Raw genomic sequence first — 72,089 nt, 5'->3', positions numbered from 1 at the left:
ATTTAGACTGTTTATTAGTTTAGGTATTTTGAGAAAGAGATGCCAGAGTAGATATGGACACGCAAGAGACTTGTTGGGGAAGCACTTTTGAAGGAGAAAGTAGAGGGAGGCACATGAGGTGGGAGAGGGGGTTGTTTAGACAGTGAGGCAGGTCTTTATCTGTGATGGAGAAGGGGAAGGAAAGTGAACAGGGGAGACAGCCTTGAATTCTGTAGAGTTATTAGAAAGTTTTGACCAGACCAATGAAGAATCTTTGAGACAAAAGTACACCTTAAAGGAGAACTGCATCTCATAGGATTTGGCCTGCATTGGAACCCCCATATTCTCCTTCACTAGGTGGGAGTAGCCTATGGATAGTGTGACACTGCTGCAAACCCAATACTGGATCCACAAGGACAGGAGCTGATGTGCTCAAACCATTAGGCTTCCTGCAGCAGGAAATCTGAGCAGTGCTTTTTCATTGCCACCAGAGTCAGTCCCCTGTGCCTCACAGATACACAGGTGGGGAAGAAGAAGCTGTTCCTGTGGGTCTTTCTTGCGGTTCCCGTGGGTCTTTCTTCCTGAGTGGGAATGGAAGATGGAGGTTGGCGGAATGAACAGTAGCCTCCATCGTGCAGGTAGTCTCAGGGCCACAACCTGTATTCACCTTTTTCCCTTTCCACTGTCCATCTGAAATTGTCCTCACTCTTATCTGTCATATCAGGACATCTTGCAGGCTTACCTCGTGGGTCAATCCAAGCCTGAAATCCTGAAAGGTATGAACCCTAGATTGGCAATCACACTCTTTGGGCTGGGGTGGCTGTGTGTGTCCATTATAGTTACAATGGTGCAAGGGAGTACAGGGAAGCATTCTCCCTTCACTTATTGTGTAGATGGAGACCTACCTTTGCCTGCTGTTCACAGTTGATTCTTCCTATCAGGATGATGATGACTCTTATTTTCAGCTGTTGGTTCCCAGATACAAAGAAGTCCATAGTCTTCTGGCAGCAGCCATACCTTGTAGTTCAGTGGGACCTTGACTCTGTCCCTTTGCAAGGGTGCAGAGCCCAGCATTGTGAGGAGGAGAAGCTCAAAATTCCCCAGTGGGTCAATGGGAGTGATGATTAATGGGGCTATTACTGCTTCCACTCCTGGCTCCCAGGCACATTTATTCTTCCTGCTAAGAAGACTGTGTCATATAGAGGTCTCTGATTTAATGTATATGCTGTATCCTGAAGGATGACACCGTGTTATTTCAGAGTGATGCTTCTAAGCTAGTGCTCACTGTCTTTTTTCCTAGTTATATATATGTTAAGTGACTCCTTATTTTTTCAGTATGGTGATCATGCTCTATGAACCATCTCCATAATTTGCTGTGAGCCAAGCCCTTTCCTCTTTCCTTCCAAACTTATCAATTATTGTGGTAGCACCCGTTAGCTTCTGTTGGTTAATCCACCACCTGCCTTTTTTATTTCTGGGCCTCACCAATCCATGGATGTTAACAAGCCCTAGTCTGTGACCCCCTTTCACTGTCAGATGTGGCCTGGAGGGGAGAGCCACCACTGAATGTGTTGATTCTAGGGCTCCTCTCTGTAGTGTGGTCCTGGTATCCTGGTGGTTGTGGAGAGTGGTATGTCTTTTGCGCTATCTCATTAATCCTTGAAAGGGTTTTCTGGCATCACCTAATGTGTTTATTCTAGCATGCCCACTTCTTTCAGTCTTTTTATTTGTTTTACCATCTTCCAGGGAAACTCAGGCATTTCCACTTTATCAAGGACTGTTCATCACTTTTTCAGGTGTCTAAAAGGCACCCTGACAAACTGGTTCCAGCTTCTGAGTCCTTTAATTCTCATCTATCTGGTTATATTTTAGCCCTTTTGATTTAACACTATCAAAATTCAATTCCAAGGGATGAATATATACTTCCATGATATATTAGTCTATTTGGGCTGCCATAACGGAATACCATATATTGGGTGGTTTAAACAACAGAAATTTATTTCTCACTGTTCAACAGGTTGGGAATTTTAAGATCAGAATACCAGCACTGTTGGGTTCTGTTGAGGTGCCTCTTCCTGCCTTACAATAGCCGCCTTCTTTCTGTATGTATTTACATGGTCTGCATAAGCATGAAGAGGCGTCTCTCTCTCTCCCTCTTCTTATAAGCAATTTATCTCTCTTCCTCTTCTTATAAGGCCATCAATCCTATTACATTAGGACTTCACTCTTATGATCTCACTGAACATTTATTGCTTCCTAAAAGCTCTATCCCCAAATACAGTCAAACTGTGGGTTAGGGCTTCAACATATTAATTTGGTGGTGGGAAGGGAACAGTTTAGTCCATAGTACCTTTCTCTTCCGAAATATGCAAATTCTTGCAGCTCTATTGGTGTATAATCTCTTTTCTCACTTTTCAGGCCCAGCACATCCCCAACCTAGATTTAACTCTAGCTATTGACCTAGTGGCCAGGAGAGAAGGTGAGGGCAGCTCTTGAGGGTGCTTCTGCTGCCTTGCAGGGAAGCGTCTTCTACATCTCTCAATACAGGAGAAGTACTAGTTCTTACTCAGGAAAAGATGGACCACCTCTAAAAACTAAGGATTAAGGGGATCTTCATAGCCAACATCCTCATAGGCATCCATATTTCTGTTCCCATTTCACATTTCAGGGCCCCAGATTTTACTCGCCAGAGTCCTAGAATTATCATAACACACCTGCCTTACCAGCTCATTTAAATACTTCTGGAGCTCTGTTAATCAAACTATCAAAGCTTCATTCTGCTGCTCAGCTCTATGTATCTATAAAGGAGGCCCTCTGGCTCTTCCACTTGGCCTTTAACTGCCTGTTTACAGTCCTCAATTTCTAATTATACCTCTGCACGACATAAATAAAACTCAGCAATAAGTATCCCTCTCCAGTGTCTTTGTAGGCAGTGCCCCTACATCCCTTATATTTTTCAAATTGCAGAATCATGGAACTTGCAAGGATGTTTCCTTCCAGTAGAAAGTTTTCCCTGGTCATCCTGGTAAAATCTTTAGCCACGAATATATTCCAGGGACTATTCTTGCTCTGAATACCACTCAGAATGCAGACTTTGCCTCCAGGAAGGAGAGGAAGCCTGTCCTAATACCTGCCACCTGTGTTCTCAGAACATTCCCAGAACCATGTGAGGGCTTCTTCAAGAAGCAAACAGCAAGATTATATGTGCAAATGATTTACTGTGGGACATGCTTATAAAGGGTAAAAAGAATGGGACCACAGAAAGCAGGGAGAGCCTTCAGACCATGATGCAGCTTTGATGCCTGTGAAAGGAGAGCAAAGAAAGAAGGATCGGGTAGAGTTTTAAACTGCAATGTAATTCTCAGAAAATTTTAGGCAGCCTGATGGGAATTCTTAAGCCAAAGACTTGTGTTAAGGAAGCCCCATGTCTTGCATCAATTGGTCTGCATTAATATACCTACTACACTCAATCACTGGTAGCAGTCCTGGGACGTGTGACTACTGTGTGTACTCGATGGTGAATCCAGAAGTTACCTGGGGCCATCACTCAATTATGCTTCTTGCAGCAGGTTATCTGAGTAGTACATTTTCATGGACACCATAGGGCAAGTTTGTAAAATTATCTTTCTAAGTTCAGTTTTTTTCCATCATTATCTCATTTTTTCCCTTTAACATAATTTTCCCCATTTCTTTATCTCAGTCTTTTTCTTTTTATTTCAAGTTTTCCAATATGTGGTGACCCTTGGTTTCCCTCACAATGTGTTGAATTCATTGATGGCTGGAACAGTTGAATAGGTATTGATCAACCTGGTAATGAATCTGAGATTATTTGAAACTCTATTTTGCAGAAGAGGAAATCTTTGCTTTGGAGCATCAATGCCCACAGATTGCTTTAGTTCTTCTTGTACACATAGTTCAATGTTTAAGAAAACTATAAATTTTTACCTGGCATGAGTCACCAGCTCTTCTACATGTAAGACTGTCTTAAGTAACCAATTTTCAGTTAATCCCTGGGTTTTTAGTCCTATGGCTCTTTTCTAACTCTCCTTTGAATCTGTTATTTCCAATTTTTAAGCCTATAAGCTTATTTATACTTTAGAAAACTATTTTATTACATGGTTGTTTCACAGATGTGACCTGAGAATCTACCGTTTTTAAAAAAATTGTTACTTGATTAATTTTAGTGGCCCAATATAGAGAATTTCAATTTCAGAGCAAAGTAATATGAAAGACTTTTCTAATTAAGAAATTTATACTAATTAAAATTCCTAACAGTTTGTGAGAATGCTTGTTTCAACATGTCAGCCCACACTGATTAATACAACTAGAACAAAACTGAAGCAAATGAAAATATTAAAGAACAAAAACCAAATTTTACCATATTTACATGTGAAAAATAACATCCTGTTTATAGGTAAATCAATATCATCTTGTCATTTAAACTGGTTTCTGGCCATTCAGATTTCTCTGTGTATGTGTGTGTGTGTGTGTGGTGTGTGTGTGTTGTTTATATTCTTTATCTATTTCCAAATTTAGTTCTAAGTGTTTAGCTTTTAGCCCTTAAGGAAATAACCTTTACTTGAATTATTGTTACAATTTATTTTTCAGTTTGATAGTCTGCTTTTAATTTATATTTTGGTGTTTTTGACAATGAAACAACTTAATATATGCCGTCAAATATCTTTTCAATCTGAATTTATAATCTCAAATATTTGTTTTTGCTGCCTTTTTTCTCCTTAATGGTTTCTTTCTTTTTAAAGCTACTTAGGATTATTCAGTAAAGTAATTATACTTCAAAGATGTCAAAGGTCACTACCCTCTAAAGGACAATATATGAGTTTTGGTACAATGTATTAGAGAAAGGTAAAGCATGTTAAAAATGCTACACTATCTCAAGAAGTTTTGACTTGATTGTATAGTCTAAGAGGAGTCATTGAAGACTCTGTTTTACAGATGCTTAATGTTTTTAGTTGCATACATGTTGAAGCAGAGGTTCAACATAACAAATGGTGTTTTAGGAAGCCTATATGCTAGTAACAAAAAGATCTGCCTAAAAATCATAGGCATCTTTTGATTCCCTATGCTGGTATAAATGATGGAACATACTGCATCACTGAAGACAATAAAAATATTCTAAAGCTAGCCTGAAATCTATCATTCACTCATTCAATAAATATTTATTATGCCTTTACAAAATGGTCAATATATCTATAACATGTTCATGTTACAAAAATGAAAAAAATTATGGTTCTTGCTTTTAAGGAGTTTAAATTCTGGCAGAACAGCCACTCTGTACACAAATAAATTATAATACATCAGGGTAATTCTAATAAGAGATTTATGAACAATTTGCAATGAGAACATAAAGGAGGAAGAAATTAAATAAACCACAGGAATTAGACTCTGTTTTGAAGGAAAAAGTGATGTTTCAAATGGATCTCAAAAAATGGGCCATTAATGCAGATCTTTTCCTGGCCACAGACACCTTCCAGGTGGATTTTGGAATGAACAATTTCCGTGTGTGAGTTTTTGGGAGCAAAAGAATAAGCCACTCTGAGAATAAATGATATAATGCTTTGAAGAGTAAGTAGGAGATAATGAGGCAGAGAAAGTGACAGCTGATCACCTTTTTAACGATTTTGTTTGGGCTGGATGGGGTGGCTCACACCTGTAATCACAGCACTTGGGAGGCTGAGGTGGGCGGATGGCTTGAGCTCAGGAGTTTGAGACCAGTCTGGGCAACATGGCCAGACCCCGCCTCTATAAAAATACAAAAAATTAGCTGGACATGGTGGCACTTGCCAGTAGTCCCAGGTACTTGAGAAGCTGAGGTGGGAAGATCACTTGAGCCTAGGAGGCGGAGGTTGCAGTGAGCCTAAATCTCACCACTCACCTCACTGCAGCATGGGTGACAGAGTGAGACTCAGTTTCAGAAAAAACAAAAAAGTTTTGTTTGTCCTGTACAAGGAGAAGAAGGGTGATAGGCACGTGCCTCTTAGCCCTTCTCACATTCAGGAGCAAAGCCTGCCAGTCTGCTGCTCTTCTCATGGCCACATACCCTGTAGGGTTGGTACCAGAGTGTAAATTCTGTTAGGCTAACTTCTGTGGTTTGGACAAGAATCCAACTCCTTTCCCCTACACGAGCAGAAATATAGGTTGCTATTTTTTTCAAAAACATGAAATACCTTGAGGCCTTTTAATATTCAATTTCAGATATGACTTATGTTAGTTGAACCCTACTACGTGTCAAAAAGTTTCCTGGAATCTTCCTCATGTAGTTTATATTGATCAAAATAGTATCATGCATTTTTACATACTTTTCAGCCAAAAAAAAAAATCTCTCAAACATGGGATTTTCCTTTAGTGGTGCACCAACTACATAGAAATATATAATATACTAAGATGTATGATGCACTAAGGCAGTTTGACCTCCAGATGTTTTGTTCTAAAGCTGATGTGGCAGAAGGCTGAATGTTGCAGGTCTTGTTGAACAGTTGGTTTGCAAAGTAAAGTTAAGACTATGGGGAATCTCCCTTTCTCTCTCTCTCTCTCTCTCTCACACACACACATACGTGCACACACACACTCCAGACCGAAAACCATTTGCTTCAAAATAAATAATAGGAACATCAACTACTGACTCTCAGAGGAAATACTATGTCTTCTTTCAATACCTGAGAAGATTTTCTCAGAAACTGTGTAGGGTTGGATTGCCGGCCAACTAAATGCAACTGAAAAACTGGAGATGAAATGGGGAAACAGCTAGCAGAAAACATTCACTGGCTCCTCAAAGCTGGAACCACTTTATATCAATTTTAAATTAAATGTGAAAAAAAAAAGAAAATGGTGCAATATATTTTCTTCTGCTTCATTTCTTTTGCATTGCATTCTCCTGGGCATTTTGCTATGTAGAAGGGTAATGTGTTTATATGTTTTGGAACTAAGCAGTCATAAAACTGTATAGGCACAGCTTGGAACCACCATCCACAAATTAGAAAGTTCCCCTAGACTTGCCCATTTTATAAACACTATGTGAAGAGAGAGAAAGAAAAACAAACAAAACTGGAGGAAGGTGGTTTAGGTTTAGTTTTTTTCTCCCACTCTTCCCCCATATAATTCCTAAAGAGTTTATTTGATAATTATGCACATAGAAATATGATGCAAAATAATGTAAATATGATTTTCATCATAAAATGGAAAACTTAAAAAAATTGCCTTTAGCAGTGTCAGCTGGAATTCAATAGACTTTATGCATTTTTGGAATAAAAAACAAATTGTACTCTATTCTTCACTCTAAAAAGCAAAGACTAATTGAAAGAAGCATCAGTAAACATATTTTTGTTTTGTTTTAAAATACATATTCTTTTCAGTCAACTAAAGATTTCAGAAGTTATTAGTGGTCAGAAGTAAAATGATTTTTTTTCAAAATTTCTTTGATGATATTCTGTATTTTCTAAACAATCTTCTTGCTTTTTGACCCATATAATTCAAGAAAATATGCTGAGCATTGTTTGTTTGGACAAAGATTCTAATGCTCTGCTTCTGATGTACTCCCAGATTAAGATAGCACATAATTTGCATCCAAAAATGTAAAATAAACAAAGCATAAGGCACTGCATGTTGGAAGTGTAACTCCTTCAATAAAACTATGAATAACTTATTTACTTGCATCAGCAGTAATTTCCTCTAGATTGCTGCCTTATCACTGTAGGCACTGAAATTATATTAAATACAACTGTATTAACTGCTGCTTTTGTTTTACATCAGATGAAAACTAAAAAACACAAAAACTTGAAATAAATATACAAGTAAAAAAATAAGTACAAATTCACTTGCTGTTCTTGCAAGCTATGTTGAATAGGTTTAAAGGCCTAATAGTCTACTAGTACATGTGCTTCGAGTAGAGATATTCCATATATTGTATTTAGCCAAATTTTGTCATCTAGCCCATCTATCAACAAATGACAAATTAAATTATGGTAAAAAAGAGGAAATGATTGTGAATACTGGTAAAAGAATAGATGTTAGTAGGTAAGATTGATTTTAATACAATCTATTGAAGATTTAAACATGTTCCAGAATCAGACTATGGCTGATGCTTGGCACATTGCAGCTACTTAAGAAATATCTGTTGAATGAATGGATAAATTGTATTCATTGCAGAAAATGTCAAAATGCTCCCCAAGGAAAAGGAAGTACTGCTTAGTATGTTTCTGACCTCAAGCTTCATTTCATAGGGTACTGAGCATGCTTTTAACAGAAAGTAAATGTTCTATAGAAGTTTGGGGTGTAGGTAGATTGATAACCACCTTTGATGCTCAGCAGGGAACTCATAAATAGTTAAGCATATGCAAATTACTTGAGAGATGTTGGTCTTCATTTGTGGTTTTAGGTCAGACTAATGATTTTCTTTTTCAAACAGAACCAAATGGATGTGTCAAAGAGGTAAAATTCTTAATGGGAGTGGACATAAAAAGTTTCTAACCCGCTGCTAAGGTTACAAATGTCACTGGTAGTTGTCATTATAGTAGAGCAGAGGGTCCTTCATCATTTCAAACACATTTCCATATCCACAGGTAGTCAAATAAGTGACCATTACCACATGTAGCAAAAGGACAAACAGATGGTGTTCAGATCATTCATTTTTTGTGTGTCTTACAGGATTCCAGCATTTTAGCAGTCATTAGGAGTCATGTGTTTTATATCAACTTGTGTAGAAACATTTACGTATATTGAACCCATGCCCTATCACTCATGCCTTTGTTTCCTCCATCTCCCTTTTCCTATATCCCAAGTGTGCAAGTGTGAAAGGGAAGTATAGATCTTTCTCACTGTAGAGTGATTGAGAAATCTTCCATTAGGATTCCAAATGAGCGTGTACTATTAATCTTCTGGTCTCCCAGCAACCTCCACACATAATAAATAGCACAATCTGTATCACTTGCCAAGGGCCTGTCCCCCCCTACTTGAGTCTTCCACATTTAACAGTTTTGCCACAGAATTTGAAGGAGGGTGGTGGCCATATTGACAGAACACAACCAGATTACCCTGGCATCGCCAATTCAGAAATTCCCTATAGTTTTCCCCCAGCAGAGTTTCAAACAGATTGTAGCCACAATCTAAACAGGCTATGGCTATGGCCAAGAAAATGAGCCCGCTGTGCTAGAGTCGATTTTAGGGCTGTTTTGTTGTTACCTAGTCATATAGACAAAGCCAGTGAGTGTCATTATACACTGTTCCTTCCCAGTCTGTTGTAATTACCTCACTGCAGCTCACCATAGAAGCAAGTGGTAAGCTGTTCAGCTCAATCGAACCCCACCAATACAACCTGTGATTTTGAATCATTCCAGATATTGCTGAGAATTGTAGGTTTGACAGCTGTGCATGGTAACTCTAGTGAAGGGGGCCATAGGTTTTTAGAATTAATATAACATTTTTATTTGCAACTCTCTCCCACTCAGCCCTCCAGCACACACCAAAATGATGTTGCTTACAGTGCCCTAAATTGACCTCTTAAGCAGAGTGACACTAAACCACAAGATTTTCTGGCCCAAATCAAATGTCTCATCTTTTTTTCTAACCATATTCCTGTCTCAACCTATGTCTTACTCTATTCTTCTCTTTAATTTGGGTTTTCTGGTTAGATTGCTTGACTAAGAATTTAATGAATTTAGACCTGTGAGTGAAATTACCCACAACTAAGTTCAATTTTTCAGCATTCAACTATATCAAAGCCCACTCCCATTTGGCCTTACCTAACTAAGAAAGGTCTGCTAGGATCAGCCTTAGAGATAAACAGCTCACTTCACATTTAGGTCCCAGAGAAATTAAGCTACACGAATAACATGTTCACAGGCACTGAGCTAATCATTGCTAAGTGTAGAACTTATTTTTCTCTTTTCCATGTTTTTCCAATATACAACAAAATTCAGCAAAAAAAAAAAAAGACTATACGGAAGTTTACTCACATCAGTAATATGCATTTCAGTAATCTGGGATGTTTGAACTAATGCACCATCTGAAAAGCATGACAGAAGCCCACAGCTGTGAGCAAATCAGAGCATGTGAAATCTCCTTACACAGTTTGTTGCCACAGGATTTTGTTTTAGTTTGTCAGAAGTTTTGTAGTAATTACTATTTTTTGATGTTCTATCTCTGCTTTATGTGGAAGTACAATACTGTTACATTTGAAATGAGTACCCTAAAGCTTGGTTGAATCATCAGTGCATTTATTGCTCCAAACCTCCTTGGTCAAAAGCCTGTATTTAGGCATTATCAATTTACTGAGGCTTAGAAATGTGTTCTTCAATGCAAAGATCTTAGACACTTAAATTTCTTTCAGTCATGACTAAAAGACTTCTCCTGTGGTGTGATATAGACAGTAGCTTTCCTTACACAAATTTGTCATGTGAACAAATTCTGTAGTCTTGCCTCAAAGAAAGTATTCTGAGATTTACATGATGCATGCATTTTTTAATTAACAGCATTTGTTTATTATAAGTTACAAGCAACTTTAAACCAATAGTAGATAGTTTGAAATCCCCCTAATCATCAGCTAGCATTAGTAACTCATTAGTTACTAATGCGTTACTTGTCTTAGTTGGAGAAGTAGCCACTAATTCATATTCACTGAGATTCGTAGTGAAGATCTTAACATTAGACCTTAATGTATCTGTGTGAATTATTAGGAGGTAAACACACTTGCCTTGTGGGTTAAATATAGATACTGAGTCCATTTATTTGCACTAATTCCTCATTCATTCATTTAACGATATTTATTAGTACTCTCTATGTGCTAGTCATTCTACTGGTTATTAAAGATGAATACCAAAACAAGAAGTGATCTCTTCCTTCAAGTTACACGTTTTCCATTTTTATTATTTGATAACAACTCATAGATCCATTCAGGCTGTATCTGTGGCTTCTTCATTAGCTTCAGTTCTCACTTTGCCTACTCTTCCATTTTTTTCTATTTTCCTTTAAAACTTTTCTTTTTATCCAAGAAAGACAAACACAAAATAATAAAAATCAAAACAAAAAATCATAATCTCCAGTTGTCAGTTGGGAATCGTTTATTTTGCCAAAGAAGTTAATGCAATTTTTCTCAATCTTATGATTTCCTGAAACATTGCCAAGTGCACATTGGATGTACAAGTTTCACTTAGGAAATGGCCAACTATTCCTAGTTTTCATTCCACACAATATTAATTATTACAGTGCCTGGTATCATGTTTAAATTCACAGACGGCAATGAAATTTAACTCTTTTTAAAAATACATGTTCTCCTAAGTATTAAATTGGTTAAAATTTATTTTCTATTACTCAAGAGGATCTAGTCAATGTACTAAGACTAAAATAAGAAGTAAATAAATAATACTCATGATTTAAAGGCACAACCTAAATGATTATTTGAACATAATATAAATGGTTACCTAGAAAATTTGTTAATCATCTGACCAGCCAAAAGAACAATTAGATAAGTCATTAAAGTGGTTCAATATTTGATCAATGCATAAGTTTGGTACTGTAAAGTATTTTTGGTAACGTAAAAAAGTGCCAGCTTTCTTATGTAACAGCAATAGCGAGAGAGGAAATGCAGTAAGAAACTATAATGAGATAAACTTTTATTGCAGAATAAAACAATATATAAAATACTCTATAAAAACTTAGCATTATAAAAGAACATTTATATGAATGTAAAATAAAAGTTATAATATTTTTTGCCAGGAAGATTAAATATTATAAAAATTTATATTTTCCCCAAATTAATCTATAAAATTATCTCAATAAGACGCTATAACTCTGTATGACACATTTATAAACATTTGTTTTCTAAGCGTCATTTACAGGAATGGATCTGCAAGAATGCCCAGAATTGACAATAACACAGAAACATTTGCCCAGATATTAAAACATACTCTAAAGCTAGAAAAGTTAAAGAACTTGGTATTTGTGATGGAAGAGACAAGTCAGCTGTGGTCCAGTACAGAGTCAAAGTATAGTAAATTTGATTTTCCATGTTTGTTGAGAAAGGATGCATTGTTAAACAGATGACAGTGGATCAGCTGGCTATCTACCAAGAAAAATAAAATCTCTGTCATAGCATTCAAAAAGATAAATTCCAGGTACATTGAATATTTACATAAAACATGAAGCAGCAAAATACTAAAAAAAGACAAATATTTGAGAATATTAAGGAGTATAAAATAAAACCCAGAATTCACAAAAGAAAAATATCAGATTTTACTTCAAACATTTTAATCACTTTTGTATGGGAAAAATACATTATAAAAAATTGAAAGGGAATTTATTTATGAATATTATTAACTATAGTTGTCAAACACTTTATATCTTTATTATATCCTACTGCCTACATATATAACAGAAAACAAAAACTAAAATATTCCAATACAAATTAAAACACGATATGAAGAGACAATTCAAAGAAGAAACTACAAATGATCATTAAACGTATAAAATATGCTCAAGCTCACTAATACTCAAAGAAAGACAAATTAAAATAATAGTGATAAATTTCACTATAAGAATGGAAATGGAAAGAAGATATTAATAGAAAAGCATTAATCTTCTAAGTTGGTCCTGACATTTGTTGGTTTATCCATTTGTACTAATATTTATATGAACTTATATTTTAATTAGCAATTCCCCTCATACACTTCATCCAACAGAGACTCAAATAAGTCTGCAAAGGATGTTAATTACAGCAATGTTGGCAAAAGTAAAATAAATCAGAAACAATCTAAATACCCATCAGTGGGGGACCAGTTAAGTAGAGGGATGCATTCATTAAAAAAAGGCAATAAAGACATTATAAAGAAAGTACTCTTTATGTTCTAATATTGAAAGATGACTATTAAATGAGTGACTCCAATGAAGCCATGTGAAGCTGAAAAACATCCCAATTGAATCCTGCCTGAATTCCTAATTCACAGTCTTGAGGAAAAAAATAAAAGCATTACCTGACACCCCAAATTAACCTATAAAATTATCTCAATAAAAAGCTATGACCATGTTTCGGGGTGGTTTTTTATATAGCAACAGAAACCCAAATTAGAGACTAAAATAGAAAGAGAACAATCTGCTGTTGGACATATAAATGGAGTAAGGAGATTAGCCTGACTACATTGCGGAGAAGAATAAAGTTGGGATATATAACGTCGGGCAAAACATTAGGATCTTGAAAACTAGGCAAAAGATACTCTGTGTTCTGAAGAACAGAGAGATACTTGTTACATAGCTAACTCTAAACATCATCATAGTTTTAGAGACAGAAAGAGTTAATTATATTCCCCATCTAGCTGCCTCGACTACAGATCCTTTGTTCCTGGAGACAGAAGGAAAAAGGGATCTCATGAGAAGGGCTCATTTCAGCAAAGACAGTGAAAATTTCCACGTTGTTGCATCTCCCAGAGAATGTGAAAGCTCCCCAAATCAAGCAGATGATCAAGAGTCCTTCCGATTCTTTGATTTTTTTTTTAGGAGAACAGCTTCCTTTTCCTAAAGTATTTCTCAAATGGCGTGACTAGAGCCCTCAGTATTCTGTTCTCTGTAGTTGCTTTTAGCTTGTCAATGGCCCTTTTAAGTGGGACATCTGGAACTGGACACCATACTCCTACTGTAATGTGGCCTGCATAGGGTGGAGGGTACTGTTACTCCCACAACCCTAGTTATTTAGCATGCCAGTTTTCCAAAAATATCTAAATATTGAAGGACAATATTAACGGGATATCTAAATATTAACTAAATAGCTAAATGCTGATAATAATAGGGAATACAGAATATCAGAAAACAATATATTCTGTACATATTTTAAAAATTGGTCTCATTATAAAGGTAGCTTAGTCTGCTTCATATAAGCCTGTTGATAATCATTTTATTCTTCAGTAGTGTTCAAACAGCATTCTTCCTAGCATGGTTATCCTCTCACAGCAGATTAATTTACTTCTTCCTTTCAGAGAAAAGTTACTTAATGCACAGCCCTTACATCATTTTCCTTCACTCCACCAAGAAATGTCTTTGAGTTGTTGTCAGGGTCTTTCCTAGTTTTCTCCTCCACCAATCCCTTAAATTTCACCTAGACTCTGCCCCGTTATGTGTACTGAGACAATCTAACAATCACACTCTTGCTTTTTCCATTTTGCTTTCTATATTGTCATTCTCTGCCACACCCACCAACACATTCTCTAACTCACTCATGGACCTTATTTCATCAGATGACCATGCCTTTTATCTTCATTTCTCCTTCACTGAAACCGTTTCCTTAGTTTAAAAGTATGTATTTCAGACCCAACTAAGCAATTCTTCAAAACACTAAATATCTGTCATCTTTGCCTAGAAATCTACACTTAGAGAAATTAAAAACATTTGTACTTGCTAGACCAAAAAGAATAAACAAAACCACACCTGGAATTGTGTTAATGTTAGAGAGAGCATTCAGATAAACGGACTGTCTTTTGTAGAGTTCTTTTCAAATAGAACATTAGTTAAGTAAGCTTTCTACCTAGAAAAAAATGCGTTTTTTAAGCACTCTATTTTTTTATAGCATTGTGTTTATAAAGGGTTATTATTATTTATTTATTTAGTGTCCAACCACAAACTCCTATTGAAAAGTGCCATTATGGCCATTTTAAAGATAAATAAATGGAAGATAAGAGAAATGACACTAAGGCCCAACTTTAGTCACAGGATGACTCAATGAAAAAGTGAAGAATAAACTCATTTTCTATTTAAGTTATCTCAAGCCCACCAACACAGGCGTGCTGGTATCAAACCATATTGCAGGAGGAGAGGGGTAATATCTTTCTAATTTGCTGATACACACTTCATTAAAAAAATACATTTGCAGTTATCCTTCCAATATTTCTATGCTGTAGAATTCATCATAGTTAATATGATGGTTAAGGCAGTATAATAAAAGAATCTGAAAATGTAATATAATCCTTATTATCACTATCAAAATACTTTGCATTTATTTACATGAAAGATGACATTACTCTACAAAATCATTTATATATGTGTTATTTCACTTACAGAAATATATTGTCTTTATAAAAATAAAGACGTATAGACATTTGGGACATGATTTTAAAAATACAATATTTAAATAAATTAGTTACAATATTTAAATAAATTGGTTAAAATTTTGAATAAGTTAAGGGCTATCCATTTAAGTATTTTTCTAACATAGGTCACAAATGAAGATTCTGAAAGAGAAGACAGGATCACTGAGAGAAACTGGGAAGAGGTAAATATGTGTTACAGAGGATACTTTACTAGAAAATGGATAAAGAAAAGAAATAACATGGTCCTTGAGAAGTTGTAAACATAAAGAACCACATCCTTTGGATATAATTGGTAGGAAATTTATTTATTTTATTTTATTTTTCCATAAGTTATTGGGGTACAGGTGGTATTTGGTTACATGAGTACGTTCTTTAGTGGTGATTTGTGAGATTTCGGTGCACTCATCATCTGAGGAGTATACACTGCACCATATTTGTAATCTTTTATTGCTCGCCCCTCTCCCACTATTCCCCCCAAGTCCCCAAAGTCCACTGTATCATTCTTATGCCTTTGCATCCTCATAAGCTTAGCTCCCACATATCAGTGAGAACATACGATATTTGGTTTTCCATTCCTGAGTTATGTCACTTAGAATAATAGTTTCCAGTCTCATCCAGGTCACTGCAAATGTTGTTAATTCATTCCTTTTTATGGCTGCATAGTATTCCATCATATATATATATATATATATATATATATATATGTTTATACATATATCACAGTTTCTTTATCCACTTGTTGATTGATGGGCATTTGGGTTGATTCCACAATTTTGCAACTGTGAATTGTGCTGCAATAAGCATGCAAGTATATTTTTCGAATAATAACTTTTTTTTCCTCTGGGTAGATACCCAGTAGTGGGACTGCTGGATCAAATGGTGGTCCTAGTTTTAGTTCTTTAAGGAATCTCCACACTGTTTTCCATGGTGGCTGTACTAGTTTACATTTGTGGTGGGAAATTTAGAATCACTACAGTGAAGAAGTTTCAAACACTGTTGCTGCGAATGCCATTCTTTCAAGTAAATAGCTTAACCTCGACAGAAGTCAATATTCCCCTTTAAATAAATATCTACTGGGCAGTTTATTTCATGTGAACATGAGAGCAGATAATGGTTTAAAAGTGGTTGAAATGTTGAATACCTAAAGTATTGAAAAGAAGCTATTGTAAGAAATGGCATCCCCTTTTACCATTTGGGTTTATTACGTTAGCCATCCATTCAGTATTGTTTAGTGAAGAGCATTGCCCAGTACTTAATTTTGTTTATTCATTCATTTATTTGCATTCACTCTAAGGTTTTCTTTCTGTTCATAATTTTGCATCTGTACCAATCAACCCAGTGTTTAGGTGAGAATCAGGGGTCAGCTTAGAAAGCTGAAATATTCTGCAATCTAGCTGGTTAGGCTCTAAGCATAGAACTGTCTAAGCACAGAACAACTCTTGAATAAAACACAGGTGAAATATAGACATATATAAGATTCACTAAGCATAGAACAACTCTTGAACAAAATGCAGGTGAAATATAAATAACATATAAGAACTTGCGCTCATATAGGATAGATATAAGAAAAAAGCTACAACAGCAGAGTGGAAGTATGCTTTTCAGTAAAGAGTCAGTATGATGTTAGTCATTTTTTACCATAGACAATTCCTCATTATCTCTTTGAATTCATCATTTCTTTGAATTTTTCCACATTACATGTATATGTGCACATGCATGCATGCAAACACCAAGCTAGTTATTATAAAGGTATGCTAAAATATACAAGGACTCAAACACCTTGTGTCCTCAATTTGAATATATCAGGAGAGACGAAAGGGGATGTTGATGAGGGCTCAAACCATGGATATTGTCCAAAGTGGACTTGTGATGAGCAGGAGAACCTAGAGCTTGTAGCATCAGGGGTCTGAGCTTGCTGGAAGTAAGTCAGTAACCTCTGAAATTTTGAATTAGACTATAAGCAGTAAGTTCGTTCTAGTGAGAATAGCCTTCATCAGAAAGCAGAAATCTTGTATTCTCCCATTCTGTTGCTGATCACTGTGTAACTCTGAGTAAGTCACTCAACTAGATTTCTGTCCTATCTAACTCATAAGGTTTTGACTCCTATGTATCACTGTACATTCCCCACATCCAACAGGTCACTCAGTACTGTCATTCATTCCTACATTTTATATTTGATGAGGGCAAGGCCTCCATATTGCAAATGAAGTGGCTGTAATGGTTGGCAATTAAATTAAAAAGGATAAAATGAGACAAGGATGTCTTAATTCACATTCAAAAATTGTTCTAAGAGCCAAGAAAAAAGCATTAATTGTAGCCACAGAAATAATTCACAGCACATACATAGGGCTCAGTTGTGGCAGAGATGGGACATGCCATTTAAAATAATTCAGAGCATCACTTTATTCATTCATTCATTCATACATTCAACATATAGCTTATTTAGTGTCTTCTATGTGGCATGCTTTGTTTATTCTTGGGAACGCTTTATTGAACAGAGCAAAGATTTCTGACCTCACTGCTTTTACATTCAAGAAGAGGGAGACAGAAAACAAACAATAAACATAATAAATAAGTTATTTAGTGTATTCATAGATAATAAGTGTTAGAGGGAAAAAGGAAATAAAGTAGGATAGGGAAAAGTGAATCAGGAGTATCAGGGTTTGCAGGAGGGAGTTAGATTGCCATATTAAATATTGAGGTTAAGGCAGCATCATTGAAGTGACATTTGAGCAGAAATTCAAAGAAAATTAAGGAATTAGCAGTGAATATGTCAGGCCTCTGAGCCCAAGCTAAGCCATCATATCCCCTGTGACCTGCACATACACATCCAGATGGCCAGTTCCTGCCTTAACTGATGATATTCCACCACAAAAGAAATGAAAATGGCCTGTTCCTGCCTTATCTGATGACATTATCTTGTGAAATTCCTTCTCCTGGCTCATCCTGGCTCAAAAGCTCTCCTACTGAGCACTTTGTGACCCCTACTCCTGCCCGACAGAGAACAACCCCCCTTGGACTGTAATTTTCCTTTACCTACCCAAATCTTATAAAACGGCCCCACCCCTACCTCCCTTTGCTGACTCTTTTCGGACTCAGCCCGCCTGCACCCAGGTGAAATAAACAGCCCTGTTGCTCACACAAAGCCTGTTTGGTGGTCTCTTCACACGGACACGCATGAAATTTGGTGCTGTGACTCGGATCGGGGGACCTCCCTTGGGAGATCAATCCCCTGTCCTCCTGCTCTTTGCTCTGTGAAAAAGATCCACCTACGACCTCGGGTCCTCAGACCCGCCAGCCCAAGGAACATCTCACCAATTTTAAATCGGGTAGGGGGCCTCTTCTTACTCTCTTCTCCAACCTCTCTCACTATCCCTCAATCACTTTCTCCTTTCAATCTTGGCGCCACCCTTCAATCTCTCCCTTCTCTTAATTTCAATTCCTTTCATTTTCTGGTAGAGACCAAGGAGACACGTTTTATCCGTGGACCCATAACTCTGGCGCCGGTCATGAACTCGGGAAGGCAGCCTTCCCTTGGTGTTTAATCATTGCAGGGACGCCTCTCTGATTATCACCCACGTTTCAGAGGTGTCTGACCACGCAGGGACGCCTGCCTTGGTCCTTCACCCTTAGCGGCAAGTCCCACTTTTCTGGCGGAGGGGCAAGAACCCTGACCCCTTCTCTCCCTGTCTCTACCCCTTCTCTGCTTTTCTGGGGGGCAAGAAATCCCCGATCCCTTATTTCCACACCCCAACCTCATCTCTGCACCCGGATCCCTTATTTCCATGCCCCGACCTCTTATCTCTGTGCCCCAATCCCTTATTTCCGTGCCCTGACCTCTTATCTCTGCACCCCGATCCCTTATTTCCATGCCCTGACCTCTTATCTCTGCACCCCGATCCCTTATTTCCATGCCCTGACCTCTTATCTCTGCACCCTGATCCCTTATTTCCACACCCCAACCCCTTATTTCCGCGTCCCTACCCCTTTCCCGCTTTTCTGGAGGGTAAGAACCCCCAAACCCCTTCCCTCCATGTCTCTACTCTCTCTTTTCTCTGGGCTTGCCTCCTTCACTATGGGCAACCTTCCACCCTCCATTCCTCCTTCTCCCTTAGCCTGTGTTCTCAAGAACTTAAAACCTCTTCAATTCACACCTGACCTAAAACCTAAATGCCTTATTTTCTTCTGCAACACTGCTTGGCCCCAGTACAAACTTGACAATGGCTCTAAATGGCCAGAAAATGGCACTTTCGATTTCTCTATCCTACAAGACCTAAATAATTTTTGTTGAAAAATGGACAAATGGTCTGAGGTGCCTTACATCCAGGCATTTTTCACACTTCATTCCCTCCTTAGTCTCTGTTCCCAATGTGATTCCTCCCAAATGCTCCTTCTTTCCCTCCCGCCTGTCCCCTCAGTTCCAACCCCAAGTGTCGCTGAGTCTTTCTAATCTTCCTTTTCTACAGACCCATCTGAACTCTCCCCTCCTCCCCAGGCTGAGCTAGGTCCCAATTCTTCCTCAGCCTCCGCTCCTCCACCCTATAATCCTTTTGTCACCTCCCCTCCTCACACTCGGTCTGGCTTACAGTTTCGTTCCTCAACTAGCCCTCCCCCACCTGCCCAGCAATTTCCTCTTAAACAGGTGGCTGGAGCTAAAGGCATAGTCAAGGTTAATGCTCCTTTTTCTTTATCTGACCTCTCCCAAATCAGTTAGTGTTTAGGCTCTTTTTCATCAAATATGAAAAACCCAGCCCAGTTCATGGCTCCTTTGGCAGCAACCCTGAGATGCTTTATAGCCCTAGATCCTAAAAGGTCAAAAGGCCGTCTTATTCTCAATATACATTTTATTACCCAATCTGCTCCTGACTTTAAATAAAGCTCCAAAAATTAAATTCCGGCCCTCAAACCCCACAACAGGACTTAATTAACCTCGCCTTCAAGGTGTACAATAATAGAAAAAAGTTGCAATTCCTTGCCTCCACTGGGAGACAAAACCCAGCCACATCTCCAGCACACAAGAACTTCCAAACACCTGAACCGCAGCAGCCAGGTGTTCCTCCAGAACCTCCTCCCCCAGGAGCTTGCTACAAGTGCCGGAAATCTGGCCACCAGGCCAAGGAATGCCTGCAGCCCAGGATTCCTCCTAAGCCGCACCCCATCTGTGTGCGACCCCACTGAAAATCGGACTGTTCAACTCACCTGGCAGCCACTCCCAGAGCCCCTGGAACTCTGGCCCAAGGCTCTCTGACTGACTCCTTCCCAGGTCTTCTTGGCTTAGCGGCTGAAGACTGACGCTGCCCAATTGCCTCGGAAGCCCCTAAACCATCATGGACGCCGAGCTTCGGGTAACTCTCACAGTGGAAGGTAAGCCCGTCCCCTTCTTAATCAATATGGAAGCTACCCACTCCACATTACCTTCTTTTCAAGGGCCTGTTTCCCTTGCCTCCATAACTGTTGTGGGTATTGATGGCCAAGCTTCTAAAGCTCTTAAAACTCCCCAACTCTGGTGCCAACTTACACTATATTCTTTTAAGCTCTCCTTTTTAGTTATCCCCACCTACCCAGTTCCCTTATTAGGCCGAGACACTTTAACTAAATTATCTGCTTCCCTGATTATTCCTGGGCTACAGCCACACCTCATTGCTGCCTTTTCCCCCAGTTCAAAGCCTCCTTCACATCTTCCACTTGTATCTCCCCACCTTAACCCACAAGTATAAGACACCCCTACTCCCTCCTTAGCGACCAATCATGCACCCCTTACCATCCCATTAAAACCTAATCACCCTTACCTCGCTCATTGCCAATATCCCATCCCACAGCACACTTTAAAAGGATTAAAGTCTGTTATCACTTGCCTGTTACAGCATGGCCTTTTAAAGCCTATAAACTCTCCTTACAATTCCCCCATTTAACCTGTCCTAAAACCAGACAAGGCTTACAGGTTAGTTCAGGATCTGCACCTTATCAACCAAATTGTTTTGCCTATCCACCCCGTGGTGCCAAACCCATATACTCTCCTATCCTCAATACCTCCCTCTACAACCTATTATTCTATTCTGGATCTCAGGCATGCTTTCTTTACTATTCCTTTGCACCCTTCATCCCAGCCTCTCTTCACTTTCACTTGGACTGACCCTGACACCCATTAGGCTCAGCATATTACCTGGGCTGTACTGCCGCAAGGCTTCACAGACAGCCCCCATTACTTCAGTCAAGCCCAAATTTCATCCTCATCTGTTACCTATCTCGGCATAATTCTCATTAAAACACACGTGCTCTCCCTGCTGATCATGTCCGACTAATCTCCCAAACCTCAATCCCTTACAAAACAACAACTCCTTTCCCTCCTAGGCATGGTTAGTGTGGTCAGAATTCTTACACAACAGCTGGGACCACACCTTATAGCCTTTCTGTCCAAACAACTTGACCTTACTGTTTTAGCCCTCATGTCTGCCTGCAGCGGCTGCCACTGCTTTAATACTTTTAGAGGCCCTAAAAATCACAAACTATGCTCAACTCACTCTCTACATTTCTCATAACTTCCAAAATCTATTTTCTTCCTCGTACCTGACACATACTTTCTGCTCCCCCGCTCCTTCAGCTGTACTCACTCTTCGTTGAGTCTCCCACAATTACCATTGTTCCTGGCACGGACTTCAATCTGGCCTCCCACATTATTCTGGATACCACACCTGACCCTCATGACTATCTCTCTGATCCACCTGACATTCACCCCGTTTACCCATATTTCCTTCTTTCCTGTTCCTCACCCTGATCACATTTAGTTTATTGATGGCAGTTCCATCAGGCCTAATTGCCACTCACCAGCAAAGGCAGGCTATGCTATAGTATCTTCCACATCTATCATTGAGGCTACCGTTCTGCCCGCACTCCACTACCTCTCAGCAAGCCGAACTAGTTGCCTTAATTCAAGCCCTCGCTCTTGCAAAAGGGCTACGCATCAATATTTATAGTGACTCTATGCCTTTCATATTCTGCACCACTATGCTGTTATACAGGCTGAAAGAGGTTTCCTCACTATGCAAGGGTCCTCCATCATTAATGCCTCTTTAATAAAAACTCTGCTCAAGACCGCTTTACTTCCAAAGGAAGCTGGAGTCATTCACTGCAAAAGCCATCAAAAGGCGTCAGATTCCATTGCTCTAGACAACACTTATGCTGATAAGGTGGCTAGACAAGCAGCTAGCTTTCTAACTTCTGTCCCTCACGCCAGTTTTTCTCCTTCACATCAGTCACTCCCACCTACTTCCCCGCTGAAACTTCCACCTATCAATCTCTTCCCACACAAGGCAAATGGTTCTCAGACCAAGGAAAATATCTCCTTCCAGCCTCATAGGCCCATTCTATTCTGTCATCATTTCATAACCTCTTCCATGTAGGTTACGAGCCGCTGGCCTGTCTCTTAGAACCTCTCATTTCCTTTCCATCCTGGAAATCTATCTTCAAGGAAATCACTTCTCAGTGTTCCATTTGCTATTCTACTACCCCTCAGGGATTGTTCAGGCCTCCTCCCTTTCCTACACATCAAGCTCGGGGATTTGTCCCTGCCCAGGACTGGCAAATTGACTTTACTCACATGCCCTGAGTCAGAAAACTAAAATACCTCTTAGTCTGGGTAGATGCTTTCACTGGATGGGTAGAGGCCTTTCCTACAGGGTCTAAGAAGGCCACCGCAGTCATTTTTTCCCTTCTGTCAGAAATAATTCCTCAGTTTGGCCTTCCCACCTCTATACAATCCGATAGCGGACCGGCCTTTATTAGCCAAATCAGCCAAGCATTTTTTCAAGGTTTTGGAAATTCAGTGAAACCTTTATATCCCTTACGGTCCTTAGTCTTCAGGAAAGGTAGAACGGACTAATGGTCTTTTAAAAACACACCTCACCAAGCTCAGCCACCAACTTAAAAAGGACTGGACAATACTTTTACCACTTTCCCTTCTCAGAATTCAGGCCTGTCCTCGGAATGCTACAGGGTACAGCCCATTTGAGCTCCTGTATGGACGCTCCTTTTTACTAAGCCCCAGTCTCATTCCAGACACCAGAACAACTTGGACTGTGCCCCAAAAAACTTGTCATCCCTACTATTTTCTGTCTAGTCATACTCCCATTCTCCGTTCTGAACTACTCATACATGCCCTGCTCTTGTTTACACTGCCGGTTTACACGGTTTCTCCAAGCCATCACAGCTGATATCTCCTGGTGCTATCCCCAAACTGCCACTCTTAACTCTTGAAGTAAATAAATAATCTTTGCTGGCAGGACTACGCTGAATCTCCTTAGGCACTCTCTAATCAGATGTCCTGGGTCCTCCCAATTCTTAGACCTTTAATATCTGTTTTTCTCCTTCTCTTATTCCGTTTAGTTTTTCAATTCATATAAAACCGTATCCAGGCCATCACCAATAATTCTAAATGACAAATGTTTCTTCTAACAACCCCACAATATCACCCCTTACCACAAAATCTTCCTTCAGCTTAATCTCTCCCACTCTAGGTTCCCACACCGCCCCTAATCCAGCTCGAAGCAGCCCTGAGAAACATCGCCCATTATCTCTCCATACCATCCCCCAAAATTTTCGCCATCCCACCACTTTACCACTATTTCATTTTATTTTTCATGTTAATATAAGAAGACAGGAATGTCAGGCCTCTGAGCCCAAGCTAAGCCATCATATCCCTTGTGACCTGCACGTACACATCCAGATGGCTGGTTCCTGCCTTAACTGATGACATTCCACCACATAAGAAATGAAAATGGCCTGTTCCTGCCTTAACTGATGACATTATCTTGTGAAATTCCTTCTCCTGGCTCATCCTGGCTCAAAAGCTCCCCTACTGAGCACCTTGTGACCCCCCACTCCTGCCCGCTAGAGAACAACCCGCCTTGGACTGTGATTTTCCTTTACCTACCCAAATCTGATAAAACGGCCCCACCCCTATCTCCCTTCGCTGACTCTGTTTTTGGGCTCAGCCCGCCTGCACCCAGGTGAAATAAACAGCCTTGTTGCTCACACAAAGCCTGTTTGGTGGTCTCTTCACATAGACGCACATGAGAGAATATATATGGAAAGAGAGTATTCCAAGCAAAAAAACATAATGAGAGCACATCTTTTGAGGTGATAGTCTGGTCATCAAATTTAAGGAAAAGTAAGGAGAGCTTATAGCTGTAGTAGAAAGTAAGCAAGGAGAGCATATTATGAGCTGAGGGCAGGAGGTAACTGGATTCAGGTACAGGGGAAGGGGCAATTTAATACTTTTAAAGAAATTTGATTTTTAGTCTGGAGGAAAATGAAAATGGAAGCCATTGTGATGGTTTTGAGCAGAGAAATGATATGATCCATCTTAAACGCTAAAAGCAGCACTCTGTCTACTGTATTGAGAACAGAATGTCAGAAGAAAAGGGTGAATCCAATTAGAAGGATATGCTGGATGTATGCAAATTATGAGAGAAAAGTAAGAGTCAAGGGTTAGTAATAATCATGATAATAATTGGATATAATAGTATAATAATAATAATAATTTTTATGCTAAGCAATTGGATGGAGTTTTCATCAATTGAGATGTGGAAGGTTGCAGGTGAAACCACCTGGTGTTTAGTTTGGGGCATACTGATTTTGAGATGTCCATTAGACATTCAAGTAGGTAGTTAACTAGAGAGGGGTACAAATATGGTATTTAGGATAAAAGCTAGGGCTGGAGATATAAATTTGTGAGTTGTTGCCATATGGGTTATATTTAAATTCATGTGATTGGACGAGACCACCAAAGACATGAATAGAGAGTGAAGAGACCAAAAACAATGTGGGAGTCTTCCCAACTTTAAGAGACTGGGGAGAAGAATAGTATGCTTAAGCAAGATTGAGAAAGAGAAACCAGTGAGAAAGAATGAACATCAAGGCATTGGGTGTTATTAAATGAAAATGAGAAAAGATCTATCAAGGAGGTAGGATTGTTGCTGAGAGTGGCTGTTGATTGGTGGTAAACATGAAGAGAGTAGTGTTGATGGCGTGAGGGAGGCAAAGGCTTGACTTGAGTGGATTTAAAAGACAATGGGAAGAGAGAATTAGAAACTACAAGAATAGGTCATTCCCTCAGAGTTTTTCTACAAATACAACTAAGTAATAAATGGATAAGAGACAGGGAAAGTAGAGCAAGTAAACTTCTTTAAGAACTTAGACATATCTATATATTTATGTACATCTATTTCAACGAAAAGGAGAAAGAGAGAAAAATATTAACATAAGAAGAAGAGGGAAGTATTGCTGGAGTGATATTCAAAGAATTCAAGGAGTTCCTGGAATGACATCCTTAAACAAGCAAGAGGAAATGGTATCTTTGTAAAAGTGGAGGGATTGGCTTTAGATAGATGGAGATAAGATTAAAGCCCATTGTTTACTGCCCTATACAGTTCCTATTTTATAACATACCCATGAATATCATTGGGTGATTAAACACTTACCGAGGAAACAGAATGTGTTTGTCTATATTATGGATATGGTTTTTATTATGATTGTAAGGATGGAATTGAGAACATTTTGGAAAGTCAGAAAGGAGTAACCTGTTGCCAGCAATGGCAAAGTGGGCATTAAGACAGATTCTATACCCTTTGAATTGTTTATATCTTCATATTAATTTCTTGTTCACATGACCACTAAATGCAAAAGGGTCTTGAAGCTAATTTAACATTGCCTTAATCCATGGATTATATTCCATTCTCAAGTCACCACTAATTGAGGTTGGACTGTCAAAAGGGCATTGAATTAAGCTCCAAACATCTAGAATTAGCAACTTTTTAAGAATGAGAATATGTTATTGAATATAGGCCTCAGAATGGTTTCATTGAATGAGGCTGTTCAATTAGCTATCATGTGGTGGAGACATTCCCTTGGCATTTAATCATTTTTCTTTCTTCCAATTTTTTTTCATTCTAGTATTCTGTCCCTCTACTCTCCTACTATAATCCATTCATGAAAACATAGTCAATTTAATTTTCCTAAATTAGCAGAAGCTCTTTCATGTCACTATTTGTTTGTTTAAGGCATTTAAAAGTTCACCATTTCTTAGAGAATTAAATTCCAATTGCCTTGATTTGGTAGCCTTTGTCATCTTCACCATCACTTAATCCAAGCTGCCAGTTTATCTTGTTGTGATAGCCTGAAAATTATTCCATCTTGTGCACATCATATACCACTGTACAATCCATTTTTACATTTACCACTGTATCCATTATCTATAGTTATATTTATGCTGCCTAACATAACCACAAATCCTAGTGGCTTAAAATATTAAATATTTATTTAGTTCACAAATCTGTGGATTAATTGGGCAGTCTTCTGGGACTCACCTGAGGAATTCTGCTGATGTGAAGAGAGGGCTTAGCAGGATTTACTTACCATTTATAAATGAGCTAGACTGCTTGGCTGATCTTGGCTGGGCTGTCCCAGGTGTCTGGCTAGTGGCTGGGTAAACTGGAAGGGGCTGAGTTGATAAAAATGCTCTGCTCCACATTTTCTCATTCAGCAGGGTAGCCCCATGCAGATTCTTCTGGTGGAGGAAAAGAAAGTAGCAGCCTGGATGTGCTTTTCTGAGTCTCTGCCTGGGTCCAGTTTGTTACTGCCCTACTGGCCAAAGAAAGTCACATGGCAAGTGGAGTCATTATGGTAAAGCACTAGAAAAAGGGCATGGATTTATAAAGGTGTGATAAATTGGGGTCATTAATGCAATGAAACTACTAAAAAGACCTATTATTATTTTTTTTTTATTTTTTTTTTTTTTGAGATAAGGTCTCACTCTTGTCACCCAGGCTGGAGTGCAGTGGTGCAGTCATGGCTCACTGCACTCTTGACCTCTCCTGGGGCTTAGTCTATCCTTCAGCCTCAGCCTCTGAGTAGCTGGGACCACAGGCCAGCACCACCATACCTGACTGATTTTTGTATTTTTTTTATAGAGATGGGCTTTCTCCATGTTGCCTAGGCAGGTCTTAAACTCCTGAGCTTTAGCCATTCACTCACCTTGGCTTCCCAAAGTGTTGGGACTACAGGTGTGAGCCATTGTACCTGACCTTAACTTCTTAATATGTGCTAATATAGTCTCTGGTTCAAAGCCCCATCTCACACAGTTTTTCCCCCTAGCTGTTGAGACATCATTTTCTTTGGCCCATTTATTTAGCCTGATTCCTATTTGTCCTTTATTTCAGCTCAAATATCAGTTTGTATAGGAAACTCTGATTTGCTAGTCTAGGTCAGAAGCTTTTCTCATAACCCTTCATAGAATCATGTTCTTGTCACAGAGCACTTGACTTGGGTTTAATTATAGTGTAATTATTTGATTAATTTCTGTGTTCCCACTCCACTAATACCACTATAAGAACAAGAACTTTGACATCTCTTTGTAGCACCTAGTATCCAGTATTATGCGTGGCCCATAAGAAATGTTTAATAAATGTTTATTGAATGATATTACTTACTCTGAATTTTCCTGGTTATTCTTTCTCTTTTCATTTTCCTTTTCTTGAGAAATCTTATCTATTCTGTAAAATTTATTAGCAAATTTTTAATGGGAAACTGTCATCTATCTTTCCATGTACCTAATACATTCACTATTTTCCTTTCTTGTTTGCCTTTTCTCTTAGACCTTCAGTTAGACGTTTTTCCTAAGTCCCTGGTCTCTCAGCAGTTGTTTCCTTTGTTAAATAGCAAAATTGAAATATGAAATTATTAATAGTTGTCATTTCTCTGGCCACACCCTCCTCATTCTGTTGTGGTCTTTGAAAAGGGAGCAATAACATACAAATTAATCCTGTGAATTAGAGATATGCTACCATATCTTCCCTAGAGAGATGTCTACTCTAGTAATGGAACATTAGACTTGGAATCTGGAGATGTGGTGTAAATGACCTGTTGGTCCCTGCCTGGGTCATTTTTACCTCTTTAGGTTCAGTCCTATTATAACATTTAGAGAAGACATAATGTCAGATGAAGTCTAATACTCTCACTAACTTTAAGAAAAATTTTCAAGCAGTGTTTTGGTGATCTCATATCACATTTCCTCTGTGTTCTTCCTTAAATGGCTGCATATTTCTCTGATTAAACTTACTCTGCTATGTTGCATAAAATGCCTGGCTTCCAGATTCAATCATGATTTCTTTTTATCATTAAGAACCCTGTCTTCTTCCTGGTGCTTGGCACAATTAATTGCTGAAAATTTTTAAGCTCAGTGAAGACTTCCATCCAATTCTCATTTGTGCTTGTACATTTCAGGGCACATATTTTCAGAGAACTCCCTTGTGCAGAGGCTATTGCCTTAGGTATAAGTTAGACACATTGGAGACTGCAACTGGGAGCTGTTAACTCTCATTCATTAGTCCTTCCTTGAGCGTGATAAAGTTATATTGAATAGGTGTCTTGACATGCTAATTTGAGAAAGGAATGCAAATGTAAAATGCAAAAATATAAAGAGCATTTTGAATTTATAAATTTGTCTTTTGGAATCACATACCTTGGAAAGAATGCCCTGAAAATCAAATTTCCTAATATTTAGCATATACTAAAGTGATGGAGAGAATGTTAATATCAGATTGTGAGAGTTCCAGTTATTGAAGCCATCCACCAATAACTCTACTGAAGTAATGTCAAGGAATCCCAAGGGAGTGCCAGTGAAAAAAGAGTTTATTATGGAAAAACTAATGGGCCGTTTTCTGTAGCTGCTCCTGCTGTTGCTACTATGATGGGTAACATACACCAAGTAAAATATCCTTCTCATATGTTTAACCACACATTTTCACCCGAGGGAAATAGAATGGGCTTCATCTCTGTTAAATGTGTTTGGTTGCTTTGGGATATTCCCTCTCCTTGTGTTTTTTTCTATCGCTGTTTTATTTTTAATAAAAATATTTTATAGCATTCATGCAAAAAACAATTCAATAGTATCTTTTTTTCATAAATAACTTATGTTAGGAATAGAGTTAAATGGCTCTCCTGTGACCTCCATCTTGTTATGATCCATAGGTCCTTACAATTTTGCCTTCAGGGTGTTATGTTAGGATAATGAATCCAATGCTTACCCTGGTTAGATGGCCAGTTCTGGTGGTGCAAGCTGAGTGTGCACTGTCTTTTAACTTGTTCCCAAGAAAAGGTGTTTGATGATAGCCAGTCTTTGCTGCATGCATGGGAAGTTATGCTGGTTTGGAAAAGCTTAAACTTTTGCATGTGTTCTCCGTTAGCCATACTTTTATGTTAAGAAAATAATTTCTTCAGGAGTCCATCTTAGCCTTGATTTTTCAAGGATAATAAAGAGTTAAGAAATCTGAATCTCTTAGACCCTGAAAATGAATATTATTTTCCTAAACATATTGCACAAATTTTTGCAGATATGTGTGGTGAGGGGAATGTATCACAATAGAAAGCACGGGCATTTGTAATTCTGCAGAGAATGAATTAGAACATCAAATCTCTACTGAAGCTATTTCTGTTCCATTCTGTGCCTGTTTCACAGACTGTCCCAATTCTCTAAAGAACAATCAATGAGTCTACTTTAACATATAAAATTATGGAACCTGGGTCCCATTTTGTAAAAGAAAAAAATAACTTTATAAAGATCCATGTTTTCTTTGGAGAAAAAGGACAAATGCATCATTTCCACTTCCAAGTTACTTCATCTTGACAAATGTAATTCCAGTCCTTGCCCCTGCAGAGTTAGCAGCTGATTAGACTAATATAACACATAAAACCCACAAAATTTACTGCAGATAAATTTTAAACCAAGTTTCCAGTAGAGAACTTTGACAATTGTCCCAAATGCATTAGAACTCAGATGTTCTAGAATATCATTTGAAATCAAGATTGATAGGTACGTTATTTATAACTCATTCTCCTTAAGAATTTTAATTTGTGTAAAGTATTTCACTCTCAAGTTCAGCCAATACAGAATTCAGGAGTCATTTGGCTTTGCAGTGTTGATTCCATTTTTTTTTTTTCCTACAGTTCTTTCATGGTTGCTTCTATGTTCAATTCCATAAAGTTTTTTACTTATGGTATATTTCCCTGGCTTAATTCTCCTTTCTGTCTCCATGGATCACGGTGTTTCACAGAATTGCAGAAGAGAAAAAGACTCACCACCAGATTTTCCACTCAAACTGAAAGATAAAGTCAAGTTCCAATAGAAAATTCCTTAATCAAAGTTGTCAGCTTTCATATGGTCACTAACTTTAATACAGTCAAGTGGATATATATATGAAATGTTGTCAAGAGCAAATTTAGGGTCCTGTTACATAGAAAAACACTATGGATCACAGATTATTCTCATTTCTTCCATAGAAGTAAAAATAATATAAATAATAATAAGAACTATGTACCATTTATTATGTGCTAATTATAGCATCATTGTGCTGAGTGCTTCACTCAAGGTGATACTTGAGATTGTTCAGTTATTTACATTTCATGGTAATTCTAAGATATCCTATCCCAGGTCATATAGCCTTTAAGTTGTTTAATGTGGAAATTAATGCCAAATCCATTTCCGTTTTCCATCAAGGCCTGTATTCCTAACCATTCTGCAATACTACTCATCTAAATCATGATGATGCTTTTATCTAATGATAAATGACTTTGGAACTCAGGAGCTTCAAACTTATGATTTCATATGAATCTGTGACGAATCCCCTCTAAGGGTTTCTCTGAATGTAGCCTCTGCCAGGATAGAGGATCAAACTAAGTTGTCTGTACAATATGACAAGTCGATTTGCCCCAGACACTATTGTTAGTGTTCTGAGTATTGAAACAACTTACTCTTCAGGATTGTCCCTGAGTAAAACACAATAGAATAAAATTTAGAATTGGTTCTTTGTAACTTCTATTTTCTGAACTTCTGGTAGATTCATGCCCTAAATCATCAGACAGCTTTATAGTCTACTCTTCTAGGAGAACTGTGTACCTTTGAAACTGTACCCTCCTGGGGTCCCAAGCCAAAAGTAAAAAAGACAGGACTCAGTCTAATACCATCGTGATAGTAAATTATGCAACACCTCAATCCCGACACAAAGTTTATAAAGATAAATCTTTTGTTCACCTTCCTATATCTTCTTTAAAGCCTCCAAATTCAGTTCTCTCTACTCACCTAAATAAGCCACATCCAATAAATGGTAGCTGAGTAATTTTCAGGGTAAATGAAAACAATAAAGCTTCAAGTGCATGGAATAATTCCTTATTCCTAGGTCTTATCATGCTCTGGCAAGTTCTAGTCCAGTCATAGTATTAAGAATTATCTCTAAGGTGAGGTACATGCATATAATCCAAGGTGGATGCAAAATGATCCTCTGAATAATAGTAAGAAAATTTTAGGACTTCTTATTATATTAATTTTACCTCAATCTTTAAATATTTTATTTTAGGGAAAGTTTCAAAAAATAAATGATATAAAAGTGTAGTGGTACATTTATGTTACATATAAATACCCAAGTAATAGGCTCAACATATCTGGAGACTCCTGGTCTATACCACAATAATTAAGCTAAAGGAATTCTAGGTAGAAAGTATGCAGCCACTTATTATGATACTACAAATTTATAAATATTGATGCACCAAGTATCCAAAATTATGAAAATACTATATTCTAAAGAGGGGGCTACAACTCCTGATTTTACGTACTAATTTTCGATTGGGAAGTAAAAATAATACCTCTAAAGGTAAGGCCTCTAGGTTTTTTTTTTTTTTTTTTTTTTTGAGATAAGAAAAAATGCAGAATGAGATTTTCCATCTACATAGCTTAAAAAGACAAGGGAGTGGAACAGACTTGTTATACCTTAAAACAGTATTTCCAAGGAAGTACTCTTCAATGCTATTAGGCTTTCTAGAGGAAGAGGGGGGTTTGTTAAACAGGTTTCTTTCCTAGAAGAATTATTAGAGCTCCTAATAGGAGACTCTAATAGGCACTATCTAAGAGGCAGACAAACTTATTTGACCATTGCATCATTTTTGAGAAGCACTTCCTCGAATGAACCTGTTTTTGAATGTACTTGGAAAATGCTGACTAAAATAAATTGCAGTTTTCTGCCTAGGGCCCAAAGCTCTACCCATTAAATTAGTGTCCATCCCTGTTCAAGTTAATTCCACTTTAATTTTTGCCTTACCAAGAGTCAGGGTATTCTCTCTCTTTTCCCTTCTACCTTACTCCTCTTATATTCAATATATATGTTTTGAGTTCTTTCCATTTATCCAGTACTGTGCTAAGTATAAAGACAAAATTATAAAAATACATAATCTTTATTCTAGACATTATACACATACTTATTCACAATTATTATAAATCAGAAGTTATAAATAGGTTTCAGAGGGAAACTGTGCTTGGTTTGGCGCATTAGGGAAGCATCCATGAGATGATATTTCTGCTGAGATATGAACGATGAGTTGGAAATGGACATTTGAAAAGCAAGGGAGCTCCTAAAATAAAGGAAATAAATATACAAATGCTCTGAGTGTAGGAGAGATTTGTTCATCATCACCATTAGATTAGCAGGGTAGTGTGGCTGGAGCAGAGTGGATGGGATAGAAAGCTTATATGCATGGAGTGGCAGAGTCAAGGAGGAAGCAGATTACACAGGGCCTTGAGAGCCATGTCAGGGCTTTGGGATTTTAATCTAAAGCAACCGAAAATTATGAAAAGGTTTTAAGTAGCGAGTGACAAGATCAGAATTCTCCTTGAAATGATCACTCTGGATATTTTGTAGATGATGAATTGGAAAGAGACAAAAAAAAAAAAAAAGTCATTTCCATATCCTTCTAGATAAACCCTGCAAGGACAGGTATATTTTTCCTTCACAAAGATACCCTAAACGTTTATGACAGTGCTTGGTACTTGGCAGAAGCCCCACAAATATTTGCTAAATAAAGGAATGAAGGTATGCATCCAGCTAAGACCCTATTTTAGCAATTCAGGTGAAAGGTGTTGGTACATTGGACTTGAAGGTGACAGTGTAGCAATACAATTTTGGTGATTAACCATTGGCTTCACCTCCCATTACTTTCAATATATGTATTTTCATGTGAGGGACTCTTTTGATGGAATATTAGATATTAGCCAGAAATTGACAATATACAGATTTTGGAGACATGAGGAATTACTAGCAGGTCCTGCACATCATAGGCAGCTGTCTACTTTGCCCATGAACTTATATAGCAATGTTTAGGTAACTTTTCAATTCCTCATTTTTAATATATAGTCATATCACGATTCCAAGCTCATTTGAACTTTACATATGTCAAGATTAAAACAACCATAGAACCTGTTAGGAATTTCATTGATTATTTTAAATATATACAGTTTTGAAGACCCAGCTTAATTATTGTTCCGAATAGGTATTTATGTTACCCATAGAATTTACACAAAAAAATAGAATTTTAAATTATGCTCCAAATGAAAATGAGAAAAGTGCTTGTTATAGGTTGAATTGTGACCTTCCAGTTCATATGTTGAAGTCTTAACCCCTCTACTTACAAATGTGACCTTGTATAGAAATAGAATCTTTATAGAATTAATCAAGCTAAAATAAGGGCATTAAGGTGGGTCCCAATCCAACATGACTTGTGTCCATGTAAAAAGGGGAAATTTAGGGACAGCCACATATGCAGGGAGAATGACATGTAAGTATGAAAATCTACAAACCAGAATGACCTAGAACAGATCCTTCCCTCACAGCCCTAAAAAGGAACCGATCCTACCAATCCTTTGATTTCAGACTTTTAGCCTCGAGAACTGAGAGTCATTAAATTTCCAACAGTTTCCAGTACTTTGTTTTGGCAGCCATAGCAAACTAATGTAATGCCTATAAACACCAGCAACTTTATTAAGATTCTATTAACTGTTCTTTATATTCTTTATTCTGGTTGAGTCTGCCAAATTTAGCAACACATGCTGGTTGCTACTGCGGATGGTGATTGGTTCTGTTGTTTATAAAGACAAGCAAATTGTATTTAAATCTTTTAAAGTTGGAAAAAGGTGGAAAGCAGGAATAGCAACTGCAGTTTTAGTCAAGTCCTGTTTCTGACTCTATTATTGTTGGAACTAGAAGGAGTATTTTTTTATTGAGAAGCCATCTGTTTTTCTGTGTGATTATTTAGAATAAATAATATTGGCAAGGCCACTTCAGCTTTAGTTTGAGATGGTGCAAATGTCATATGAATTCTTAGCATTTTGCTTTTCTCAAACATGTTTTCTTCACTTTAATGATGAATACACCTGCTTCATTTTATTTATAAAGAAGTCATTCTCTTCACTATGACTGAGCCACCACTTTTAAATACACAGTCAGTCCTCCATATGTGCCACTTCTGCATTCTCAGATTCAACCATCAGAAGCTGAAAGATATTTGGGAAAAAAACAATGAAAAATAATACAATTTAAAAAATACAAATGAGGAAACAATACCGTATAAGAATTATTTACATAGCATTTACCTTTTTTTAGGTATTATAAGTCATCTAGAGATGATTTAAAGTATATAATAGGATGTGCGTAGGTTATATGCAAATACTATACCACTTTATTTCAGAGATTTGAGCATCCACGGATTTTGGTAACCTCAGGGGTTCAGGAGCCAATCTCCTGTGGATATGAAGGGTCAACTGTATATTATAATTAATGGCTGAAATAATGTGAATAAACATTCAAATTTATTTCTTTATATTCTTTTTTGAAATTGAAGGATATAAAAATTAAATAATATTAATACACAAAGATTTAAAGGTATCTTGAATTTAATGTTATTAAATTCTCCAAAGTCTAATGCCATGCAAATCATATTTGTATTTATCCTCAATATTTTTTCTTGACCAGTAGGTTCAATATTTTTAATACTTTTTTCCAGATTTTACACTTTAATTTTAAAAATCATTGTCAATGCAGACACGACAAAAAACTAGTCCCAAAGTTATAGTTCCTCAGCTTCTGAAATATTTGCATATTGGTTTCTTTTTATCATTTTCAGGGCTTGGAGCTCAGATAAATTCTGCTATGTCAACACATATTTATAGATTGTTCAGAATCACAGTACATGTGATAAAAATTACAAACAAAACTGAAGATGTAACTCTTACTCTAATAAACAGGGAATGTTTTATAGAATAAATTGAACTTACATTAAAGTCAAAAGAAAGCATGTGTGAATGTGTGCCTGAGTGCGTGTGCACACATGCTAAAGGAACAGCGTGAGCCAAGGCACAGAGTCATAGTGAGTACATTTTAAGTGAAGATAAGTAGACTTGATTGGAACACAGATTTGATGTTGATGACTTGAGTTACCTTAGATTATGTAGGTAAGGAGTGATTACTGGAGGCCTCAAATGCCAGTAATAGAGATGCTTTCATTATGGGTTGAATTGTGACCTCCCAGTTGTGCCTGAGACTGATGAATAACAGGGGCTATTACAGAGGATCTAGAGCCTGGCTTCCCATCCTAGCTCAGCGTTTACTGCTCTTTGCATTCCAAGCTTTTACACTGTTTTATTTTTATAGTGATACAAGAGTGCCGGGAAGGGAAGGGCGTGGTCCCTTTAAATGATATGGAGGGGGGAAGGGAAGTGTTGGGCAGAGGAGGGCCCTGGCTAGGGCTCTACCCCCACGGACCTAGGTGAGGACAGGCAGAAATGTTGCATTTTCCAAGACCGCTCTGGCCCACCGCAATCCCATCCTGGGCCTATAAAAACCTGAGACCCTAGCAAGGCAGAGACAGAAGCTGCTGTATGGCGAGAGGAACACATCGGTGGAAAAAGATAAGTGGCCGGACATTGAGAGGATGTTGAGGGAAGCACACCAATGGAAGAGCACACTGACTGACGCCGGCAGGAGGCCAGGCGGTCCTCTAGCAGGACTAGGTGGAGTTTGGCCTGGGGAAGTCTTAGGAGAGTCAGGGGCCACTGAGCAGCCCAACTCCAGGGGAAAACCATCTCCCTTCTGGCTCCCCCATCGGCTGAGAGCTACTTCCACTCAATAAAACTTCACATTCATTCTCCAAGCCCACGTGTGATCCGATTCTTCCGGTACACAAAGGCAAGAACCCAGGATACAGAAAGCCCTCTGTCCTTGGGATAAGGTAGAGGGTCTAATCTAGCTGGTTAACACAAGCCGCCTATAGACAGCAAACTAAAAGAGTACCCTGTAACACACACCCACTGGGGCTTCAGCTGTAGACACTCACCTCTAGACACTGCCGTGGGGTCAGAGCCCCACAGCCTGCCGGTCTGTATGCTCCCCTAGAGGTTTGAGCAGTGAGGCATGGAAGAAGTGAGCCACACCCCCATCACCAGCCCTGTGAGGGGAACAAGGGAACCTTTCCCGTTTCAACAGCATGTATCACCCTATTAGACATTGTAACAAAATCATTTGTTTAAATGGTTTTATTAAAATGTTTAAGTTTTTAATGATCCTTCTCCCCAGGCAAAATGCCAGACTTCCAGGAAAGAATTATTCTGTTCAACAATTACTTCCTCATATTAGGCTGATGCAAAAGTAATTGCGGTTTTGGATCGTGAATTTTAAATCATTATAACTAGGCTCAAACACATCTTTATTAATCAAAATAGGAACCATTACAATCAACACATTTTTACCAATGAAAAATAAGTTTGTTTATTCCTGTAGCATAAAAATCCGTGCTTCAAGATTCAGTGAACTCTTGGAAAGCACTTTTTGCATTCTACTGGTTGTGGAAGTGTTTTCCTTGCAAAAAGTTGTCGAGATGCTTGAAGAAGTGGTAGTCGGTTGGCGGGAGGTCAGGTGAATATGGTGGATGAGGCAAAACTTCGTAGCCCAGTTAGTCCAACTTTTGAAGCTTTAGTTGTGTAATGTGCGGTCATGCATTGTCTTGGAGAATTGGGCCCTTTCTGTTGACCATTGCTGACTGCAGGGGTTGAAGTTTTCAGTTCATCTCTTTGAATTGCTGAGCATACTTCTCAGATGTCATGGTTTCGCCGGGAGTCAGAAAGCAATAGTGGATCAGACCAGCAGCAGACCACCTAACAGTGAACATGACCTTTTTTTTGGTCCAAGTTTGGCTTTGGGAAGTGGTCTAGCCACTGAGCTGGTCGTCACTGGTTGTCGTATAAAATCCACATTTCACTGAACGTCACAAACTGATTGAGAAATGATTTGTTGTTGTTGCGTGGAATAAGAGAAGATGACACTTCAAAATGACAATTTTTTTTTTTTTTTTTTTTTTAATTTTCACTCATCTCATGAGGCATCCACTTATCCAGCTTTTTCACCTTCCCAATTTGCTTCAAATGCTGAAAGACTCTAGAATGGTCAACGCTGAGTTCCTTGGCAACTTCTCACGCAGTTGTAAGAGGATCAGCTTCCATGGTTGCTCTCAGTTGGTCATTGTCAACTTCCTATAGCCAGCCACTGTGTTCCTCATTTTCAAGGCTCTCCTCTCCTTTGCAAAACTTCTTGAACCACCACTGCACTGTACATTTGTTAGCAGTTCCTGAACCAAATGTGTTGTTGATTTTGCGAGTTGTCTCCACTGCTTTATGACCCATTTTGACCTCAAATAAGAAAATCACTCGAATTTTCTTTCTGTCTAACATCATTTCCATCATCTAAAATAAACATAAAATAACAAGTAATAAGTGATTAGCAAAAAAAATAAAGTGAGAAATGCCCATTAAAATGATGTTTAACATAACCACATTTATTTAAGAATGTATTCCAATATCAAACGGTAAATTCCAATAATGCAAAAACCACAATATTACTTTTGCACTCATACTTAGAACCATGCCTGGGGCATTATGAAAACTCAATTATTTAATTTTTTTTTTTGAGACGAAGTTTCGCTCTTGTTGCCCAGGCTGGAGTGCAATGGTGCGATCTCGGCTCACCGCAACCTCCACCTCCTGGGTTCAAGTGATTCTCCTGCCTCAGCCTCCTGAGTAGCTGGGATTACAGGCATGCACCACCACGCCCAGCTAATTTTTGTATTTTTAGTAGAGACGGGGTTTCTCCATGTTGATCAGGCTGGTTTCAAACTTCTGACCTCAGGTGATCTGCCTGCCTCGGCCTCCCAAAGTGCCGGGATTACAGGTGTGAGCCACTGTGCCCAGCCTATTTAATGTATTTCTAACTCACTTTCCTTATATTGATATGGCAGTGGTGATGATGATATTAATAAGAATCACAATAATGCCACAGTGGTATGATAAGGCTTATACATAGATCCATCTAGCACAGGGTTTTTCACATAAGTGCTCAATAATTTTTATTTATTTAATTTTTTTTTTTGAGACAGGATCTGGCTCTGTTGCACAGGTTGGAGTGCAATGGCATGATTCTCAGCTCACTGTACCACCTGCCTCCTAGGCTCAAGCAATCCTCTCACCTCAGCCTCCCAAGGAGCTGGGACTACAGGTGTATGCCACCACACCCGGTTAATTTTTTAATTTTTTTGTAGATACAAGGTTTCGTCATGTTGCCCAGGCTGGTCTCTAACTCCTGAGCTCAAGCAATCTACCTGCCTCAGCCTCCCAAAGTGCTTAGATTACAGGCGTGAGCCCCTGTGCCTGGCCTATGCTCAACAAATTTAGACACCTTTTTTCTTGTTGCAGATTCTTGCATTGAGACCAACATAAAAAAAAATTCTAAAGGAAGTCTTGTAGATTGATTTTAGGATGTTGATTATTTTCAAAACAAGTGAGAAACCCAGGGGTGTAATGAACACTTAGTTCTAGGCTTCAATAAACAAAACATTTATTTGAAATTAGTCTAAAATAGAAAAGTAAAAAATGGAAAAAGATAATGCATGAATTGCAGGATCCAGCAAACATTAAAGAATTTTTTGGGGAAAAAATAGATAGATAGATGATAGATGATAGATAGATAGGTGATAGATGATTGATAGATAGATAGATAGATAAATAGATGATAGATGATAGATGATAGATAGATAGAGATATATGTCAGTGAGAACAGGACAAGCTAATCAGAGAAGGCTTCATGGGAGAGGAATGGATTTGAATTTGGGATTGAAAAATGGGCCTGATCTGTCAAATGCCCCCAAGAGATCAAGGGAAATGAAGCTGAGAAATAATCAGAATAAAATTGCTAATTTTAGAGTGAGATTTCAGCAATTTGATTGATAGAGAAGATGCGGAATTCAGGTAACAAAGGAAGTTGTTGAGTAGGAATCAGTATTTTTGGCTTTTAGTCATGTTTACAACTTCAAAAATGGTAAAAAGAGCATTGCTAAATATGAGTATCCTATCTCTAGGTTTTTTTTTATATGATACTATTGTTTTTTAAAGATTGACTTTTCAATTTTAAGTTCAGTTATAGAAAAAATAAAACATCTGGAGTTTGGGAACTCCCAGAATGAGATTTTATTCCCTCATTGGTCATGTCTGAAGATTCCAGAGCTTAGAATTCCCTTCATAAACCTTACTTTTCTTAGGGGTAGTTCTACCCACGGACACATTTTCCTAAGTATAATCTCTAAAAGAGTTAGAATTTGTGAGTGAGCTATGCAGAAGTGTTGAGAGTAGCATTTCCCGAGATATGTTCAATGGAGCACTAGTACATAGTCTGTTAATAGCTGTTATATGAAAAAAAAATTACCCTAGTCAAACATATTTTTGAAATGCAAGTTAAAACAAACTCAGACACTTTCTTTACTGCAGGACTCCTCAGAATCTCTTATTAGTGTGCAACTGTGAATATGAAAGAAGTATTTAGGGTAGCAGTTGTTTTCAAAACACTTTGCCCAAGATATCATTTTTGTCGTGAAACTCACCTTTGGACTTGTTGAGTGGGATGTATTTTATTTAATATTTTCCAGCTCCTTTTATCTCAAAGTAAATGTTCCATGATATTTATATGTTATATAATGGGCACAAAAAAAAAATCACTTAATAATGATGTATACATACAGGAACTGCCAGTCTTTTTTTCCTCTCCTTCCTTCCTTTCTTTCTTCCTTCCCCCTTCCCTCTCTCCCTCCCTGCCTTCTTTCCTTCCTTCCTTCTGTACTTCCTTCCTTCCTCCTTCCACAAGAAAGAATTTGAGGCAAGTCCAGAGTAGAGTGAAAGCAAGTTTATTAGAAAAGTAAAGAAACAAAAGAATGGCTACTCCATAGCAGAGCAGCAGTATGGGCTGATTGACTGAGTATATTTGTAGTTATTTCTTGATTATATGCTAAAAAAGGGGTGGATTATTCATGAATTTTCTGGGAAAGAGACAGACAATTTCCAAAACTGAGGGTTCCTCCTGCTTTTAGACCATACAGGGTAACTTCCGGATGTTGGCATGTAGACTGTCATGGTCTGGTGGGAGTGTCTTTTTGCATGCTAATGCATTGTAATTAGCATAAAGTGAGCAGTGATGATGACCAGAGGTCACTTTCGTTGACATCTTGGTTTTGGGTTTCAGTGGGATTTGGCCAGCTTCTTTACCACATCCTCTTTATCAACAGGGTCTTTGTAACCTGTGCTGACTTCCTATCTCATCCTGTGATTAAGAATGCCTGACCTCCTGGGAGTGCAGCCCAGTAGGTCTCAGCCTTATTTTACCCAGCCCTTATTCAAGAGGAAGTCACTCTGGTTTGGACACCTATCTCCTTCCCACCCTTCCTTCCTTCCTTCTTTCCTTCCTTCCTTTTCTTTCCTTCCTTCCTTCCATATTCTCTCTAATTAGGTGACTGTTTCAATGGACTCTTTAATTTTCATTTAAAATAAAGAACTTCTACCAGCAAATTAGATTTCAACTGTAACTATATACTGAAAAAATTATAAAGTAACTGTCAGGAAACATCATTAACAAAATCTGTGGGACTGGGATATCTAAATTTCTTCATTTCCACTTTGTAAGCTCTAGTATTTTGGGGCTCTAAATTTCTTTGAAAACATGTGAGGATTTGAGGTACTGGCATGCATAAAATTCTTTAGTAAAACAGGAATATTGAATATGCTTTTAACTTCAACACTAAGCATTTCTATGATTGCCTCCCACTTTTTTTTATCAGTATTGACTGCAGTGGATTCATGAGGAGGACATATGTTCTTAGCAAAGACATATAGGACGATTCTGCGTTACATCACCACCACCCACCTTCATTTAAGCTCTGGAAAGAGACAAGCTCTTCCAAATGTTTCCAATTTTTATTCTGCTTTACTCTCACACAGATACTTCTCCGGAATGTTCTTATCTCATCCACCATGATTTCTTTGTCTCTCAGCTTCGTTCCTCTGCCCTTCACAGAAGTTATGTGATCAGCACATCTCACTGCAGCCTCTGGATACACGTTCCCCGCATTGTGCCCCTCATCCCTTCTCTTGTTTTTGAGGCAGTTTCCCCAGTGCCCAGAAGCTGTCACCTTGTTTCATATCAAAGTCACTTATGTTTTCCCTGTTTCTGATTCACAGCTTTTACCTACCTTGCAGTGCTTCTCTGGAACATGTTTGGCCTCCCCAGGGTAGTTAAAGCCACAAAGAAACACCAACATTATCTATCTGAATGATTCTGATTGGTTTTTAAAAAGCCATTCGCTTTGTGAAACCTACCTTTTCAAATTCCAAGGTAAATTGGCGCCTTGGAATCCTGCATTCCTGTGGTCTGAAATGCTTCTTGATATGCAAGTACAGCAGGAAGACGCAGACACAGAAATGCCTGGGCAGAGCTGTGACCAGCTGCTCTGTTCTGTGAGGGAACTTCAACCATAGTTCAGGCGACAAGAAGCCCTTACATGAAATAAGCCCCTCTGCCCTTCCCTTGCTCCTACTGTCTTCCCTAGAAACAAAAATAAAGGACACCTCCTTCTGTAAATAGACAACTACTTCAGATGGAGTTAGTCAGATGAAAGTCACAAGATGACTCAAAATGCCTATTTCACAGGCATAAAATACTCTTAGTGATTGAGATATAAAAGAGTCAGCTTTAAGTGTTTCATTAAAATCACTGCAAATACTGTGCATAACAATTTACCAAGAACTCATGAAGCTGCTTGTTTAATAAATGAAGCTCATCTATAGTAAATGGCTTGGTGCAACCAAAGTGGCTCTAATCAAATTGGGGACAGATGAGTTCTGTACATGCAGCTTATTTCATTAATTTACTACTCTTTAGGGTTCATAGGCAATGGCCAATTGATATTGTTTGTGACAATGCTAAATAAAATAAGTAAAGGAAAATAAGTTGCATGATGTATTGCAGAGATAAATCACACCCCGGCAAATGGGGAACTGAAACCCTCCAGCAGAAGCACTTAGCACACTTCATTTGATTCCCATTCGTCAGTCTCAGTGCCGGTGGCTCAAAAAGAATGCAAAGGTAAATGAACACCAAAATATGATTTACAGTACTGGAAAACAGTCCTACCCAAATAAATCAAGGTTCCACTTCATTTCAGGCATTGGTTTATTCATAATACAGGGCTTTTACAATCAACCCCTGCCAATTGTAAACAAACCACAACAAAACATACACCTGCACAAAGAGATAGGCATGATACTGTGTGTGCATAGAGAGCTAAAGAGGTTTAGAAACAACTGCAGCTATTCGGTGGATTGAAAAAGGAAACAGGCAGCACATTTTAAAAGACCTCGTTGGTTTGAGCAGTAATGTTGTTGCAGTCTGCTTACATGATTAGGACAGGAGAAGCCACATCCACTTTCAGAATATATAGATTAAAAAATGTTCAACCAGACTGTTTCTATACATAGCTTTGTTAAAACTCCTGGGAAGACTATCATGAAGTTCTGTTCTTATTAAAGATTTTAAGAATTGTGCTGGGTTAGAGATAAAAGACGAGAGAGAGGAATAAGTGAATAGAAGCATCTATTAAATGAGGTGTCTTCTAAAATAACTTAATTTCATTTTCATTGTAGGCTCCATAGATTGTAACTGCCACCTTGCTACTGGGGAGCTTTTCATCTGATGTAAACCAAAGATAACAAACGAGGAAACTGAAGGGTTTGTGTCATAAACATCTCTCTTCAGCTAAATATAGGTGATTGCATATTGCAAACATAATTCTGTGTTGATTTCTTTTTATTAATAATAAACCTAAAGGAAAAAAAGAAATAGTTGAAAACAAACAAACAAACAGAAAAAAAAGGAAAACCTTAAAATTACAGTATTTTTAAACTGGAAAGAACTTCCTTATAGATCATTTAGAAGTCTAATTACCAAATTCTGCAAAAATAATCTTAGGATTTAAAAAATATGAGTTAAACCAAGGTCACAACATTAGTTAACGACAGAGCCAAACTCCAGCTCAAGGACTTCAAAATCTTTAAAAAGTTTGTGCACAAATATGTTGAAATCTTTATATCCTACAGTTCTTTGTGATATGCAAAATACACAGATAAATGTTTTATGTTCTTACATACCCTGTGTATGTGCACGAGTGCATGCACACATGTGTATATCATGGATTTTTTTATACATATACGTATGTCATGGATTTTTTTTAATTTTAGGTTTTCTGCTTTTCTTATAGACTTACAGCAATATTTTATTTGGTTTCATTATAATCAAGCAATTTTTCCAAGAAGAATTTAGTGTGGTTTCCAACATGGAAGTGTCCTCCCTGAGGTTATTGTTGCACTTAAATGGCTTTTGTTTTCCTGCCTTCTTGTTTGTGTCCTGAAAAAGACACACTGGACTGACTGGTTGTCTACTTAGTGCCATGTCTCCGAAGGTTGTACATACACTGTTTCCTCTAACAAGCCTGCAAAGCAACTGCCTAGAGAAGCATTTAAAACCAAGTGCAAAGTCTTTTTTATAAAATATCTTTCCTGGGATATAATGTAGCACTTTTAGTATTTGTACTGCAGATACTGCTTATATTATTGAAAGTTAACATTTTATCCCTAGTTGCAGAGGTATTACAAATTACCAAACCTATACAACCATGCTGCCTGAAGTTAAGATTATACATTGCTGAGGTTTAAATAGGTGTTTGCCTAAGAGCAGCATTCTCCATAGAAAACAAGTTTTCAGAAGGAAAGCAGAAACAGTTGGGTTTTCATTCTATTACCATTGAAATTGCACTTCTTTTTGTTAATGATTGAATAAATCAGAATTTCAGTGGTTTATTCTCAGCATTTTCTTCTATTTATTCCATCTGTTAGGGGAAAGCACCAGCATCTTGAGAAATAACCCACTTTTTAGTCAAAAAGTATAGTCTGCAAATTTAAGCTGTTTATTGTGGGATAAAAATAACCATACAACAAACAAGCTCTCCTTGAATATTTGTGCCCCTGGTTGGAGAGCTCTTCCATTCCCTTGAAGGCTTTTGGCTATAAACACCCTGAAAAACAATTTCTCACAGTCCTAGGTCGTGTGTAGGAAGCTGTTTCTCTCGTTCTGATTAACTTGACTGCAGGTTTGCCTGGGGATTAAATAAACTAGCTAACTTCCAAAACCCTTCCCAGGGAGGGAAGGTCTCTTCTGCCTTTTGTCTATTTCAGTGTCAGCCCTTGACACCCAGGCAGGAAGATGGGGATGGGGTCGGGGAGTGGTATAACTTGGTGGGAATTGAACACAGAAATAAAACCCAAAAGAACATGGAGGCTTTCTGTAGCACTGCTGGGAAATAGGATTGCAGCCTGCCCCTCCTGGTTCATGTTTTCTCTACCTGTTACAAGTCATTTATTTTTATCACACCTTTAATGAAAGTTACCTATACAAAGGACTTTTACCTGGGCTATGGTGAACTAAGAAAATAAAAAAGAACTTAGAATTATAGTGGTTTAGTTAGCCATCAAGGAAATAAGAGAAGTTAAGTTTTCATAAGATATTTTTAAAATGAATGTTCTAAACAAAATAATGTAATGTACGAGAGGAAGAAAATCTAGTTTATTGTCTCCAACTGTAATTGATTCACCAAATATGCATTCAACCTTGAGCCATGTGTAAGCTTCACTTCTTTGTCTTTTCAGAGTTCAAATGCTACCATTATTATAAATATCTATACTTCAAGGTTTACAAGTTAGTAACAATATTTTCTATTGACTAAGGTTAAATATTCTCCCCAAATTTACAATGTTTAAACCATATCAGTATTTTGAATGACAGAGAGGCTGGCATAACAATTTTGTTTTCTTTCTTCTATTCATCTGATACTAAAGCTTCAGGGGGATTGCTAAGTTTTTCTTCCAAACATTCTTGTAGGTTATTTCCTTGTTTGGCAAGGGAATGAAATTTACCATCACTTGGGAAAATTCTGAAGTCAAGCTGTGAAACTGAACAAAATTTTCATCAGCAAAAATTGAGTTTGAAAAACATGTGTTTCCCCTTTGGTAACAGGAGGATGCGAGGTAGATAGGAAGCAGAATAGCAGAGTTTAAGCCTTCATTATTCTTTCCTGTGTAACCGTTCAGCAGCAAGAAAGAGAAAGAAAAGAATGCCAGCTGCAATGCCCAAAGCAAAATCTTTATGAGACTGAGCGATAGAACTCGGAGAAGCAAACCAGGTGTCCACTCCTTGATCTTAACACACAGCATTCGTACACACAGCATTTGTATACACAGCAGAAAAGGAAAGACAAGCCAAGAAGGACAGATCCCTGGGGAACATGGAGAAAGAAAGTAGAGTGAGAAATCTTAAGAGGCTGTGGGTCCTCGTAGTGTGTTCACACAGGCATGCTGAACAGTAAGTCCAAGATTATATTTTCATAAAGGAAATAGTATAATTGGCTATTTCCTAAAGTCACCTAAGCCCAGGCCAAAGGATACGTTTTCAGGGATAACAATAGCTTAAGTTTTTATAGCACTTTATATTATCTTGTTTGATCTTATCTGATCTGCACAACAAGTCTATAAGATAGGTTACAATTATTCAAGAAGAACTTAATACTAGAGAGGTTAAATCACTTTCCCGTAAGCCAGAATCAGTCTGGCAGTCTGTTGCTATAATTTCTTGTATGATATTTTACTGAACCAAGCAGATTTACACTAAAAAGTAAAATTCACAGCCCTATTATTCTCAGAATAAATATGAAAGAGTTATCTACCTTGCAATGAAGGAAACAGGTTTTATAAGAATTGATATTATGAACTTAAAGTAAAATATAGAAAATCAGAGTAAGTGCTCTTTCTGGTGACCACACCCTTAGGGTGAGTTTAGTCTATCCTTGTTACGTAAATATAATGTAACTTTCACGTTCCATTGCTCAAATGTATCATTCATGACTATCTTTTTACTTCTGGTTGCTGACATTAGACTGTAGGCCTTACTCTTATGTGAGAGAGAAAATCAACAATACTGCCATCATTACCATAGAAAATATTTAGTGAGGCCTCAATCTGTGCACCTGTTGTTGTTTTTGCAAAGTGGGTTATTAGACATGGTTCTTGTCCACTGGGATCTTAAAGACAAAGGAAAGGACATACAGACAACTAAACAAGCAATGAGACTTGTACACAGGCACATATGTGCCAGCTCCTATTTGCATATGGAAATCTCGACTTTGTAGATTCAAGTTAATGATGTTTTGCTTTTGTCAATCCATTATGAATTGTCAGCTATTAAAATCTGGCCCCAAGTGGTATCTCAGCACAGTGACTTGCCTGATCCTGCTGTTCTGTTGTGTAGGTTAAGATCTCAACGTTCCTATCAAGCTTCAGGGAATTCTTAGCTTGTAAAGACCTTGCATTCAGGGTCACTGATGTTTCAAGAAACAGCTTAGCCAAACATCAATTTTTTTTCTTAAAATTTTAAAAAGTTACTTTAACAATTAGGAAACCAAATCATCTGCTGGCTTCTCTCAGAAAATAGAATTTAGAGGAACATTATGAATTGAAAATGAAGCTTAAAACACTTTCTATTTTGAACTCTGATAAACTTGAGACAAAATATAGCTTTCCTTTTTTCAGTTCTCAGCACTATGAGAAGGCTTATTTCTATCTTAGGAATCCTCATATCATTAAAAATATGTTGTGCTTCATGGCATCATTTGATGCATAAATATGGATGGGAGTAAGAAAATAGAAAGATTGCCGATCTTCACCTCTAGAAATTTGTTTTTGATATGGTACCTATGCACAACAATGGACTAGGTGCTATACATAATCTCATTTAATATTCACAATTGTTGCATGGAATAGAAACTATTTTACCATACCCCACCCTCCCTTTTACCGATGAGAAAATGCTAAATGACTTGATCTAGGCTGCACAAAGAGCAAGAATTACCAAGAATGTTCAAACCACAATTTATCTGACTCCAAAGCTCATCTATTTAATCTGTGCCTATCTACTTTATAGAATAATTCTAAAAGGATGCAAGTCTTTAACTTCTTTCTTTCAGAGAAGGTATGCCTTTGTGGTATGCATTGAATATTGAGTACCCTAAGGGAAGAGTGTACCATAAGCCTTTCGTGTCTTCTCAGCCTCATCTCTTCCACCAGTCAGCTGCACCATATAGTCTGTCGTAGGTTCTGGCCAAGCTCACACAGGTGAACCTGACAGTGTCCTTCTTAGGTTCCACAGGGACTCCCTGATGCTGCTGCATGGCACGTCTGTGCCAGTCACACAACTTGGTAGTGTGGGGAAGTTCATGTCCATTAGGTCACGCTTGACAATTGGAGAGCCGGCGCCCATGGAAAAAAAAAAAATCATTTCCATTTTATCTTCCAGGTGAACAATTCTGAAATACATTTCATAAGCCTCCTTAGAAAGTCTGGCAGGATGGAACACCATTTGCCTATAGTGGTGGCCGATGCATTCATTTTTGGTTTGGCTTTCCCTCCTGCGTTTCATTCTCTCTCTCATTCCTGTCCCTTGGGTTCCTGTCCCTAATGGTCTTCATGCAAGCTCTTTTTCTAGGTTATGCATTCAGAGTACTTCAAGCTAAGACACAGGTAATTTGTTTTATTAATTATTATATGCCCATCTTCTAGTAATGTATCTGACAGAGTATATATATAATCAATGATGATAAAACTGAAATTTTTTCTTATATTTTTACATTGCCTAAAATGTGCTTGGGATAAAAGGAGTTAAGAAATTGTTATTTTTTTTCACATTTGAGAAACTGTAATGATGCTTAGTTGTTGCCATGGATGTGTTGCCTTGGAAGCTGAGGAATTGGACAGGGTTGAATCCATTCTGGTCATTTCTAGGGGTGTTAAATGGGCACACACATCCAGAAAAAGTAACTTCTAATTCCCTTGATGCCAAGATCAATGTAATCAGTGCTATTATTTTCTAATTGTAAAAGCCATATTCCTATTACTGAAATTTATAATACAATTTTTATCACTCATTCCTTTTTCCCCCTAGTGCAAAGTGAATACTGTAGTAAATTCCTTGCTTTTTCAGATATGGGTAATTATTTTTAAGCAACAGGATAGCTCATACCCTAAATTGAAATAAGCCCATCTTATTGATTCATATCCAATTTGTCATCAGATAGATATCAGCCTTTAAAAATAGACTCATAACTAGGATTAATTAAAACAATTTAAGAAGGTCTTGTAACAGAAGCCAAAGAGTGAAAAATGGTTGAAATTGAACCCCTTCTCTCTGATACTTTCTGGTCAATGTTTTCAACGCCTGTGGGCTTTCTGGCAATAAGTGTTCTGGTGTCAAGGATTACAACTGGGCTCCCTTCAAGAGCAATAAATTCACTTAAAATATGTAAATGTGTTTCACTTACCACTGACCTGGAGGTGAAAAGTTCTATATCAAATTACTCACAGCCTGAGATACCCATTCTCCTATTCTGATTCTAATTAAAAAGGGCTGAGAAACAAGCTATGTAAGAATGTTCATTTATAGTACAGTAAAAAAGTAAGGAAGATTTACTAAGTGTTACTTGCCACACAAAGCTGCAACTACAGCAAACCAGGAGGAAAGGAGACTTCAATGTTTCTTCCAAATAGAACATGCTTTTCCAATTAAAAAAAAAATTCACCACCATAATCCAAGAACTTGTCACTTCATGTCGATCTTTTGTGAAAGTTTTCTGATTGGATTCCCTGAGTCTTGGAATTTCCTTCATGGGTTTTCACACTGCTGGAGTAACCATTATGAACATTGTGATGCACATGATATTCCTATGCCCTCAAATTGGCAGGGATCCACCATTGCCCAGGTTAGATCATTCAAAGTTTTTCGTCGAAGCATTCTAGCTATCTTCCAAACTTCCATCTCACAACTGATATGGCTGCCAGGAGAGGCAAAAACAAATTCTTCACAGGCAGTGAAATGCCTTCTAAGTGCATTGTGGCATGATGGTCAATCTCATTTCATTTATTTTCCTGGTCTACTGGCAACTGTGAGGCCAGGAAACATCTTTCATACTGTCTTTTTTACAGACACCAGGCACTCAAACAATCTTTTATTAATTGAATGAGAATTGTATCCCGTTCATTTGGGTATTGTGTAGATGCTGTCCTACATATTTTACCTTTAATATACAGTAGGTTTGATGAACAAACTAAAATATTTCAAATTTAATTACTCTGAGAAGCTACAATAATTAGGGACAAATGGAGAAACTGAGGGCTGATTCCACTCTCACTTAAGGCCACACTTATGATTGTGCGGGTGATACACTTCAAAACTCTAGAAGCCTCAGCTACATTATAGTGGATGTGAATAATGCCCCCTGCCCTCAGAAGGGTTTCAGGCAACACTTGCTGAGCCATACCTGGCAGCCATGCTGACCTTTACTAGCCTTGTAGATTTGGACAAGCTCTTTAACCTCCTAATTTATGAATAGGAGACAGTGTACTTCCTTAAAGGATTGTTGAGGATAAAATTATGTATTATTTCTTCCTAGCATTGTTTACAATTATGAATTTGGTTAGTGTCTAACACTGGAATATGTACCTTTCATGAATGTAGGGAGCATGTCTATTTTTGCTTATCACAAGAGTGCACTTTTTTGTAATGTGCCAGCTGTTGAAAAATATTTGTTAAGGAATGAATAAATGTCAATTAAGTTATGCAGAGTACCTGGCACATAACTGGAGCTAAGTAAATGTTGGTGCCTTCTTATCCCCCTTCTATTGTAATTAAACATAAAAAATTTCTAGGGAGATATCAACAGCATTAAAATTGTTTACCACTTAAATCTATCTATATGCTTCTTTAGCATTCTAAGAAAATAAGAATATAGGATTAAATATCTCAATGATCAAAACAAGAAGTGCTAAACCTTCAAAGCATTGTCTCTGGAATTGATTAGATCTGATTTTGCGACCATGCTCCTAGCGAAGTAACTGAGCAAGTCCGAATTCTTTTGTAATTAATAACACCTGTAGCCATTAGCTACCTTACAAGTTGATGTAAGAATAAATACAACATTTTGCCACTGTGGCAGAGGTTTCCAAATGTGGCTTCATAGAACTCCAAGGACTTGAAGCCAAGTGATATAAGCAACTATATCACCGATATTTTATTTTATTTACTTTTTTATTTTTATATTTATTTATTTATTTATTTATTTATTTATTTATTTATTTGAGACACAGTCTCTCCTGTGGCCCAGGCTGGAGTGCAGTGGTGTGATCTTGGCTCACTGTAAGCTCTGCCTCTTGGGTTCACGCCATTCTCCTGCCTCAGCCTCCTCAGTAGCTGGGACTGCAGGTGCCCACCACCACTCCAGGCTAGTTTTTTGTATTTTTTTAGTAGAGTTGGGGTTTCACCGTGTTAGCCAGGATGGTAGGATGGTGTCTATCTCCTGACCCTGTAATCCGCCCACCTTGGCCTCCCAAAGTGCTCGGATTACAGGCATGAGCCACCGCGCCCGGCCACCAATATTTTTAAAAGGCTTTTATGTTTCCCCACTTTATTAAAAAACAAAGCAAGGCAAAATACAACAGAAAAAAAACGTGAATAACATGCATTCATATAATTTTTATATATTTCCTCTTCAAAGTTTTTTTCTCCTTCAATCTTTGTTGCTTTTTATTACTTATCTACAATATATAAATTCTGGGATAGTAACTAATGTATGGTAAGATAATATATCTAGTTAATAAAATCAGATATATTGACCTCTCCTTTTACAGCATGATGACCTTAATGCTTTTCCATCACCTGAACAGGTTGAGAAGCATTGCTCTACCAAAATGAACCACGTGTTTATAATTGCAATTACCAATGCCCTTTATTTTGAATATACAACTAGCCAGGTTATTCAGAGAGTAAGCTCATGAAGATTATGATCAGGTTAAAGAGACAAACCATGTAATACACAAGATAAATACCCAACAGTAAAATCAGTGATATTAAATATGCCTGAGCTGCAGGGAATTCTATCAGAATTTAGCAAAATGAGATAGCATGGTAGGGCAGGGTAACCAGGAAAGCTTTGAAGTTTGCTAAGAAGTTAGAAGAGCAAGGGAAGGTAGTTCAGCTGAGGGGAACAACAAGACCCACCATTTTGAATTATCAAGGATCTTTTCAGCTTCTTAATGTTCGAAGGGCTTTTTCTTTCCCGGTTGTGTATTCTATTTATGTGAGATATTCAAGTTTTTGGTGTATGTAGATTTTTCCCTTCATTACTGTATAGTGCAAGTTTTGTGAAGGCAGTATCTTTTTTAAAATTTATTTTTCTCTCCTACAAGCTAACCTCATGTCTCAAAATAGTGACCAACTGATGATAAATCTAGAATTGTATGAAAGTTAAATCTCAGGCTTAAAAATGAAGATTATTGTTTGCAGTTCTGCTTTAAATATTTACCTGTGTAAGTTTAGACAAATTATCTAACTTCTATGAGCCTCAGTTTTTTAAATCTATACAATAAGGATAATAGAACCAACCTCATAAAATTATTGATGCACATAAAGTGCTTAGCAGTTTGGTACAAGGTAGATATTTTTTCATTATTTAAATGAAATTTTAAATGAGTGCATTAACAAATAGATGCATAAAATATATAGAAACTAATAATAAAAAGAATGACTACTTTATCCATTAAATGATAAAAATGACAAAACCTGGTAAAAATACTCAGTATATCTCCTAAAAAAGAAATCAGATGGCAAGAACTTCAACAATTACTCATATAAACAAGGCAGAGAAAAAGATATCAAAATAACCAATGTTAAATACATTTACTATGATTTTGTAAAATAATTTTACAAGACAAAAATATCATAGGAAAATAGCATTGACCTAGGGGATGGGGAGAAAAGCAGATCAGAAAATGTTGAGTAAGATAATAGAATAGGCAAAATGGTAGAATAATACTCAAGAGGGTTTTCAATTTCCCTTAGACAGGAGCGATAATGGAATTGCAAAGGCAAAGCATATGATGCTGGAGGTGGTAGAGAGCTGTCTTTTTCTTGCATTTATGGAGCAGCCAGTAAGTTTAGAGGCTATTTTGGAGTAAGCCCTAAGACTTAGACCAACTATGATGAATGAGACTGAATTGAGCAAACAGCTAAGGCTTAATGCTCACCATATTAATTCTTGGCTGGCGAAGCCAGGCTTTTAAAGATTTTAGATTTTTTTTTAAACTAGACTTTTGAAGAGATATGTAAGACCAAATGTGATTGAAATAAGTGTCTGTCAACAAAATTCAACACTGGAAATGTGTGAAGTTTTTAAGGATCACTGGAAAGGGTTATATCAGCGTACTCTCCTACCAACCCTTTCCCCTTCTTGCATTTTGGTTTAAATTAAATGGGAGTTACACAATGGGAAATCAATATTTTGTTGTTCCAAACACTGCATTCACCTTGGGGGCACAACATTCATGTAATTCTAGTGGGAAATACTTTTGAGGGGAGTTGAGAACAGCTAGAAAAATGTTGAGACTGATCAAAAAGAGTAACCTCCTAGTACAGTGTTGTCTTTCTAAGTGAAAGTCAAAAAATTCGAAAAACAGAGGCTCTTATTGAAACTGACACTATATGGCTTTAATTTATGTCTTAAGCCTGAGAGAATTTCTTCCTTAAAGCCATAAATGCACACAAGACTTATAAGAATGAAACATTTTAATAGGAAGCTGTATTCCAGTCTGCAGGTCAAATTCCAGGTGTTACCCAAAGTCATTGACTAATTCCCCTTCACCATCCCAGTGTGGTTATGCTTCCAGAGCTTCCCCAGGCATTGCTGAAAAACAAAGATATGTATAAAATAGGTTAGAGTATTCAGTTTCTAAAATAGCAATCAGGTCCAGGGATACCATCTTCAAATGGTTTAAATAATTCTGTTAAGGCATCCATTTCCAAAATATTTTTTATTTATTTGTTCATGTTTTCATTTTTTCAATCAATCCACAGTTATTTCTTGAGTGATTTCTATATCTTTATTACTATCATCAGACTATACCCAAAATTTCACACAGAAACACATTGCTTTGAATCCTGTTTAATTTTCAATAGCCCCCTCTGAAAATGAAATGTCTATGAAAGAGCATATTATTAGTACATACTTGCCATTCATAATAGCTTGTCCTGAGTGAGTAGGCAAAGAAGCAAAGCCTTTCTTTAAGCATTTATGCTCAACTATGACTGCATAGGATGGATTTTTGGATAAGATATTATGATTAGATGGTTGGATACCAAGAAGATTGCCAAATGTTATTATTTGTTCATGGGTGCTGAGATTCATGATTACTCCTAGGCTAGCTAAAGCCTCAATTTGCAAAGGTGAAACAAACAACTGAGAAACCCAACTCCTGTAGTTAGCTCTGTAAAACTACATAAAGAGAAGATGAAACATCAAGAGAGAGGTAGATGATCAACTGCCAATTACAAAATTGTTCACTTTAACATTTTACTTGGAGTTTGCTCCTATCAAGATCTTTAAGAATGAAAACTTGTGGAAAAAATAAGCAAAATCCTTCCTACATGTTATTTCATTTAGATCCTGTAATATCTCGATGAGGTTGGTACCAGTACTAGATCCATGGAAATTTAATGATGAAGACCTGAACTCCAAGTACTTAAAACTTGATCAAACTTCCAACTTTCTATCTATCACTGGATTCCAAAGGCTCTATGGGCAAAGTACACTACAAGCCAAGGCACACATTTTATTTATGGCTCAAGTATCTGCCCCATATCTGTGCTTAGCATACTGTGTGGGGGCTGAGCTGAGTCATATAACGTTCTTGAAGACCCATCTCCCTTTTACAAGGACTGGTCTTAATGCTGCCTTGAAAATTCTGCCCCATATGTTCTTTACTTGACTTCATCTAGTTTCTATTTTTGATACATGGGTGGGAAGTGATTCCAAATCCTAACGTCTGACCTGGCCACATAAGCCATGACAAATATAGAAGTGGAAAACAAAAGAGGTTATAAGGACCTGTTATAATTACCTCATCTCATAAAAATCTTCCCACATCAGCATAGCAGTGTGTATTTTAAGAATTCTAATTTGTCTTTGTTTTCTTATCAGGGATCCTTCTTCATAGGCTGGGGGTGTATACAAAAAGGATAATGGCATTAAACCAGCAAGGAAGTGTTGCTCTCCAGGATAGAATGTACGATTAGTAGATGAGAAACTGAGACTCATGGAGGTAAAAATAGCTTGGCTTCAGTTACACAACTAACCAGTTATTGGTACCATAGACCCTGGTTTGACTGAGCCCAAAGCCTCACTCTTTGCACTATAAAACTTTATAGAAAGGGCTTAGTGGCTACTCTTTGCTAATTTTAAGGGTGAATTTCTAAAGTCTCTTAAGGATAGCATAATGAGATTATTCCATAGCATATGTTAATCTATAGCATTGCTCCACATTCTAGAATGTAGATAATCATAATAGTAATCTGTATAACCTCCAATGTTCAGTACTCATATAATGTACCAGTTATTCAAGTAGCAGCATTACATGAACTATTTTATTTTAATCCTGGAGGTGAAATATTATTACCTCCCACCATGTCTTAAAGAACACTGAAGTTCAGAGAAAAGAAATAACATATTTAAAGTCCTTTAAGTGTTAGGCCCTGGACTGATTCCTGTTCAGGAGCTCTCCTGCATTAATTAGGCACTTTTTAGCCAGTTTGACACACCCCTCTAGTTGATCAGCAGTTTATATGACATTAAAACGCTTTCAAAAATTCCAAAAAGACTAAAGATCTAAATTACCAAAGACCAAAAAGATCTAAATTATCAAAATTTCTACAAAATTTAGTAAAAGCAAGAGGAGGCAATCTAATAATCAGACTTCCAATTATATACACAAAGCTCATTTCAAGAAAAATAGAAGAGCAAACTTCAAATAGTATTCTACTAATATGGTGTGGCTGTGTGTCCCCACCCATATCTCATGTCGAATTGTAATTCCAAGTTGTTGGGGAGGGACCTGGTGAGAGGTGATTGGAGCATGGGGCCAGATTTCCCCCTTGCTGTTTTTGTGACAGTGAGTTCTCATGAAATCTGGTTGTTTAATAGTGTGTAGCACTTCCCCCTTCTCTTTCTCTCTCTCTCCTGTCACCATGTGAAGATGTGCTTGCTTCCCCTTTGCCTTTCTGTCATGACTGTAAGTTTTCTGAAGCCTCCTTAGCCATGCTTCCTGTATAGCCTGTGAAAATTTTAGTCAATTAAACCTCCTTTCTTCATAAATTACCGAGTCTCAGGTAGCTCTTTATAGCAGTGTGAGAATGGACTGATATATCTGCTATTTGTCACTAGAATATTGGGCACTGTACTATACATGGGAGAAACAGTGGTGAACAAAGTAAATAATTTCATGAGGTTTTCTGTCAGTGAGATTCAGTGTACACATGTGAAAGACATAAGAATTATGTAACATACCATAGTAATTAAGAAGAATGAAATATATCTGTAAGTATCAACATGCATAAATTTCAAAAATATGTTGTTTACAACAGAAATGGTATAATATTTCTGTAAATGAAAAACATACACAGTGCAATACTACATTATTATTAATGTAGTTTGTGTGTGTGTGTTTAAGTATTAAGAATGAATTTTAAGTATGTAAATCAAACTCATGATAGTGTTTCTCTTACATCAGTGCTGCAAGCAAATAGGACTAGGAATAGAGATCAAAGTAGCCTCCACACAGAAGAAAACACTGGAAGGAAATGAAATTAAATGTTAATTAATTCTAGCTTGTGGATCATTTTGTTATAGTCTTTGTGATGGTTAATTTTAGGTATTAAGGTGACTGGATTAAGCGATACCTAGATAGCCAGTAAAGCATTATCTCTGGGTGTGTCTCTAAAGGTGTTTCCAGAAGATATTGGCATTTGAATCAGTGGACTGATTAAGGAAGATCCACCTGTACCTGAAGTGAACAGACACCTGCCAATCAGCTGAGGGCCTAGATAGAACAAAAAGGCAGAGAAAATGTGGATTTGTACTCTTTCGCCTTTCTTCTTCTGCCCTTGGATATCAGAAATTCAGGTTCTCTGACCTTTGGACTACAGGACTTAAAACAGTGGCCTTCTGCAGTTCCCAGGCCTTTGGTCTCTGACTGAGAATTGTACCATGCCTTTCCCTGGTTCTGAGACCTCTGGACTTGGACTGAGCCAGACTACCAGCCTATGGTGGGACTTGTCAGCCTCCAAAATTGCATGAGTCAATTCTCCTATCAACAGTCATCCCTTGGTATATGTGGAAGTTTAGGGTCAGCCCTGCATAACTCATATACATATATATATATATATAAAACATTGGCCTTTTCTATACAAGGGTTTCATATCCTGTGAACACTGCATTTTCTTATCTATTTATTTATTTATTGATAGTCTTGCTCTGTTGCCCAGGCAGCAGCCTTGAACTCCTGGGCTCAAATGATCCTCCTGCCTCAGCCTCCAGATTAGCTGGGACTACAGATGTGTAGTCCCAGCTAAAAATAAAATAATTTCATGTTTTTATTTTTTTGGTGGGGGAGTCTTGCTATATTTCTCAGGCCGGTCTTGAACTCCTGGCCTCAAGTGATCCTCCTGCCTCAGCCTCCCAAGTACCTGAGATTACAGGCATGAACAGATACTGTATTTTTGACCTGCTTTTGGTTGGAAAAAAAATTGTGTATATGGACCAGTGCAGTTCAAACCTATGTTGCTCAAGGGTCTATTACGTGTGTATGTGTGCGTGTGTGTGTGTATCTCTTTCTGTCTCATTTTATCTCTGTTTCTCATCTGTCTTTGGATAATGCTAACACCATCTTCTTTATCCTTCTGTGTGTGAGTAAATTTTTCCTATTAAATAAATTAGAAAAACGCAGAGTGGAAACACATAACAGTCAGTTTAGGGAAATCTCTGTGGTAAAAGTGATGCTTAATTTAGAACTTACAGGACGATAGTAATTTTCTGAGTATAGAAAAAGGAAGTGTGTTACAGATAAATGACTAGCATGTTCAAAAACCTGGAATGAGAATGATCTCGGTTTGTTTAGAGAATTTCCCCTTCTCTGAATTGCTCTTATACCCCAGATTAGGCTCCAAAATTGAACTAATGGTAGAAGAGAGACAGCAGTAACTTGGCTTGGGAATTCAAGCAGGGAATTAGCTGGAATTCCTAGGAAGATGTCTACTGGGGGCTTAAGAAGCCTGGGAGTGCTTGCCACATGGCCCTGTACTTGGCCACATTCACTACTGAACACCAGTTCAACACAGGGTTCTCTCTGCTGGATGTTACAGGCAAAAACATCAACTGTGAGTAAGAGGCAAGATTTGGGCTATATTCCAGCTGATGTTAACACTACAGCATTTTCTCGACTGTCAGATTTAGGCTGGCAGTATTTCAAGGAATGCTTCTTTCTATACCTAAATACAATTTTGCTGATTCACAGGCAAAAGGATGTGTACATTAGGTAATTGTTTTATATTTTCTGTTTCTTTTTGGAATCTTTCCTTCCATTCACAAATGATGATAAGGGATGTAACTCCCCACAGGACCCTGATTCTTCTTTGCAAAATAATGAATCTGCATTGATAGCTGCCTGGGATCAAGGATGTAGTTTTTGACCTTGAGACAGATCCAAATTTTTGGGTTCACATTCTAGTGCTAACACCCCCATGTTATAATTCCATTTTTTCAAACTGATTCATATAACTTGAGTGGAGAATGCTTGCTAAGATTTTGAGAAGCGGTTTATAAAAGGGATGGGTATTCAATGTCTTGTAAAATTACTGATTTAAAGAAAAGTCTAATTGCTACAGAGATATTATTAAGACTTAGGAAATCAGTTTTATAGATTTGATATGACCAGCCAGAATCACTTTCCAAAAAAGCAAATTGATAGATTCATTGGTTATTTTTTCCTGGTCTAAGCCAGTAAATATTTTTCTGAGATTTAAAGGTTCACTCCCACTCTTTTATATCATAAGGTATTATATGAATATCAATGGAACTTTGGATTGAGTTCAAAGGCACGTTCCCAGGAATGAGCCAAATTTACACTAAAAGCAAGGATTTATGCACTTTTTAAATGCCTTAGCAGTACTCAAGAACATTTGAGAGTGGTCATTGTTCCTAGAATGTCCTGTCATGTAGTGAAGTTTAAAGGACAGTAAGCTCTTTGAACACATAGTATTGTGTAAATGGCACGATGAAAGACAGAAGTTAGCCCAAAAATCTGAACTCTGCCACCTCTGGACTTTTTGTCTGCAGTGACTGAAAAGTTCCTAAAACTGAGTCAGCAGAGCGTCTTCACTTAATAGCTGACCATTTCTTAAATATCTCACCAGAAAGTATGTTGTATGGTTGTTGCTGCCAAGAGATCAGAAGTTCCTATCATTCTTGGTATTATAGCTCAAAAAAAGGGACAAAAGATAAGTGTTATTAAATCCTTCAGAGCTCTACATATTTTCCTAGGTTAAAATTTGTCACTGTAATTTCACTCATTTCTGGTTAAAACATTGAAATATTATACATATCTAAATCATCTTATATTTCTCTTGAGCTCTAGAAAAACATGGTCATCCAGATACTGTAGGAAGGCAGGGAAGAGTGGCTCAACTAAGGGATATGGAGCTAGACTGCTTGGATTTTAATCCTGCTGACATCTTTTAATAGCTATGTGACTTTGGGAAAGTTACTAAAGCTCTCAAGATTCTTAGTTCTTTACCTATGAAGTAAGGATAATAATAATAATATGTCCTCTTTATCATGTTGTTATGATGATTAAATTATAGTTGAGCTTTAAATGCTGTGGGTTTGAACTGTGTGGGTCCAGTTATATGTGTATTTTCTTCTACCTTGAGACAGTAAGCCCAACCCCTCCTCTCTTCCTCCTCCTCCTCAGCCTCAACATGAAGATGATGAAAATGGAGACCTTCATCGTGATCCACTTCTAATTAATGAATAGTAAGTATATTTTCTCTACATTGACAACATTTTTTCTCTTACTTTATTGTAAGAATACAATATACGATATATATTGCCATGCAAAATATGTGTTAATTGACTATATTATATTATTGATAGGACTTCTTGAGAACAGTATGCTATCAGTGGTTAAGTTTTGAGGGAGTCAAAAGTTATATGTGGATTTTTCAGCTGCATAGGGGTCAGTTCTCTTAACCCTGTATTGTTCAAGGGTCAGCTATAGTTACTATTTGCAAAGTACTTAAAACATTGAGCAGGTAGTAATACAAGTGTTTGATTTATAACCTTACCTTGGATATCTCATTGATATCTGTATATATCTTTACATCTATATATCCAAAATTTACTGCATTGTGTTCCCCTCAAATTGGTCTTTCTCCTGTTATTTATGGCTCTAAATGACACCTTCACTCCTTAACCTGGTTGCTTAAGTAACACCTCTGATGCCTCGTTTCCTCTCAACTTTTCACCCTTATGTTCTTTTAAAATGTGACTTTGTTTTTCCTCTATCAAGAGGTAGAGTCTATTTCCCTTTCCCTAAATCTTGGCAGGCTCTGTAACTTGCTTAATATAGAGAATAAGGCAGAAGTGGCATTGTATGACTTCTCAGCTTAGACTTTAAGAGGCCTGAAATTGTGCATTTTAATTCTCTTTGAAACATGTCACCATGTAGGGAGGCTTGGGCCGAACTGGGTGATCAGACATCATACACAGAGAAGGAGCAAGAGAGAGATTACACAGAGGAGGAACAAAGTGCGCAGCGGACAGCCAGTGCCAAGACCTCAGACACGTGAGTAGTGGAGTCATGTTGCATTTTCTGGCCTTGGTCAAACTGTCCCAGCTGACACCAGGGAAGCAAAAATGGGAGGATTCCTTTCAACCATGGATGAATTCTTGATCCACAAACTTGTGAGTGATAAAAATAAATTTTATTGTGGGATTAAACCACTAAGTTTTTGATAGTGTTTATAGGTAACTAAAATAATCACAAAGTGCTCTCTATTATAACCTTTGAGTATCTCTTAAAATTATCTACCTGTTTTCATCTCTGCCATCCCCAAGATTATACCATCTCTCTCTCATAGGTTATTGCAACGTATCTCAACTAGTATTCTGATTTCTTGTTTTGTTCTTCATTAATCTATTCCTATTACACAATGAGGTGATTTAAAAAAATTAAAAAATAACTATGTTACTTTTCCTGTTAAAATACTTATTAAAATACCTATACTTAAAATTAAAAAACAATTATGCTACTTTTCCTATTAAAATACTTATGAGGTACCCATAGTCCCAAGTGTGCCTCATAAAAGCCTTCATAATCTGGCTCCTTATTATATCTTCAGGGTTTTTTGTTTGCTTGTTTGTTTTTACCTTTTTCTTTGTACTCTATGCTTTAACCAGGAAGAAGTTCTTAAAAATGTTAGAACCTGTTCTGTAAATGAAATCTTGCTCATCATTCAGTTCTCAGCTCAGAAGTTGCTTTCTCCAGGAAAACACTCCTCATTAGGGAAAACTGACTAGAAGCCCCTTCTGTTTCAGCCCGTACCTCCGTGAGATTACACTTATTAGGATATCCTTCCCCTTCCACATGGAACTTTGTTTATTTGCCACTTTCTTACTTGATCCTGATAAATTTGAGAGCAACTCTTATTCATGGTTGTAGCCAGTGACTACTAATGAATGGACAGCTAGAAAAGTTCAGTAAACGTTTGTTGAATGAATCAGTGAATAATATTGTGCCACTTTTCAGATGATGTAATGTTTTTTCCACAATAATAGAAAAAAATAGCCGTCGATTCTTTTTTAAAACTTGATGGTATGTGTTTGCAAAGAGAGGAAGAGGAGGGTGACAACAGGACCAATCTAAGTTTTCCAGTCTCAGTTCACCCCTGAACTTTGACATGGGAGGTGAACCAGTCTGAGCGTGCCCTGCCTCCTCACTGTTAAATTGGCTGTAATAAGCCAGTAATCTCTTGTGTACTGCAGAACATGTGGATATTGCAGCAAGTTAAACTCAAGATGTCAGCAGGACTGTGTTCCTTTCTGGGGTGTGCATGGGAGAATCCATTTCCTTGCCTTTTTCAGTTTCTACAGGGCACACACTTTGTTTGGCTTGCAGCCTGTTTCTTCCATCTTCTCATTCAATAATGTTGCAACTCACTGATTATTCTTCTATATCACATCTCCCTCCTTGATTGCAACCAAGAAATGTTCTCTGTTTTAAGGATTCATGTGACTAGATGGGCACACCTAGATAATCCAGAATAATTTCCCCACCCCTGAATCCCCCATATTTACTAAACAGTTTACATTCATTTTCTATTGCTGCCATAACAAATTACCACAACTTTAGTGGTTTAAAGCTACAAATTTGATATCTTATACTTTCATAGGTCAGAAGTCTGACATGGATCTCACGAGGCTAACCTCAAGAGGCTAACAGGGTTGCATTTCTCTCCGGAGGCTCTAAGGGAGAATCTGTTTCCTTACCTTTCCCAGCAGATAGAAGTCTCCCACGTTTCTTGGCTCATGACCCCTTTCCTCCATCTTCAAAGCCAGCAACATCACATCTCCCTGACCTCACTTACACAGTCATTGCAGGCGTTTACCATTCCCAGATGGGGAAGGTTTCTCTGATCTTCAAGACTCATGTGATTAGATTGGGCTCATCTGGATAACCTAGGCTAATCTTATCTTGATGTCTTGCGGGCGTAGTAACATCTGCAAAATCCCTTTTGCCATGTAGGGTGACATGTTCACAGGTTCCCCAGATTAGGATGTAAACATTTTGGGGAGTCCATTATTCTGCCTACTAGAGGTATTCTTTCTATTTTCTATGTTACTGCAGGCAGTAGTTTTTCTGTTTGTCTAGTATACAGCTCAGGTTCCCCTTTCCATAGCTTCCAATACCAATTGCCTTGCTGTCCTTCCAGACTCTACTAAAAATCTTCTCAAGGTCCTTTGGGCTCCTACCAGTCACCTGTTGCCAAAGTCATTGTCACCAGATGATTTAGGTTTCTATTACAGCATCTACTGGCTATAAACCAAAGATGCACGCACACACACACACACACACACAATCTACCAAATGGATTTAAGTGCTTAAAGAAAACAAAATGATTTAAAGAAAATACAGAAGAGTTTATAATCTTTTGATCTAGAAGCCATAAAGGAAATGCTTAATCATTTCAGTGAATAACATTTCACAAGTCTGTAGAGCAAAGGCAGTTAGAGAGAAGAGAAAACAGAAGAGAGTCTAGGAGAAAATGTTTGCTTGATGGATCCCAAATAATAAATTAAGAATTATATATTGTATTTTATAAATTATCATGTGAGGACAGAGGTCAGAGAAAAATAGAAATGTTTAAGAAAGTTACAAAAGTTGGTCAACATTAATACTTGTTAGTAAAACGCTAATTAAAGCAACATTTTAATTGGGACCCATCAGGTTAGGGACATTTTTTTAAAAAATCAATAAACATCTGATTTTTAGGAGACCTGGGAGGAATGGATACCTTCTGTTACTGGTGGTAAGAAAGTATATTGCTACAACTTTTTGGAATTAATTAGAAAATGTTAGAATAGTAATATTCTTTGACCAAGAGTTTCACCAAAGACATGTAACACAGCGTCGCATAGTTGCATAAGCATGCACACAAATGTAAGTGATTGCTCACACAAGAATGCTCACTGGCAGTGACAACTTCCTCTCTATAACACAGAAATGATTGAAACAGCTTCAATGTCTAACAATCTGAAAATTGTTATATTCATTACAATAAATCCACACAATGGTGTAGTCTGTAGCAATAGAAATTTGGGTGGACCTAGATGTAATGACTGAATGTTTCTATGACATTATTGAATGAAAAAGCTAGTTTCATATTATTACTACTACTGACACTATTCCCACTACTATATTCACTAGATAAAATTTAGTGAGGATTATTTGTTTGGCACTTCCCTACATATGTGTCAACTTTGCTTAATCCTTATAACCACCCAGGTGATAGACATTATTACTGTCTTTATACTACTGAAGAGGAAACCAAACACCAAAGAATTTAAATAAGTTGTCAGGATCACATGACTAGTAGATTTGGAGCTGGGATTGAATCCAGGTAATCTGACTACAAAACACACACTTTTTAGTCACCATAGTATTTATTCATTAACACATCAACTACTTCCACGTGTCAGGTACTCTTCTCAGTGATAGAACATAGTAGTAAATACACCAGACCAAAAAAAATCTGCCTAGATGAATCTCATACTCTAGTGAGAACATGACAACAAAAACATAAAATATATGTTATTTATAAGGTGATAAAAACTCTGAAAACAGATAAGCCATGAGCAAGGATAGGCAGGAAATAGGTATAGGAGAGGAAGTTTCAGTTTTAATAGAGTAATTAGGAAATGTCTTAATAAAAGGAAATGTTTGGATAAGGCCTAAGAGAGGTAAGGAACTAAGCCTCAGAAATATTTTGAGGAAAAACATTCCAGAAAGAGAGTAAACAGCAAATGCAAAGTATAGACATGTATAGGTATGAACTCATGGAAAGTCAAAACAAAGCAAAAATATATATATTTGGCATTAGTTATATATGTGTATTTAAATACATACAAATATTGTAGAAGAAAGCATATTAAAGCACAAAAAGGAACTGTATTTGTAAAAGAAGTGGGATATGGCAGTTGGGTGTGGTTCGTGTGTGTGTGTGTGTGTGTGTGTGTGTGTGTGTGCGTGTGTGTATGAGAGAAAGTAAAAGAGATGAGGGGGCCTGGCGCGGTGGCTCACGCCTGTAATCCCAGCACTTTGGGAGGCTAACGCGGGCGGATCACGAGGTCAGGAGATTGAGACCATCCTGGCTAACACGGTGAAACCCCGTCTCTACTAAAAATACAAAAGAATTAGCCGGGCGTGGTGGCGGGCACCTGTAGTCCGGAGGTTGAGGCAGGAGAATGGCGTGAACCCGGGAGGTGGAGCTTGCAGTGAGCCGAGATCGCGGCACTGCACTCCAGCCTGGGCGACAGAGCAAGACTCCGTCTCAAAAAAAAAAAAAAAAAAAACAAAAAAGAAAAAGAAAAGAGATAAGGGATAGTGAATAAAGGGGGACTTTTTTACCCTTGTCTTACACACTCTATTTTAATGTAGGAATGTGATTGTGTGTTATTGACTTGGGAAAAAATGTTTTGAGAACATCAATGCACATCATGTATGAGCCAGCATAAGCATTATACTAATTGTGTCATATATATGTACACCAGCACATTTTAAGGTTCATACAGAAACATAATAGTCTTCTTTAACATGTTCTGTAACACTTTTATAAACAGAAAAATCAAATGCATTTACAAATATGAAGATATAGTGCATGCCTTCAAAAAAACAATTGAAATAAGCAGCAAAGGAATCAACTGGAATTGCCCTGAAGAGATTCACGGTTTGCCTTCAGTGAAAATGTAGTATTTTCCCCAGATCATATATCAAACTTTTAGTTCAATAATTCACCTTGACATAAGCTACTGTACTTAACAGATCTACTATACATTATGCAGGGCAAAAGGGCAGAAGACTAGGAAAATACACACATCTTGAATTATGTGTGAATATGGGCTGATAAGTTTTAAAAAATGCAACTGACAACATGAATCACATTTAGATCAATATGGCTTGCAAACCTGAAGGATAATGCTTAAAATCTAATTATCACTAAAAAACTGAATGGATCTAGGGAAAATTGAAATTAAAAAAGAAAAATCTATTAAATGACATATAAGGAATTGTTCATTCTGACATTTATATGTATATATCTTTTTAGATAGGGTAACAGCAAAAGTGTCTATATAGATATTAGTAGAAAATGAGACATAACGAAAGGGAATTACTGTTTTTTACAAAATGAAATTCCAGGCTAAATGCTAAAATGTCTTTTTTTGTTGCTTTAGGATGCGAGGACTTAAGATGTGACACATACAAATAATATAATTAATTATCTTCAAGATTAATTCTAGACAAATATAAAACAGAACCTAGAAATAAGTACAATAGTAAGAAAATAACCATTTCTACAAATTTATTTAATTTCAAAGAGATCCTGGAAACCAAGAAGGTTCTAACATAATAAAGATATGTTTGAAATACTTAGAGACAAAAACAAACAAAACCCCTTAAACTAGCTTGTTTCTTATAAAGCATGGAGAAACTTCTGAAATATAAAATATAGGAAGCACAAATATAATGGTAACACACAAGAAGAAGAGGGTAGGTGGTTGTGGATGGAGGGGATAAAAGGCCATGCCATTTAGGAATTCTTACAGAAACTTTTTAACTACACAGGCCAGAGAAATGAAGTATTTTATTTTGTCTCGTTTTGAGAGAGTTCCCAGACTTTAAAGACAATTAAAACCCTATTTAGTTTCTTTGTTTGTTGTGTTTTGAGGATAACAAATTCTATAGATGGGTTTACACAGGCAGTTCAAAATGGATGTTTTTAATTGAAATATATTGCTTTATTCCAGCTCAAATTTAAGGTGACAGGATTAATTCTTGTGAGGCCTAAAACAACATTTTACGATCAGATCTTGGAACAATGAAAAATTCCATGTTATCTTGGCATTAACTGGGAGTTTTTAGATATTATTTTATTTTTATTCAGATAGATCTCTCTTCACTTGACTTGAGGGCAAAGTAGTATGTTGGCTCTCCACTTATAAACAACACCCCTCCTTTGACAAGCAAAGTAATTCAGACCTCCCTACCCATGTGATTATAGGACTCAATTGGCAGGAAATATAAAATTTGAGGAAAATTATTATTGGGTTCCATGGGCTAAAAGAGCCAAACAGCAGCAATCTACTCTTGCTCCGAAATCATTTCTTTCCTGCTGCAGTCTCCTCCTCATGCTTGTCTGCTCTCCAATCAATCCAAATTGCCCTATTCATGTCATCTCCCTCAGCTGCAGTTCTTAAAAACACATTCTGGCTGCAAGAAGCAGAGTGAATTCACAAGAAGCCTAGTGCCTTCCCCCACAAGCTCTAGGTTGAGGAATAGGCTATTGCTAACTGAGGAGAGACATTTTCCTGGCTTTTTGGGCAAGTGATACTGATCATATTGCTTTCATGGGTAATACAACTTGACGAGTGGGTTTGGTTGGGCTAGGACCAGAATGGGGACCAAGAGAATTTTTTTCCCTAAGTGCATGGAGACAGCACTTTGGCAGTCACACTCCTGTAGCTTCTATTAAGGCACATGCAAGACCTGTTGTCTGTCAGCATTTTTCTGTCTGCAAATGACAGAAACTCACCTCAAAGTCACTTTAGAAAATGGGGTAACAGAAATACAAAATTAAATAAGCTGTGGAGCAACCAAACCTGGAGGAAGAAGGAATTGGGGTGGCTTCTGAGACTTCAGGGACTCAGAATTCTCTTTGTGTTTCTGGTCTCTCTGCTTTTTGTTGTATGTTGGCCTTGTCCTCCCAAAACAGCTTTTCACTTGAGCCAGAACTACAGCTACTTAAAGCTCCAGACTTACTCACAACTGCCTAGCATGGCTTCCTGAGAGGTAAAGCTCCTCTTCTATTACTTCTAATTTGGAAAATGTTATGGAAAGTCTCTGATTGACCCAGCCTGAGACCAATCGCTGGCTGAGGAGAAGAGTATGTAACAGTTCCCATTCCCACATGTGACAGTATAGTGTGGAATCTGAAGATCAATTCAGATCTCATTAGAGAGGCTTGGCAGACAAAATAATAAATGCCCAGTTCAGTCTCACAGTATCCAGCCAGCAAAAGAGCAAATGGGACTAGCACTATCACACCTCTATTCTCTATTTCTTGAAGAGTGCTTTACAATTTTCAAAGAATTATTTTTAAGTGCAGTGTCTCTTGAATTCTCAAATAACCCTGTTAGGTTATTATCACTATTTTCCAAATGTGTAAACTTATATAAAGTACAGTTGTACAAAGAGATTTTGTCATCTTCCCCAAGTAAATGGAAGAAGTATTCAAATCTCAATCTTTCAAGCTCTGACCCCAAGCTCTTTGCATGAACAACATGAGCTAAGGAATGCGTGTTGCTAGTAACCCACTATGTGCTAATGGGAGATCAAGGTATTTTCATTGCTTGTAACTCTTCACAAATACAGAACAACCACGAAACACTAACAATATTTTTCACAAAATATCAAGTCAGGAGCAGGAGAAAGGGAAGGAAAAGGAAAAGTGGAAGAAAAAGAAGAGGAAGGAAAAGAAGAAAAACAAGCAAACAAAATAACCAGCTTAGATTTGCTCAATAATAATAATGATAATAAGCTGTCTACAGAGGTTACACAACTATTTCACATAAATTATTTCATTAAATGCCACACAGCATAGAAAAGAAAAAAAATTATTTCTATTTTGCAGATGAGCTTTAGGGAGGTTAAGAAACTTTCTATAAACAGTAAATGCCGGGGTTATTTCTAAATGTCAGGTCATCAGCATTTTGCCACAGAGGATATAACCCTGGTTGCTGATCCTTCATTGCTCTTCGAATGTTTTCTTTTTTTTTTTTTTTTTAATTTTACACTAGAATCTCTAGTGTGTGAAAAATCTCAGTGGAGGTTGATGGCAGGACTTCAATGTTAGGTACGTAACAGGACCTCTTGAAATTTAATACAAATGTTTGTGTGTACATGTTTCTGGTGGGAGAGTCCTTAACTTTTACCTGATTACCTAAATTCTGCAACACATACCACAATAATAAACTTACAAACCAGTTTGTTTCCCTTGCTGTAAATTCAGTTCAAGCCAGATACAGTGGCTCGTGCCTGTAATCCCAACATTTTGGGAAATGAAGTTGGGAAAACCATTTGAAGCCAAGAGTTTGAGACTGGCCTGGGCAACATAGCAGGATCCTGTCTTCCCCCAAAATAAAGTAATTAAAAATTACTCTGGTGTGGTGGTGCATGCCTGCAATCCTATTTACTGGAGATGCTGATTGAAGTTGGTAGATGGCTTGAGCCCAGGGGTTTGAGGCTAGAGTGAGCCATGCTTGCACCACTGCACTCCAGCCTGAGCAGCAAAGCATGACTGTCTCAAAAACAAACCAAAAATTCAGTTCAGTTAAACACACTTCGATTGAGCACCCACTGTGACCAGCATCATACTTGAGTGCCAAGGGTGCTAGGATCTTTGGTCCTTGTCTTCAAAGATCACAGCTGACACTCAATGCACAATATCATTTCTTTTGTTTCTTTTATAAATCAGACTGTATCCTGCTGATGATATATATGTCTATATGATTTTATTCTGCCCCCGACCAATCTTATTTTGAAATTCTCCAAACTGCAGCTAAAATATCACTATCTCAGTGCTCAGTGTTTACACAAGTGGGCTGACTCTTCAGTATGCTCCTAGAACACAAATAGCTTTCAACAGATTTTCTGCCTCCCAATAGCTCCTTCTGGCCATATTCACTTTAGATATAGTGTCCATGAAAAACCTGTACATGTGATACACTAGGATTTCAAGTGGGCATCAAGAGCAAGGGTGGGCAGAGACGCACAATGAGAATAAAGGAGGCCACACGGTGCGTCTGTTGATTGCTACAGAGTGGCAGCAGCAGGCATTGCTGGAAAGAGGTTGGAAGAAAGCTGCCAGCTGCTCCTTACCATCTCAGGATGTCAGGAGGGGTGCCCTCAGTGTTAAGAATGACAGGAGTCATTGAGATGTACAAAGGAGTCAGTGTCTGGGTGGTGGTGAGGTCTAGGAAGAGAGGAGGGCTGCTATCATAGCAGCTTGAAGTCTGATTAAAGTGCAAATGCCAAGTGAAGAATTTCTTCAAAAGAAAAGCACAGTAATAGCAATATATCGAAGTTGTTTGGGGCTATTCATTTTCAAAATACAGCCTATTACACAATGAAAAATAGGGCAACCTGATAGAATAGACACAGGGCCTTTTGAGACAGAAAATATCAATAGATAAGATCATACCTGTAAGTGGAAAAGGGCAAAAGGATTCTGAGCAGCAAGTATTTGAAAAGTACTGTTCCAGCCCTTTCTTTTATAGTTCAATATTGCACCACCACATTCAATACAAAATTCAGTACAGTATTATATTTCAAAGTCTGGCCATATTGAAGTTACCTAAAAGGCAAGGAAGCAAAGTCTTTCATCACCCTCATTGTGAATGTGACAGACTTTCAAAGGAAAACTGCCTCTGTTTCTGATAGTTCATTCCCATTTCACAAAGATGTGTCGGGATCAGCCCGTGTCCCTGCCCTCGCATGCACTGCTTCCCCGACTGAATCTACTTTCCTGCTTTCACGCGCAAGCCTGAGCCTGGACTTCCCCAGGGACTGGAAGTTGCTTCAGTAGAAAATATATTAAGATGCTTCTTTGTTAAGGCAGATGGTTTGCTTCCTGCCGAAGCTGTCTTACTTCTGCTGCCTCATGCCTGTTTTTTCACTCCATAGTTAGGTTTCTTGGCCCTAAGATAGAGCAGAAAGTCAGTTTAAGCCAGACTTGGTGGTGTGCACCTATAGTCCCAGCTACTCAGGAAGCTAAGGCAAGAGGATCCCTTCAGCCCAGGAGTCTCAGTCTAGCCTAGGCAATATAGCAAGATCCTGTCTGTTTAAAAAATGAAGTCTGTATAATAGAGTAGAAAGAGATGGAATTCAGAGTAAAGAAGACAAATTCTAAATCTGGCTACTAATTAGAAAGATGAGTTTGGCCAAGTTACTTAGCATCTCTGAGCCTAGGTCTCTTCTTCTTACAATGGGGGTATTAGTCTGAGCACAGTGCCTGTCAGATCATGGTTTGTTGTTGTTATTGTTGCTTTGGCATGTTTCGCACCGCCACTCCTTGATTTTCTGCTTTCCTTTCAGCTCCAGTGTATTGCCTCATTCACGTCTGCCTACTCAGCTGTTGTCTTACATGTGTTCTTCTGGTTTCATCCACCTGTCCCTTGTGTTGTTCAAACCTATATTTTGTCTACGAAGGAAAGTCAAACTTTAGACAGATCTTTTGATGCTGCCTTGATCACTGCTTTTGTGTGTGTGGTGGCCAAGAATAGAAGCTGCTCAGGTCTGCTGCAGGGAGCAGAACTGACTGACAGCCCTAGCCGCTGCCCTGCTGCCTCCACTGCTGCATTCACACCGAGGCCTTACTTCCTGCAAGCTGCTCCCAACCAGCGACAGAGTATGATGACCACACTGTGATAGCCAATTTTACGAGTAAACTAAACAGATATTTGGTCAAACATTAGTCTAGATGCTTCTGTATTGTTAATATGAGATTATCATTTAAATCAGTAGACTCTAAGTAAAGCAGATGATCCTTCATTTCCTCTAGTATTCTTCGAGCAGACGGCCGTCGGACTCAATCTGCAACTCATCCCTGGATCTCCACCTTGCCCTGAAGAGCACATATACCAATTCCTTTACATCTCTCTCTCTCTTCTCTTTATGTGTACAAACATACACACCTCCTATTACAGATGTGCATGTATATGTGTATGTATCACAACCTATGGGTTCTGTTGACCTGGAGAACCCTAGCTAATACGCCTACAAACAGGCCAATTCTAGCAAGATGCGAACTCCTTCAACACACAATTTTAACTTCAGAACTCCCCACTGGCCCTTGCTGAATCTTTCTGGAAATGTCATTGTTGCCTGTGACTCTTTATACCTGATATTCCTTCCTCCCTCTCTCCTTCCACATGTGTCAGGTCTGCATCATGATCAGAGTGCACCCCACGTAGGGTACTCCTATGGCGCACCGCATACAGTGCACTCCTATTCCCTCCACAGATACATCTCCTGTAGTTCTAGTCTGTTTTAGTGTCCATTTCCTGGTAATTTTTTTTTTTTTTTTTTTTTTTTTTTTGTGAGACGGAGTCTCACTCTTTAGCCCAGGCGGGACTGCAGTGGCGCTATCTCGGCTCACTGCAAACTCCGCCTCCCAGGTTCACGCCGTTCTCCCGCCTCAGCCTCCCGAGTAGCTGGGACTACAGGCGCCTGCCACCGCGCCCGGCTAATTTTTTGTATTTGTAGTAGAGACGGGGTTTCACCGTGTTAGCCAGGATGGTCTCCATCTCCTGACCTCATGATCCGCCCTCCTCGGCCTCCCAAAGTGCTGGGATTACAGGTGTGAGCCACCGCGCCCGGCCTTCCTGATAAATTTTAAACTAATGCAATGTGCTTGTTTCTCTGCTCTCAATCTCAATTTTTGTCTCCAGCTTTGTTTCCCACTACTCTTCTACATGGTCCTGAATGAAACTTTTCAAGCACTAAAAGGTTGTTATTCATCTTGGGTCAAGTACTTATCCTGCCTTTAATGTCAAAGCCAGGACTTGCTAACTTAACCACACTGAATACCTTTCAGATGATCCCAAATGTGCCAGATTCATGCTTGCTTTGGCGTCTGATCCCAACTCCCCCAATCTCCAACCCTCTTCTATCAGAGTTTCACCTTTGAATTTGAATACAAATTTCCCCAGGAGCCCTTTTTCCATCCCTTAGACATGGGTTATATGCTATTCCTCTGTGTTCCTATAACTTCTTGTGCCTTCCATAATATAAGGCTTATTAGTTTATATTCTAATTGCTTGTTTACTTCTCCAATTTTCCCTTTCTACTCTAAACACTTTGAGATAATAAACAGTGCTTTAATTGTTGTCTCTTTAATGAGTGGTTCCATAGGTGCTCAATAAATATTATTAAACAGACGAACTCCAAGTCATGAAAACATCCAGAAAAGATGATTT

The 72,089-nt window shown here is 37.8% G+C and overlaps 2 long non-coding RNA genes across 3 annotated transcripts; one reads left to right on the top strand and one right to left on the bottom strand.

Annotated features, from left to right (window-relative positions):
- The first annotated feature begins 15,197 nt into the window (after positions 1-15,197).
- On the top strand, positions 15,198-60,113 carry LOC134758481 (uncharacterized). The gene is made up of 3 exons (XR_010133693.1): positions 15,198-15,244; positions 59,251-59,312; positions 60,007-60,113. It is a non-coding gene; the product is annotated as an uncharacterized lncRNA (long non-coding RNA).
- Positions 36,454-48,782, bottom strand: LOC109025791 (uncharacterized). Of its 2 annotated transcripts, none has more exons than XR_010133686.1 (3): positions 48,723-48,782; positions 41,623-41,848; positions 36,454-37,671 (listed from the first exon to the last, which is right to left on the bottom strand). It is a non-coding gene; the product is annotated as an uncharacterized lncRNA (long non-coding RNA). The 2 variants fall into 2 exon arrangements; XR_010133687.1 differs by lacking the exon at positions 48,723-48,782 and adding an exon at positions 47,431-47,493.
- Positions 60,114-72,089: the final 11,976 nt, after the last annotated feature.

Source organism: Gorilla gorilla, chromosome 1, assembly GCF_029281585.2.
Source record: "Gorilla gorilla gorilla isolate KB3781 chromosome 1, NHGRI_mGorGor1-v2.1_pri, whole genome shotgun sequence".
In the NCBI taxonomy this organism is placed as follows: domain Eukaryota; kingdom Metazoa; phylum Chordata; class Mammalia; order Primates; family Hominidae; genus Gorilla; species Gorilla gorilla.
Note: the sequence above shows the minus strand (reverse complement) of the source record. Positions and strands in the feature narration are given on the sequence as shown.